General features: G+C 39.8%; 2 pseudogenes; one reads left to right on the forward strand and one right to left on the reverse strand.

Annotated features, from left to right (window-relative positions):
* Positions 1-11,587: 11,587 nt before the first annotated feature.
* On the reverse strand, positions 11,588-39,133 carry LOC117200570 (40S ribosomal protein S6-like; annotated as a pseudogene).
* A 122-nt stretch (positions 39,134-39,255) lies between these two features.
* On the forward strand, positions 39,256-41,076 carry LOC125963963 (tigger transposable element-derived protein 1-like; annotated as a pseudogene).
* Positions 41,077-72,089: the final 31,013 nt, after the last annotated feature.

Here is a 72,089-nt window from a genome sequence, read left to right on the forward strand (position 1 = left end):
TATCTGTGGATATTTTGTTGATTTTCCACAATGTGCCTTCCTGTAATTGAACATATGGTTACATCTAAGTAAAGTAACACCTCCTTTATTGGAAATCCCTTAGGGATTCACTGTTCCAAACACTGGGATTTTTTCCAGGTAACTGAGCCTTTTCCCTTTAACCTACCAAGATTTTTCAAGTATTTCCTTAAAATTGTACCGCATAGGTCTCTCTTTGTTTTTAAGAGCAGTATTAAACATAATTTAATCTTTTAAACATAAGTTAACCCCCCCTTTGTAAACGTGGGAAACTGATAACGCTTAATTTGCAAGAGTGTTTTAAATATTTTTAAAATACTCCCACCACTGTTATAAACATTACTGAGGACACCTCCCTATCTGCGGTCCTGTGAGTCAGCTGAGGCTTATAAAGTTATTTAGTCTGAGTCCCTCACGATGCACACCTGTCTCCTCTGCAAAATCAGAGGGCGGTGAGGTGGTGAGGAGGGGCTCTGTCCTCCTAACCAATCTCTCCCACTTCCATTTTGCGGCCAGTAGAACTTACTTCTAAGAGCCCCATCACCCTCCTGGTGCCTCTCGTCCTTCCGTGGGTGTTGTATTCCTGTTAGGGGTTGAGAAACCAGAGAGCTGAGGCTCTTAGCATTCCAGGGAGCGGGTCCTGATGAAGACTGAAGACTTGCCTGTGAGTAAACAGCTTAATAGTTTTGAAGATGGTGTTGTGGTGTCAGGGAGGCCTATGCTTATTTGTGAGACTTTTTTTTTTTAACATCTTTATTGGAGTATAATTGCTTTACAATGGTGTGTTAGTTTCTACTTTATAACAAAGTGAATCAGCTTTACATATACATATATCCCCATATCTCCTCCCTCTTGCATCTCCCTCCCTCCCACCCTCCCTATCCCACCCCTCTAGGTGGTCACAAAGCCCTGAGCTTATCTTCCTGTGCTATGCGGCTGCTTCCCACTAGCTATCTGTTTTTTGTTTGGTAGTGTATACGTGTCCATGCCACACTCTCACTTCGTCCCAGCTTACCCTTCCCCCTCCCCGTGTCCTCAAGTCCATTCTCTAGTAGGTCTGCGTCTTTATTCCCATCCTGCCCCTAGGTTCTTCATGACCTTTCAGCTTCTTAACTGAGCTCCAGTTTTCTGAGAGAGCTGGATAAACAACGTTTACATTCAAAATACCTTGCCCTACCTTTGATTGGATATTGCTTCTGGCTGGAGAGTAAAACATAAATAAGACCATACAAAATGGTGTTGATGGCATTATACCTTTTTATTAAAAAAATCCTTAATTTTTTTCTGATTTGCACATTGATATCCACATTGGGTTTTTTTTTAATTATCAATTAAGTATTGATTTACGATGTTGTGTTAGTTTCAGGTATACAGCAAAGTGATTCAGATATATATATTCTTTTTCAGATTCTTTTCCATTATAGGTTATTACAAGATATTGAATATAGTTCCCTGTGCTGTACAGTAGGTCCTTGTTGTTTATCTAGTGTATATATAGTAGTGTGTATCTGTTAATTCCAAACTCCTAATTTATCCCTCCCCCACCCCCTTTCCCCTTTGGTAACCATAAATTTGTTTTCTATGTCTGTGAGTCTATTTCTGCTTTGCAAATAAGTTCATTTGTATCATTTTTTAGATTCCACATTTAAGAGATATGTGATATTTATCTTTCTCTGTCTGACTTACCTTGCTTAGTATGATAATCTTTAGGTCCATCCATGTTGCTGCAAATGGCATTATTTCATTCTTTTTCATGGCTGAGTAATACTCCATTGTATATATGTACCACATGTTCTTTATCCATTCCTCTGTCAATGCACGCTTAGGTGCTTCCGTGTCTTGGCTATTGTAAATAGTGCTGCTATGAACATTAGAGTGTATGTATCTTTTCCAATTAGAGTAATCATCTTTTCTGGATACAGATGGCATTATACTTTAAATAAAAGTGGTTTTCAAACAGCAGAATCCCTTTTCCCACTTCCTATGTTAAAGAAAGTGAAGCAGAGCCACATCCCACTTACTTGGCATCTCCTCCTCTCAAAACCATTGGGCCCCTTAAGAAGAGACTCCTCAGAGTCCAGGGTCTTACTACCTTTCTATTCGAAAACAAAATACTCATTTCTAAACTCAGTTACTTACTCTTTGATTCTCCATAATGAATGTAAAAAACCAGGATAATAGTAGAGAAAGTCATTTTAGTAACTCTAACAGGCAATGATCTTGAACACTACCTTCCTTATGAAGGGAAGCCAACCTTCTCCCACATTTCAGAACTTTAACAGAATTTTTTTTTTAATCTTGACAGGTGTGTGTGTTCCTCACTGATGACTTTCTCTACGTGCCTTTCAACGCCTTCCATCCATAGAGGAGCCAACCTATTCAAGTCAGTACTTGTCATCCTTGAGGTAAGATCAGCTGGGATCCTATTATGGTACTGGTCTTGATGAGTAATATATCCTATTCGTAATATCTCAGTGCTGATATTTGAAGTCCTCTTTTATACAATGGGGAGTAATGAAAAGAATATTGGAGCAGAGTCAGAAATCTTAGAAATTGCTATGACAACAATGAAGTAATATTTGTGAAATGTCTTTGAAAATGTGATGTATTATTTTGATTTACAAAGAAGTTTTATTAGACGGTTTATGTGCCAGGGGCTGTTCTAGGCACTGGGATACAGCAGTGAACAAGACTAAATCTCTCTCTTCATAGCCCTCACATTCTAATGGAGACAAATAAATCAATAGATTTACTATTGTTATTTTTATTACAACATCATCATCATCATGATTAAATAGAGCAACTTTGCCTATTAGTGCGTGCTTACCATTTGGATTGTGGACATAGTGAGTTTGAAGTTTGAAGGTGAAGATGTGGGTTTGTGTCCTGCCTCCCTACCATGTACTACCTTGATAGATTCATAAGCCAGTCATCTCATTTTACCAAGGACATTTCCTCATTTGTAAATTTGGGACAATAATAATGCTTAAGTCACAAGAGTGTTTTAAATATTGTGAATATCTTAAAGTACTATGCAGTGCTATACATACTTAGTCCTATCTCTTTTAATATGGTGTCCTTCAATAGAGAAGCCCAGGGACTTCCCTAGTGGCCCAGTGGTTAAGAATCCACCTGCCAATGCAGGGGACACGGGTTCGAGCCCTGGTCTGGGAAGATCCCACATGCCACGGAGCAACTAAGCCCGTGCGCCACAACTACTGAGCCTGTGCTCTAGAGCCCACAAGCCATAACTACTGAAGCCCGCGTGCCTAGAGCCCGTGCTCTGCAACAAGAGAAGCCACCGCAATGAGAAGCCCACACACTACAACGAAGAGTAGCCCCCGCTCACCTCAACTAGAGAAAGCCCACGTGCAGCAACAAAGACCCAACACAGCCAAAAATAAAAAAATAAATAATAAAAATAAATTAATTATTAAAAAAAAACCAGAGAAGCACAACGTGCTGTCCTAGCTGTAGCTAATTTAAGATATCTTCTTTTTTCTAAACATACGGTAAAAAAAATAATAATTGGAAACAGAAGTGTCTGCTGTTCCAGATAATGTGAAGTGTATTCATGTTGCAACATTTAAGCTTCATGCATAGCCATGAATTGGCCAGTGTTTTGCCAACAACATAGTAAATGACAACTATTCACGTATCAGTTCTCCATTGTTCTGATTACAACCTTATACATGGGGATGATTCATGGTACTTGCTTTTCAAGTTACAATTTCAAGCAACATCATTTGTCTTCTATCAGCAATTCATACTTAGACCAAGATTCCACGTGCTGATCTCTTGTATTTCATAGTATTTCTAGTCTCAGCCCCATTCAGACTGTAATATCTTTAAAGGGTGCAGATGGCCTTAAAAAACAAGAAACTCAACCATTCATTTATGTCTATTTCATGATCGTAATTATTTTGCCCAGTAGAGTCTTGTTCAATGCTACTTGCAGAGTAGTTTATTCAATAAATTTTGTCCACTGAATATTGTAGCACACATTACTGTGTTTATATTTCATACATCAAAACCAATTTGATTCCAAGGAGAACCACGTGAGTTAGAAGCATAGATTTGAACCAAATGAGAAAAGATAGATGATAGAAAGAGGATGGCCTTTGAGATGGGCGTTCATTGATTCATATTTTCACTCAGGAAGCCTGTTATAATGCTTAATATGTACTAGGAACAGGGATACACATTCCCTGTCCTCAGGTAGAACCAGTTTAGTGAGTGAGTGAATGACATAATAGTTATAAGACACAAATAGGAGTAATGGAGAGAGGACATGAGAAAAAGGCATGGAAACAAATAAAATTAGTGCAGTCTAGAACAGGCAAGTCCATAGAGAAAGATGTATGGTTGCCAGGGGCTGGGAGGAGGGAGCATTGGGGAACTATATTTCTAACAGAATGGGATGTATTTTAAGGCTGAGGAAAATGTCCTAAAATTAGATAGTGGTGTTGTTTATACAACCTTGTGAAAATATTTTAAAAATCACTGAATTGTATACTTAAAAGGGATACATGTTATAGTGCATGAATTATACCTGAATTTTTTAAAAAACAGAGTGCAGGTTTAGGAGAACACTGAATTTTCCAAAGTAACTGCAGGTATTAGTTTCCTAGGGCTACCATTACAAACTACCACAAACTGAGTGGCTTGAAATAACAGAAAGTTACTGTCTCATAGTTCTGGAAGATAGAAATCCAAAATGAGACATTGAAAAGCCATGCTCCCTCTGAAACGTGTAGGGGAGAACTTCGCCTTACCTTTCCCTGACTTCTAGTGGAAGCCATCCATCTTTGGCATTTCTTGGCCTGGAGATGCATCCTTCCCGTCTCTGCCTCTGTTGTCACATGGTGTTCTCTCTGTGGGTCAGTTTCCAAATCTCTCTCTTCTTATTAGGACACCAGTCATTTGCATTAGAGCCCACCCTGATGACTTCATCTCAACTTGATTATATCTGCAAAGACTCGATTTTCAAATAAGGTCACATTCTGAGGTTCTAGGAAGGACGTGAATTGGGGGACACTCTTCAACCCATAACACTGGGACATAGAGAAGAAGAGTATTTAGACTTTGTCATGATGGAACGATAATGCTAGTATTAGGAGTTTGCTCTTAAATTCCTAGGCAAAATGCAGTTTTGAATTTTTAGCTGGGAAATTAATGGAACTACGTGTTACGAGAATTAGTCTGGCGATAACTGGTGGAATGATTTGGATTTAAAAGAGACAAGAAGTAGGAAAATTGAAAAGGAAAGTTGTAGAGAACATTGAGGAGGAGAAATCCTCAACGTATAAAAGGAGCCCATGCCCCCATCGTCCCCTTTTTAAAATCCACAATATTTTGTAATTAGTCTGTCTCCAGGGTATAAGAATGGTAGAAATGCTGGTTATCAGTAGGGGTTGTTGTATGAAAAATTATAGAGTAGAAATGTATTTGCATTGCTCACCAGTAAAAATAAAGAAAAGTAGAGACATTTAGAGAATATTTTAGGAGATGAAAGTCTCAGAATTTGATGATGGATTAGATATGCTGGGGCGAGAGATACCAAGGATGGCTTCTGGCTTGTGGTTTACATAACTCATACATAACTCATTCATTGAAATGAGGGATGTTGGAAGAGAACTGGTTTTGGATTGGGAGTGGAGGTAGAAATGATGAATTCAATATTGCACAGATTGAATTAGAGATGTTTTCGATATGTATTTAGTGGTTATGTGAAGGATCTGAAGCTCACTTACAAGTTTATGTATAAGAAATAGTTGAAATTAGGATGTGGATACAATCTCTCAGAGAATATACAGTATCATGAAGGAAATGATACAGGAGCAAAATTTAAACAACTCTGAACTGGAGATCAGGTGGAGGACGATGAGCCTGCAAATGAAACGGATTGGGAGAGACAAGAAAGGAAGGAAGAAAACAGCAAAAATTACTCTACTAAAAGTAAGAGAAGAGACAATTTTACATGAAGACAGTGGTCAATAATGTCCAGTGCTATTGAGAAGCCAAGGTGAAGATTTGGCTCCCTCGAGGTAACTGATGACTCTAACCAGTTAAGTACCATTCATATGCTGATAACTCCAAATGTAAAATTCCAGTCCATCTCTTTCCTGAACCCCAGACTCATATCTCCAGTTGCATATCGTATGTCTACTTGGCATCACAAGCGTAACACATTCAAAAGAAAGTTCCTGATTTTCTTCCCCAAATTTGCTCCCCCTGCATTCTCCCCCATCTCACTTAGTGTCAGTGCACCATCCTTGACTCTTAGTTTACTTTCCTACAACTCATCCAGTCTTCACCAAGTTCTATTAACTGTACCTTCAAAGTATTCCGACCCCTAGCCACATGTCACCACCTCCCTATGCTAAACTCCATTGTTTCTTCTTATTTTTAATAATAGCTTTATTGAAATATAATTCATGTACCATGTAGTTTATCCATTTAAAGTGCCCAACTCAGTGGTTTTTATTGTATTTGCATAGTTTTACATCCATCACCATAGTTAATTTTGGAACATTTAGTCATCCCCCCAAAAAAATTCAACAGTCATTCCCCATTCCCTCTTTCCCCTAGTCCCTGGCAGTCACTAATCTACTTTGTATCCGTATGGAGTTGTCTATTCTGGAATTTTCATATAAATGGTATTGTACACGATGAGGTCTTTTGTGAATGGCTTCTTTCACATAGTATAATGTTTTCAAGGTTTATCCATGTTGTAGGATATATCAGTACTTCATTCATTTTATGACTGAATAATATTCCATTGTATGGATATAGCACACTTTGTTTATCCATTCATCAGTTGATGGACATTTCAGTTATTTCTACCTTTTGGCTCTTAGGAATAATGATGCTATAGATATTCATGTTTTGTTTAAACATTTGTTTTCCTTTCTCTTGGGTGTGTACCTAGGAGTGCAATTGCTGGATCACTGGATCACAGGGCAGCTCTATGTTTTACCTTTTAAGGAGCTGCCAGATTGCTTTCCAAAGCAGTGTCCATTATTTCTTGGTGGAATTATTTCATCAACATTGTTACTGCTGTCCTTACTTCCATCCTTGCTCCCCAAGTCCATTTTGTCTGCGCACATCCCTCCACTGGCTCCTCAGCTGAGTCAGAGTAAAGCCAAAGCACTTGGCAATGATTACAAGCTCCCACACAATCTGGCCCCATATGACCTCATTGGTTTTATCTCCTGCTGTGCCTCCTCCCCTTGTTTATTCCCTATTTATCTCTTTGCTCTTCCTTGTATATACCAGGCACACTCCCACTGCTTATCCGCTCCCTCTTCCTGGAAAAGACTTCCCACTGTATCCATAGTGCTTGCTCTTTACCTCCTCAGGTCTTTATTCAAGTGCTTCCTTCTTGGTGAGGCAGCCAACACGCCATCACTCTCTCTCCTGCCTTGCGTGTGTGTGTGTGTGTGTGTGTGTGTATTTTTATCCATCACACTTATTACCACTGAAAGTACTATGTAGTTTGTTTCACATCTGTTTTCCCCCACCAGAGATCTAGCTCCATAGGGGCAGGGATTTTTGGATTTTGTTCAATGCTGTATCTTCAGGGCCTAGACTATTTAGTAGGATTAAAGAAACATTTGATGAATGAATAATTGGATGAATATGTGTTAAGCCTGGCAGCCTTATTGGAATAGGTAGAGTAGTGAATGGGAAGTGAGGACATGAGTCAGTGAGAAGAGATGACACTTCTAGTGTGTTTGCGAATGAGAGAGTCTGAATATACATAAATCCTTCTGCCTTCTCTCCTGTTACTATAGATTAAGGGTCCATGCTCTTAACTAAGGCCAGCTCTCCACATGTACCTACGATCTTGTGGGAAGGAAAAAGTTTTTCTCTACCAGCTTAGGTCCAAATAGTCAGAGGCCTGAAAATTAACTGAAAATAAACAGATTAGCTAGAGAAAAAGACAAGACCTCTTTAACAGGAGCACACAGGAGTTGCTCAGTAGTGAGTAACTGAGGGAATGGATAGAGATAAAGTTTTATATACCAGCTTAACAAAGAGCAGGGCTTAGGGTGTCAGTGGGAATGTATGGAAGCTTTTATTGGGTGTTTTTTTGGGTTTTTTTTAATTTAATTAATTTATTTTTTGGCTGCATTGGGTCTTTGTTGCTGCACACGGGCTTTCTCTAGTTGCGTCGAGCGGGGGCTACTCTTCGTTGTGGTGCATAGGCCTCTCATTGCGGTGGCTTCTCTTGTTGCGGAGCATGGGCTCTAGGCACGCAGGCTTCAGTAGTTATGGCTCGCGGGCTCTAGAGCACAGGCTCAGTAGTTGTGGCGCATGGACTTAGTTGCTCCGCGGCATGTGGGATCTTCCCAGACCAGGGCTCAAACCCATGTCCCCTGCATTGGCAGGCGGACTCTCAATGACTGCACCACCAGGGAAGCCCTTGTTGAGTGTTTAGATGCTAATGGAAATGGGCGGACTATTTCCTTCCTGGGTAGAAATTTCCTCCTGGTGGGGAGTTCGGAGTATGGCAGCTGAATTCATATTTCCCAGGGCTGAAGGTCTGTCTTCTTTCAAACAGGAAACTCCCTGGGGGGCGGGGTGGGGTAGATGGGGGGAGTCCGTGGCAGCTGTATTTTCGGGAGGTTTTTCTTTTTGAGATAATGTCTTTCTGTGGCTACTGTCTGTTCAGATGTTTTCTGTTTAAAATAATCTTCAGACCACTTTGGTGGGCTGCTAATTCCTTCAGTCCTATCCCCTGTAGCCTGCACAGACAGGCTTGATGTACCCTTGATGCACCCTCTTGGGACAACCATGCACAGAGAAGGCCATGTGACAGTCTCACTTGGAGCTGAGTGAGGTGCACGGCCCTGGTTAAGGGCATCACCCCTGCAAAGGTCTCTACTCAATCCTGCATCATCAGTTTTCCCTTCTTGGCTGCATCATCCTGTTACATACAAACATGCTGTTATTCTCCACAGTTTTAAATAAAGTAAAATCAACCCTTGATTTTAATAGGAAAATTTAAATATGGACCAGGTATTGGATGCTACCTAGAAATTACTGTGAATATAGTCACAGGAGACCCCTACCCTCAGGCAACAACAGGAGACTATAAAAAATCCACTAAACAGAGAAGGCTCTCTGTTCATCCTAATTTACAAAACGTCCTGTCTTCTCGCACAAGCTTGGACTCAAGTCTGCTCAGATAAGAAGAGAAAAAATAAGAGTTCAGACCAGTCAGGGGTCTGGAGAAAGTGAAGCAACACCCAGGGCCACTGTCCTAGGACGCCAGCAAGGCGTCTCCATGTGCTTAGAGGAAAAACTTAGTGAATTGTGATGCCCAGAAACTTCTGCCCTTGTCTTTGTGTAAAACATTTAAAATTAGGATATGTATTATTTTGTCTCAATAAAAAGTTGATTTAATCTTAAGCGACTTAATTTTGAGTACATAGTCTTATGAAGTAAAACAAAAAAACTCCAGCCAGTAGTCCTAGTTTTAATTTAGTAAATTGTGAAATAGAAATTATGAAAGACTTGGAGAACTAAGTTAAATATTCAATACTCAGCATTGACTATATAACCTACCAGAGGTAAATAGCTTTTGGAATAAACGAGCAAACATAAATACAATCAACTAAGTTGTTAAATTCACCAAACACCATATTGATGTTCTAAAAGCCCATCCCCAGGCCATGTTTAGATTAAGAACAAAAATGGAAACACCAGCACTTACTTCTGTAACTTACTTAATATTGACGTCTTAAGCACCCGCATAAACACAGCCATGAAATTGTCAATCCTGTGCTATTTGTTGCCTTTCCTGGTACAAAGCTAATACATTCTCTATTAATTTCCTAGTTAATTCAAGACTAGCTAACATGTTTCTATAGATAGATACCACCCAGGAGGGGGGAAAAGAGATGGTGAAAGAAAAAACTGTTTTGTGGTCATTGCTGTCATATTACTGTTCTCAATGATGGATTAAATTATCAAAGGACCAAAATATCAGTGCATTACTAATTCCTGGAAAAATGACCTTCTGAGGATACTGTGGTGGAAGGTAAAAGAGAAAGTGTCAACTTGGGACTCACAGACAGAAAGGGGCTTCTCTAGTTTACTAATGGGCCTTAGGCTAACTTTCCTAAGCTGCCAGATTTACTAAAAAAAAAATCTGCTGGGTGCCAGTCCCAGGCATAGGCATGGTCCCTCCATATTGGACACCACAGCCAATGGGTGAGACAGATACTGTTGTATAAGAAAGAATTCGGCTGAACTTTGCCCCACTTCCTAGGAGGGAGCCTCTAAATCCTTGGAATTTCCAAAATGAAAGGAGTGTCTTTGTTATTCATCGTGGGTCCCTTGGACCACACTGGAATTTATGCCAATGAGGTGACTCCTGGTGAGCCCCTAGATAATTTCAGGATGGCGCTTCCATGCTGGAGAGACCATACTGCATGATTAGAGGGTTAAGGTTTTGAGCCATGCATTTATAAGTCCAAGATCTGAGAAGGGGACGGGGGCTCAAGATTGAGTTTAATCACATGGCCAATGATTCAATCAATCAAACCTATGTCATGAAACCCCAATAAAAACTCTGTATATCTGAAGCTCTGGTGAGCTTCCAGGTTAGCGATACTGATCAACGTGCCAGGAGGGTCCTACATCCTGAGGACAGGGAACATTTTTGTTTGGGATCCTCTCAGACCTCACCCTGTGTGTCTCTTCATTTGGCTGGTTCTAATTGGTGTGCTCTATGATAAAAGTATAATCCTAAGTATAATGCTTTCCTGAATTCTCTGAGTCATTCTAGCAAATTATAGAACCTGGGGAGGTAGTGGGAAGCTCCAGATTTGTAGCCGGTTGGTCAGAAGTGTGAGTGGCCTGAGAGCTCTAGAGCTTGCATCTGGTGTCTGAAGTGAGGGGTATGTTGTAGAGCACTGTGCTCTCGACCTGTGAAATCTGACCCAACTCCACATCATTAGTGTCAGGACTGCATGGCAGATATATGCACAGAAAACTGGAGCACCACGAGGAAATGCTAAGAGAGGGGTGTGCACTGAGAAAGTGCAGGAGGCACACAGGGAGAAGCACGTGACCCAGCCCTTTCTCTAAGGACAAGGAAAGCTTCTAGCAATTGTCTCTTGAGACGACTCCAAGAATGTTTATTTTGTAAAAATTGAAAGTAAAAAGAAGAAAATGAAATCACCCAACCAAAGATAATCAAATCCATGTTTATAGTTTTGGCATATCTTCTTCTACGCATCTTTTTATGGATTTTTACATACTTGGGGTAATGCTATATATGCAATTCTTTTTATTTTCATTTAACACGTCCATCATAAGCGTTATCTTTTGACATTAAAGCTTCATCACCCATTTTCATTTTAATGGTTGCACGACACACTATCCTACAGATACGATGTAGTTTATCTAACACTTTTCCTAAGTTTGAGCCCTTGGGTTGCTTCTGGCTTTTGATATAACAAATAATGCTAAGATGAATATCTTTATGTATAAATCTTTGTCCACATTTCTGATTATTTCCTTAAGATAAACTTTTTTCTTTTTTTTAAGTCTGACTTTATTTATTTCTTACTCTTAGAAAAGCTTGTTTTTGACTGGACTTAGACTTAGAGGTAGAAGCTGTCGGACAGGACAGCCTCCATCTCTTGGCAGTCTGTTCCTGGAGTTTTTCTTTGGTGTCCTTCATCCTCTGGGCCAATGGTTAGCATATTCTGTGGCCTCTTCCTAATTTTTCTTAGTACCCTGTTTCTTCAGAGCAACAAGCCGACGTTGGTGTTGCAGGACACAGGGAATAAGGTAACACTGAGTCTTGGGCACCGAGGTTTCTTACCTTCTCTGTTCAGGAGCTTTGCACAGCATACTGGCAGACACCATCTTCTTTAGAGAGATTGGAAAGTTTGTGGGTTCAGCTAGCTCTTTTGGGCCCCAGGTGATGATGCACAGTAGTATCAGTGAGTGCAAGAATATCTTTTTCCAATGGTTATTATTGGTTAAAATAGTAACCGAGTTGAGAACACTCAGATTGGCATCCACAGTGCATCCTCTGAACGGATTTGTGCTTGCTTTCTCTAGTCCTCCTAGTCTACCATGCTTTGTGGGGAAACCTGGTTTGTCATCCCCACTGATTCCAGCCACATAGCCCTTCCCTTCTTCACCCGGAGCATCTGCAGCAACTTCTGTGGCTAAACGCTTCTCATAGGAGGCTCAAAGTTTGCCTTTGTTGTCCACTTCAGTGAGTTTCTGGCAGCCCATGTTTGGGAAAGAGATGTTCAGCTCTGTCTTGAAGCAGTTGCTTGCCTCTGAGACACAGCAGAGATGATAAACTCTTGAAGTAGAATTACTGAGTAAAAGGATTTGTTTTTACAACTCCTAAAACCTGATGCCAAATTGATTTACAGAAACATGAATTGACACTCCTGCCAGGCATGTGCAAATGTCTAACTTAAAGCTCATTTGCCAAAACTAAATCATTTACTAAAAAATTGGAAATTCGATAGGCTGCCAAAACTTTTTTATTGCTTTAATAAAACTTTATTGCATTCATTTGACTACTTGGGAGGCCAGCTGAATATTTGTTCATATCTATTAGTTAATTATACTTATTTGGGTTTGAGAGCTTTGTTCTAAGTATTCACTTATGTCTTAAGTGTTTAACAATATGTTAAATTCATCATATACAGTACATACACTATGGACTTTACTAAAGACTGATGTTCTGATAGGACGTTAGCCTTTTATGAAATTATGATATTAACATGTCATGGTTTTTTTTCCTGTTATGTTTTATATATTTGCATGTTGAGGATTATGTTTTTGTGAAGTAAAAAAAATTGTTTTGGTATATTCTTTTGTGACTGTGTGTTGCTCAGACAGCCCTCCTAGAAAGGACTCCCTGCCACGTGACCAGGCGTGTGCTTAGCTTCAGCCGCTAGCTGTTAGCCTTTTAGGTTTTGCCTCCGCTTTTGAGCTGAGGGCCCACTATTTTCAGGATCATCTTCAGCCAGTAAAGAGGCACTGAAGCTTGGCCATTTCTGCCCAGTGCATGATCCCTCTAATGGGTATTTCTGGCCTAGAGCAGGAGCCTGAGGGCAGTTCCTCCTCAGGAAAAGAAGCCCATTCCAGCCCTAAGGAGCTGCTCTGCACAAGTGTTTGAAGCGCTGTGTCTAAATGCCGCAAGGGGTAGACTGTGGCAGAGACCTAGACGCTCAGCTCAGATCTTCAAAAATGGACTTGTTGCCCAGTTAAATGGTACAGCTGGTGGACAACCTCCAGCTATAAGTTCCTTCTTGATCTTCCTCAGCTTTCATGCCATGATTGCTCTTGTTCTCAAGGCAGCCCTAACCATATATAGAACAAGAAACTTGTTCAAGGGCCTAGCTGGTCTACCCAGACTGGGACGGATCTAATGGGAAATCTTGGCTCCGGAGCTCCCCTTGGGGCTAACCGACTTCTTTCAGATCCACATTCCCTGCCCGATCCTGCTTCCTCCTCTCTACCTTTCACACTGTTGCCTACCAGTGAGGCTTTCACCTTCTAACCCATTTCAGTGTCTGCTTCCTAGAAAACCCAGCCTGTGACAGGAGCTACCATGCTTTTAAGCTTAGCTGTTCTTCCCATCCTGATACTAGAGAAACATTCACATAGACTTGGTTCTATTTTTAAGAAGGACTTGACTTCTTATATTTCAATTTTGTATTCATCTGCAAATTATTTTGGTGTGGTGTTAAGTGAGGATCTAACCTGATTTTTCTTCCTGTGGTAGGTGGCACTGAACATCTCTGCCTCTTGTCTTTTATGCCTTTGTGTCACCCCCTCCCCTTGAGTGTGGGCTGGACTCAGTAGCTCAATATTAGATTATAAATAACTGCAGGTCCTGTCTTGAGCTCTCTCTCGCCCTTTCTCTTGGCTCACTTATTACACTGACGGGGAGGAAGCAGCCTATTGCAAGCAGCCCTATGGGAGAACCACGCGAGGTGGCGAGGAGCTCAGGCCCTCAAACCAATAGAACAAGAGGAGCTCAGACTGTCTAGCCAACAGCCTGTGACGAGGTGAAGCCTGCCAGCCACCAAGTGACTGAGCTTGGAAGCAGGTCCTTCAAGCCCAGCTGAGTCTGGATCATAACTGCAGCTCCAGCTGACAGCTCAACTGAAACCTCATGAGGGATCTTGATTGAGTGAAATGTACCCAGTTAAGTTGCTCCCCAGATTCCTTATTCAAAGAAATTATGATATATGTTTGTAGATTTCAGCTCTTACGTTTAGGTGTAATTGGTTATACAGCAATAGGTAACTGATATATTCCTAAAGGAACAGCCAGCACTTGCAGCTTTATTTGTATTTTTTGTTTGTTTGCTTATTTGCTTAACAAGCTAGAAGTTTACTTCTTGTACAGTTAACAGGCCAAGCCTAGGAAGGTGATTCTGCTATTCTTGACCAGCGGCTCCCATTTAAACAGCTGCATCTCAGGCAATTGTTTAAATCTGACCTTCTCTAAATTAGAAGGACAGGAGAGAAGGACCAGAAGCCCAATCCTTTGAGCAGCAAGACTTGGAAGTGGTATTTTTCAATTTCACTTATATCCCATTAGCTAAAATCTGATCACATGGTTGTACCCAGTTGCATAGGTAGGTTTGAAAATGCAACATCATTTATTGATCATGCCTTTCCCCTACTGAATTATCTTTCCTCTCAACCAAATGTTGTATTCTGTCCATTGATCCTTAGCTGTTGCCAGAATATTCCTCTCATTTCTGATTTTTTATACATTTTATACAGTTTTTCATTATTACTTTCCTTTCTGAACAAACTAGAAACTACTTTTTTATTGTCTGCAATTACAAGCAAATGGTTAAATCAGTATGCCCAATTTTTTAAAACTATTGGTATTTTTAAAGTTTTATCAAAGTCAAATATTCATATAAAAAGTACACAAATTACAAATGTAATTTCAACGAATTTTTACAAAATGGACACAATATGTAACCAGCAGCCAAAAAATCAAGAAATGAAACATCACCAGAGCTAAAGATTCCCTTCCAAAACTTCTGGGAATCGTACATTACTTTTATCTGTTTCAGAACTTTATATAAAGGGCATCATAAAGTACATACTCTTTAGTGTTTGCCTTATTTTGCTCAGTATTATATTACTGAGATTCATCGCCATCATTGTCAATAGTTAGAGCTCATTCATTCTCATTGCTATATATTATTCCATTAAATGAACATACTATTTGTTTGTTTACTTATTTATGGACATTTGAATTGTTTATAGTTTGATGGCTATTACAGATAGTGCTCTTTTGATCATTATTGTACCCAAAATTTGCCCATCAAAATTCTGTTTTGAATTATAATAAACCCACACATTTAGGGGAAATCGACATTTTTCCAGTATCCAGTCTTACAGTTCATAATCAAATAAACGTGTATCTCTATTAAATCTTTTTAACTTTTATACCTCTCAAAACAGTATTGTGATATTATCCATTCGCATCTCTCACATTCTTTGTTAAAGCTACTCTTTGGTGTATATAGTCTCTGCTGATGTTGAGTTTCATAATACTTAAAAGTGATTATTACTAGTACATAGCAATGTTATCTTACGTATATTTTCTTTTATTCCAGACAGTTTTAGAATACTGATTCTAAACTCTAAAGCAGCAGTCCCCAGCCTTTGTGGCACCAGGGACTGATTTCGTGGAAGACAATTCTTCCCATGGACGGGGTGGGGAGGGGATGGTTTTGGGATGATTCATGCTCATTACATTTATTGTGCACTTTATTTCCATTAGTATTACATTGTAATATATAATGAAATAATTATACAACTCACCATAATGCAGAATCAGTGTGAGCTTGTTTTCACTTGCCACACACTGATAAGGTTTTTTTTTTTTTTTTTGCGGTACACGGGGCTCTCACTGTTGTGGCCTCTCGCGTTGCGGAGCACAGGCTCCGGACGCGCAGGCTCAGCGGCCATGGCGCACGGGCCCAGCCGCTCCGCGGCATGTGGGATCCTCCCGGACCGGGGCACGAACCCGTGTCCCCTGCATCAGCAGGCGGACTCTCAACCACTGCGCCACCAGGGGAGCCCACTGATAAGGTTTTGATACGAGTGTGCAAGCAATTGATTTATTATGGTCTCTGTGCAGTCAAACCTCTCTGCTAATGGTAATCTGTATTTTCAGCCGCTCCCCAGCACTAGCATCACTGCCTCAGCTCCATCTCAGATCATCAGGCATTAGATTCTCTTAAGGAGCACACAACCTAGATCCCTTGCGTGTGCAGTTCACAGTAGGGTTCGCGCTCCTATGAGAATCTAATGCCGCCGCTGATCTGACAGGAGGAGGAGCTGAGGCGGTAATGCGAACAATGGGGAGCGGCTGTAAATACAGATGAAGCTTCACTCGCTCACCCGCCACTCACCTCCTGCTGTGTCCTGGTTCCTAACAGGCCATGGACCTGTACTGGTCTGCGGCCTGGGGGTTGGGGAACCCTGCTCTAAAGGGAATGCTTCTAATGTTTAATGAAACATTATTCATATGATTATTTATCATTGAATAAAAGCTATTCATATAATATTTTTAGTGCTACCTTTTATTTGGTTGCAAGATCTCCATTCTCTTCATAATTCTTTCTCTAACATGGGTATATTACTGTGAATCATGTGAGCCTGTTATGTACTTATTAGTCTACTTTTCTACTTTCCTTTCTTCCAGTATTCTCCTGGTTTTCTTCCTACCTCACTTCTTTCCACCTCACTTCTTTCCATTTTCTTTTCAGGTTTCTCCTCATTATCTAACCTTTTATTGCAGGAGTGTTCCAGGGCTCAGTCTTGGGACTTTGCTTTTTAGTCTCATTCCCTTAGTGAGTTCATCCAGTCATATGACCTTAAATACTATATATATGCTAGTGACCAAAAATGCAAATGTATACTATAGATCTCACCTCAGAACTCCAGCTTCTTATTTCTGCTTGTCTATTTGTTATCATCACTTCAAAGTCTAAAAGGCATCTCACACTGAACGTGTCCATAACCACATCTTCCTCCCAAAACCCACTCTACCTCAGTCTCTCTTATCTCCGTTAAGGGCCACCCCTTCCTTATAGTAGCTCAGGCAAAGTCTTTCTCTTACATTCTATAAAATCCAATTTGTCAGAAAATCATGTACGCTTCAATGTACACCCAGAATCTGACCACTTTACCCCTTCCCCTGCCATTAGCCCATTCTGAGTTTTCTCTTTTTATTTGGATCACCATAGACATTCCAAAACAATTTCCTGCTTCCATTCTTGTCTGCGTACATCCTTTCCTCAATAGAGCAAAAACTTAGATACTATTTAATCAGTTCTCCACTCAAATTCTTCCTGTAACTTCCATCTCTTGCTGGGTAAAATTCAGTGGGGTCCTTACATGATTGACCTCCCAATCGCTTTCCTTCACAGGCCCCATCTCACGGTCTTCTTTGTTCACTCTGCTTTAGCCAAGCTGGTCTCCTTGCTGTTTATTTCTTTTTTTTTTTTTAATAATTTTTATTGGCGTATACAGTAAGCCCCCTATATATGAACCTTCAAGTTGCGAACTTTCAAAGATGCGAACATGCAAAGTTCCATCAACGTCAGGTGTGAGTGAAATTGCAGCTTGCCCTCTGTCTCCTGTTGCTGACTGTCCTTTAGCTCTACCATCTCCCACCTTCTCTCCCTCATCCAATCAGTAACTCTTCTTGCCTGTTCAGCCCCTGTATGCCAGCTGTTGTACTGTACTACTGTACTTTTCAAGGTACTGTACTGTAAGATTAAAACTGTTTATATTTTGTGTTTGTTTTGGTATTATTTGTGTAAAAAGTATTGTAAACCTATTACAGTACAGTATATATAGCCGATTGTATTAGTTGGGTACCTCTGGTAACTTTGTTGGACTTAGGAATGAACTGGGCTTATAAACGTGCTCTCAGAATGAAACTCATTCGTATGTAGGGGACTTACTGTAGTTGATTTATAATGTGTTAGTTTCAGGTGTATAGCAAAGTGAATCAGTTATACATATACATATATCCACTCTTTTTCAGATTCTTTTCCCATGTAGGTCATTACAGAGTATTGAGTAGAGTTCTCTGTGCTGTAAAGTAGGTCCTTGTTGGTTATCTATTTTATATATAACAGTATGTGTGTGTTAATCTCAAGCTCTTAATTTATCCCTCTCCCCCACCCTTTCCACCTTGGTAACCATAAGTTTGTTTTCTACATCTGTGACTTTATTTCTGTTTTGTAAATAAGTTAATTTGTATCATTTGCGGGGGCATATTCCTGCCTCAGGGCCTTTGCACTTGCCGTTCACTCTCCTTTGAGATATTCTCGTGGATTACTGAATTGCCTCCATCATGTCTTTGCTCAAATATCACATTCTCAGGTCATCACTGACCACCTTATTTTATTTATTTATTTATTTATTAACATCTTTATTGGAGTATAATTGCTTTACAATGTTGTGTTAGTTTCCGCTGTATTACAAAGTGAATCAGCTATATGTATACATACATCCCCTCCCTCTCGCACCTCCCTCCCACCCTCCCTATCCCACCCCTCTAGATGGAATGACCACCTTATTTTAAACTGCAAACCACCTCTCCTCCTCAGTGCTCCCTTTGCCTACCTTTCCCATTTCTTTTATTCAGTAGCAGTTTTAACTTTAGAATATACTGTAGAAATTGTTCATGGATGTTGTTTATTACTTAACTCTCCTCATCACCACCCTAATAGAATATAAGCTCCATGAGAACAGGAACTTTTGTCTGTTTTGTTTACTCTTGTATCTCAGTCTTAGAAGAGAGCTTGACAGATAGTGGGCACACAATGAATACTTGGGTTTTTTTAATTAAAGTACAGTTACTGTACAATTTTATATAAGTTACAGGTGGACAATGTAGTGATTCGCAGTTTTTAAAGGTTATACTCCATTTATAGTTATTATAAAATATTGGCTATATTCACCATGTTGTACAATATATCCTTGTATTTGACTTATTTTATACATAGTAATTTGTACCTCTTAATCCCCTACTCATATATTGCCCCTCCCCCTTTCCTTCTCCCCACTGGTCACCACCAGTTTGTTCTCTATATCTGTGAGTCTGCTTCTTTTTTGTTATATTCACTAGTTTGTTGTATTTTTTAGATTCCACATATAAGTGGTATCATACAGTATTCGTCTTTCTCTATCTGACTTATTTCACTTAGATTGATGGTCTCCAGGTCCATCCATGTTGCTGCAAATGGCAAAATTTCATTCGTTTTTATGACTGAGTAGCATTCCATTGTATATATGTACTACATCTTCTTTATCCATTCATTTATTCATGGACACTTAGGCTGCTTCCATATCTTGGCAATTGTAACTAATGCAGCTACTAACATGGGGTGCAAATATCTCTTCAAATGAGTGTTTTTGTTTTTTTCGGACATATACCCAGGAGTGGAATTGCTGGGTCATATGATGGTTCTAGTTTCAGTTTTTTGAGAAACCTGCATACTGTTTACCACAGTGGCTGCACCAATTTACATTCCTACCACACAATGAATATTTGTTGACTCATTCGTTGAATGAGTCAAGAATAACCATTATAAGCCTATTATTTATTTAGAGTTTAGAAGGTAATTCCCAGAAGAGCTAAAAAACCAAAAAGGTTAAAAATTGTTGCTGGAAATGGGCCTGAGCATGGAAAGGGCTATGTGGGAAAGGGATAGTTTTCTTTATAAACCCTCTTCTGCTATTTGATTGTTTATGTCATAGGCATGTATTACTGTGATCATAATTCAAAATACTTTTAAATAAGCCAACATGGCTGGAAAATCATGGGATGATAACAATGTAGGAAGGCTGGCCAACAACAATTTACTTTATAGTAAATTGCTCTAAATCTGTTTTGAGAGCAAACTATTGAATCTGCTAATGGCAGATACAGATGGTACAAAAAAATAACCTTCCTTTTGGTGCTGGGTATAATTTTAAATAGAATCGGAATCTCTCTTATCATACTTTAAAGGGACTTCAATTTACTTACGTGATCAAGCTTTATATTATTACATTAAGTTGCACATGTTTCACAATGAGTGTAAATTGTACAGGGTGTCATCATTCAAGCCTTTTATGTAAAATGTGATTTTCTGATTCTTTAAATGTGGGTGGAGAAATGATCAAAATAATTTTTCATACACAGATAACTGGTGTATGTGAATGCTTGCTAATTTGAGGAAGGAGGTGGAGAGTAAAGGATGGAAGGAACAAAAATAATTTTGTCTAAGGCTGCAAGTGACATACATTCAAACAATTGCTTTTTCAGAGTCCTCAGGCTTGTTTCTATTCAATGTTTACTGAGCTTTAGAGAAGACTGAATCCCACCATGGCAAGCTGCCATCTTTGTCAGAGCAAAGAGCTGTTTACATTCAAGGCACATAATAAGTGCAATGTGAAGTAAAAAACAGTGTGAGTTCTATTATGGCTGATTAGTCCATTGTACACTGTTTCAACTAACATCTTTCTTGTGCTAAAAATAGTGAGAAGCCACGGGACCTCAGGCAGCATGATCCATCAGTGCTGTACTCTTTCAGGAGACTGCCAACAAAAGCTGCCTCTAACTCCCCAGAAAAATAAAAGGGCCACTTACAAGCTTCAGTGTCCTCCAAAATATGTAGTTTAACTGAGCTGTTTGGAAACCTTTCAGAAAATGAGATGCAGAGAACGAACAACTTCTAAAATGTAGATCTGCCTTGTCAGTAACTTCCTTTTCTTGATATGAATGTCATAAAAGTCAGTTGGTTGCTATTAAACTTGCTTCCTTAGCTGCTTCTTAATCAGAGTAACAGTGGCATGAATGCGTATATTGATGCATCAGCCACCAGGAGCCTAAATAAATAAATAAGTCTGTCTGTTTGAAGTGACAGAGGAGAGGAAGGAGGAATATGAATAAACTGAGGTAAATAAATAAATAAATAAACCAGGTCATTTCATCACGAAGTCAATAGCTCTCCGCATCGGAGGGGAGAAAACAAACTGCTCTCTATTCTATTGAAAGCCTGGAAGAATTTGCACGGCAGTAATCCCAAATCCAGAGGCAATCTATTAAGAACTCGGCATTACTGATCCTGAGACTCAACTGATAAGCACATTCTTACCCCTACCTCCCCCAACATTAATCCTCTTAAAGATTGTGCTAAGTAATGAAAGGGTGCCGTGAAAGAGGTCCCCCTTTTTATTATAACCACACAAAATGCTTGTGTAAATGTTTCATTAACACACTGCTGGACTAGTATTTAATATCCTTTGCCTCCCTCCCCTTGGACCCCTTGGTAGGGGCTCCTGCCTGGAGCATGACTAAATGTGTGATTTACACATGTTTAAGAGAAACATTCCCACACTTGAATGCTGTTCCGTGACAAAGGGAGGGGAGGGGCTGAGAGAGAGGTGTTGAACCTATTGTAGACATTTTAATTTAAAATTCTCTTTTTTTTAATGGGCTTTAAAAGATGAATGACTTCCACCCACTTATCAGTCTATGTTTCATTTCTGTGTTCTTTCTAACTGCTGGTCTCTATGTAAGTGCCCTTGATAATTTTGAGGCTGGTCCTTTTGGAGGCATAGTGAGATGCTGTAATATTCTCAGAAAAGCGAGATGAATTCCAATGTGTAGCCATTGTGCAAAGGAATCCTTTTCTAAACCACAGAGAGGCCAAAATAGATGACTTATCTTTACTTTGAATATGCTGAAGGATGCCAGATATTTTGTGGAAATATGCATCCTATGTTTTTTCTCTGTAGTCATCTAATTACAATCTGATGTTTTGTGTTCTTTAGCTAATCTAGTAAATCCTAACAGGATGCCTGCATTATCTGATTTTTAAAACATGATATTTGGATATAAAAATAAACTTTCCTTTCAGACAAGCAAGATATGTCTATGGTACCTACTGAGTTAGTCAATATCCCGTAACAGGATGTATTGATGCAACTTGAAGATACAGAATCAGTCTCTCAAGAGCATAGTTTAAGTTAAATCCTGATACAGGATTCACATCCAGACGCGTGCTATTGGGCCAAATCCTTAGAAAAAAATTTTGTGTTGCATTCCAAGAGACTCCAAACTGAAATTAATATATAAGGAAACCGAACACAAACGTAGCCACTTTTTTATACAGTGTCTTTGTCCTGAGTGTCGTTCATTTAATTTCAGTTTACCATGAGCATCTGGACACAGATGGGGTCACTGGGTTTGGGTCAGAACCACCTTTGGGTCAGTGTGGATAGTTTGTGTCTCCAGCTGCAACTGTGGTCTGGTCTCAGAGTAAATAGATTCATTTAAACCAACAATGCCCTGGGGGATAAACACTTAAATGTATTCAACCTTAGAAGAGCCGAAAACATCAATATGTTCATAAAGCCACTTTGATTTGTATTGACTACAGTCATGCTGCTAATTCGTATACATCATTGTTTACTTCACAGCGCTTTTAACATGACTTTTGATTTATAGAAATCGTGATTCAATTTCTACCAAGAAGTGGTGAGCTCAGACCTCCCCCAGATCCTTACTTTCTCTCTGCTGTGACAAAACTGAAAGAGGAACTCTCCTGTCACAGCATTAGTAAATGGTTGTATAGCAGCTTATGTGCACTTTTGAAACAAAATTTTCATAGTAACAGGTAATGGCAAAGTAGATTGCCCAAATAAGGGCAATCGGTTATCTAACATGTTATTAACATGTTCAGAGCAAATCCATTGATTTACACTGGGGCAAAGTCTATAAGCTGTATTTCCCACTCAGAAAATCTGTGTTAAGCAAAGGAGAAAATTCACTGGACAAGGCCATGTTCCATCATTTAGAACTTTTATTTACAGGAACCACTAGGGCACATTGCAAAGCTCCATAACTAATATACCCTGTTCCATGCAAATTATGCAATCTGCATCTCATAAGAGTTTTAGCTTTGTTTGTTTGATGCTCTGTCAAATGAAGACTGTAAAAATTCTTTTCTAGCAGTTCTTTTCTTTCTAAGCCATTAAAACAAGTGGCTTTAAGCCAAGCAAATGGGCTTCAGTGACCAGAACCGGATTTTGTTTTGTTTATGGGTTAGTTCCCAGACTTAAATCAGGATTGAAATATTTTGGATTTTCTTTAGCTAAAGTCGTGTCCAGAGGGGCAGTCAAACGAAGGTGTGGGTTTTATCAAGAAAAATGTTCATTGCTAAAAAGTTGCGTGAAAATAATATTGAAGCAGACAAAGAAATTCAGACCATAAGACAAAATGGTGACAGGAGAACGGGCATTCCTTTTTCTCAGATATGGATGAGCCAGAACACAACATATCCATGGCTCAAGAAAAATTCACAGTTCTGATGGAGATGAACTTAGAAAGCCTCCAGACAGCCCAGACTCGTCAGCATCTCACAGTTAATTAAAGAAGTGAGTGAAGGCATCAAGGCTTGCTCCCATCTGCCTGAATAATTCACTGCCTGTATCCATTATTAAAACCCGTTACTTCCCCACAATGATTCCCAGCTCGAGATGGATTGGTCTCAGAACCAAGAGATAAAGTGTAACAAGGCCTACAGCTATATTAATAAATTGAAATGAACATTTATTTGCTCGTCTAATTAGAACTGTAGTTTTTCCAAATAGTGTAGTAATGCATTACCTTAACAGGCAGCGCTACCTGCCTTTTGTGAGATAAAATGAACAGGAGGGCTTTGCTCCAGATTTGGGATTTTCTCTGCATAAAAACTTCTTTGGTCACCGCCGTTCTTTTCAACCATTCATTCCATCACTAATGCTCCACCGATCCTATCTCTCCAGGATTGATAGAAGCTTAGCTTTTGAGGTACTTCGTCAGAGGGCGGCAAAGAATCGTGCATATAGAACACGCATTCTTCTTTTGTCCTGTCTGTCTTTTTAAAGGGTTTCAGGAGGAAAAAAAGAATGTAAAGGTTTTCCCTACCCCCTCCCCATCTCCACTTCCCTTCATTAGGAGTACAAAGCATTAGAGCTCAGAGGTTCAAAGAACCTGTGCTTGGGGTTTGATTCCTGACTCAGTCGCTAACTGGTGCATAACCTCAGTTTCTTCCTCTGCAAAATGAAACTAATAGTATCCATTTTTGCAGGATCCATGTGAAGTTTAGAGAGAATGTCTGTGAAGGGTGGAACTCAGAGTAGGTGCCTATCGTGATAAGTTCTGTTATTGTTCAGCCATTCTTACCCTTCTCTGTTTGCAAATTAGATTTAAAAAGCATTTATCACATTCATGTGGAGGAGTCTTTCTATAACATAGCTAAGCTCTCAATTTCTGAAGTTCAGAAATGAATACTGTGGTATAGCAACATAAAACTTTTTCGTTATGAAGAATTTCCATAGCAAAATCTGGTCTCCTCCAACTAGGTGATAGAGTCTCAGATGACAGTTTGTCTTCTCCCTTTGCAGGCAGAGGGCCTAGGACACAGTAGCTTATAGGACATAGCCTCAATCATTGTTTTTTTTTTTACCATAATGATAAGTGTGGTTGTTACGTGAGCTCCTACGAATTAAACATTTCTCTGCTGTGACCTATGACCCCCTGAGGCTAGAGAAATCGGGCCTTCTTATTGATTTCATACAATTTCATACAGCAATCAAATTCAAATTCATGCTCCTGCAGACTTCAGCCTTGTGTTCCCCTTAAGAAGAATGTACTCTTTCTTAAAATGAGCAGAAATTGTACTTACCACAAACTTGTTTGAAATTTGAGGCCCAGTTGATTGAGCACTTTTCATTTTGATAAATGGGGAAATTTTTAAAATAAATTTGTGAGCTGTCAAAGTGAGCATCAGCTCCTTTCATCTGTTTTTCACCTTGCAGATAAGGTAGGAAATTACTGACGATTTCTTCCTTGGCAGGTTCTGGCCAGGGCTTCGTAGTTATAAGGAAAGGGATTAAGCTTAGTTTGAGACGAAGAACATTTCTCATTTTTCTCCAGTGAATTCCAAAACTGCTAAATAAGACAAACTTCACTAATTTTGAAACCGTTTGTGAAAGTAAAATTTAGAAAAAAAGAAAATAATTTGCAACATAGTAAATACATTACTGAGGGCTTCCCTGGTGGCGCAGTGGTTGAGAGTCTGCCTGCCGATGCAGGGGACACGGGTTCGTGCCCCAGTCCGGGAAGATCCCACATGCCGCGGAGTGGCTGGGCCCACGAGCCATGGCCGCTGAGCCTGCGCGTCCGGAGCCTGTGCTCCGCAACGGGAGAGGCCACAACAGTGAGAGGCCCGCGTACCGCAAAAAAAGTAAAATTAAATTAAATTAAAATTTTTTTAAAAAATACATTACTGAAAGATCTTATGGTGTGCCTTTACAGTGGCTTTGCTTCTGGGGCAAGAGTACAAATGAAACAAATCAGTATCAGATTTTATGTTATCTAAACAAATACAGTAAATTGTCTGGAAGCAGGCTCTTAATCAATATAAAACAAAGGGAAGCAGAATTCAATTTAGACACTCGTTCAATAATTCCTTACGCTGTATACTCTATGAAATGTTTAAAGACAATATACATTGGAACAAAATTATTTTTAGAGGTTTTAATAATTGTTTAAAATTTAAAACGAATGCACATTTAAGGTAAAAATTTCAACAAATACAGAAGGTTTATAATGTAAAAGGTAAGAGACTTTCATTCCTCATACCAGGACAACCAGTCCACTATTTAGTTGTAAGCATTATTAATTGCTGCTTGTATATGCTTCCAGAAACCTCCATGCATATGCAATTATATGTGTATGTTTCCTGATTTGTTCTGTATTACACGAATGAACTTGAACTATACATATTGTTTTATAATTTTTTAAATCTTAATATTGTATCTTGAATATCTTTCCCCATGGACCTATCTCCTTATCTTAAGGGTTGCATAACTTTTTGGTTTTTTAGCATAGATATAATATATTTTATTTAACTAATCCCCTGTAGATGGATAGGTAAGTTGCTTGAAATTTTTTGGTATTGTAGATAATGCTTCAATGAACATCCTTGTAGCAGCATACTTGTTCACATAATGTTTGAATCAATTAATCCATCCCATGTGTGATTTCAAAAACATATTGCCAAGTTTTTCTCCAAAATATAGGTTTAAAAAAGATTTTTCCACTATTTAATTAGATGGTCCCATAAGTCAAGGAATACAACCTAGTCAAGTCACAGCAAATTATTCCTATTTAACAATTAGCTATGAATTATATTCATTGAATGGCAATTATGCCATTTGACAAATGGAGTGTTCATTCATTGATTAGAGAATTAGCAATGGACCTCATTCAAAACAGAAGAAAATGTCCCAGCATGCCTGATCTGAACTCAGTTAATGCAATAGAGTTGCCAGGAACATTATTTCAGAGGCTAATTAGAACTAAATCTTGAGACGTTTCCACTATCCTAGATATCTTCAAAAGATTTTTTAGATTTTGTTTTTCCTGATTGGAATTGCCAAAGAGCATTCCAACACTATAACCCTTTGGCCCAATGGAAGAGTGAAATATAAATACAAAGTATTGCTATCTTATTAAAGCTACATTGCTTTTTTTTTTTTTTTTTTTTTTTTGCGGTACGCGGGCCTCTCCCTGTTGTGGCCTCTCCCGTTGCAGAGCACAGGCTCCGGACGCGCAGACTCAGCGGCCGTGGCTCACGGGACCAGCCGCTCCGCGGCATGTGGGATCTTCCCGGACTGGGGCATGAACCCGTGTCCCCTGCATCGGCGGGTGGACTCTCAACCACTGCACCACCAGGGAAGCCCTACATTGCTTTTTTTTTTTTTTAACGTGGAGCATGAAAAATTTAAGATTGGTGTAGGCGGCTTTTCAAAGCTGGATTTTCAGAAGGAGATCAGAGGAGGAAAACAGAGTAGGGTCTTCAGCTTAGATGGTTTCCACTTGAGGTAGAGGAGAAGCTGGATATTCAACTCTACAAGGGAGGCAGTGTCAGTTCTTCCCCCAGTTCCATAGTCATGGAACCCATGGCTTTTAGCTGAGCACATGTGGCCCAGATTAAAGACCTCGTGCTTGGGAGTGGACATATAACTAAATTCTGCCAAATAAGTTATGTGCAGAAATAATGTGTGCAACTTCCAGAGTATGCCTTTAAAGGGAAGAGGGTACCCTCTCTTTCCCTCTTTCCCCTCCTGCCTGCTGAAATGCCCAAGTGGTTGCGAGTCATGTTGGATCTCTGTGACAAAGAGATGCAGAAGCAGTAAGGTAGAAATGCACCTTGGAGTGATGCACTTCACGGCTTTCTGGCTTACGCTCAGACTATTACAGGAGAGAGAACTAAGCTTCTGTTTTTCTTTTCCATTATATTTTGAGTTTCATTTCCAGCCGTCAAACATTGATCCTAGCTATCAAAAGGCTCCAGCTTTTGAGATTCTCAAACAACTTAGATTGTAAGTCTTGAGAAAAGCACTTCTCTTAGCAGCGCTGTCTTTGCTTCCGCATCTGTTTGTAGACTGTGTGTGTACTGAATTAGTTCATCAGTCCCTTAGGGCTTTGCTAAAAGCAGCAAGAAGGGTCCAACACATGCCAACGTTCTGTATTACTTAGGAGTCAGTAGACAGCGTTCCTAGAGTCTGAAAAAATGTTTTGCCCTGTTTAATATGGGTCATCCAGCTTTACCCCCTGCAATAGTGCCCTCATTATCCCACCTCTTCCATTAAGCAAATTAAACATTTTAGGTTCTATTACTTGAAGCATCCTTTCCTGCCCACACCCCCCAATGGTTCTGATACCATAGTCTATTTCAATTAGGAGTTACATTTGGCTGTGCAAATCAGAGAACTGAAAATTACTAGCATAATGTGGAGGAGGAAGGAGGAATGCCTTACATCAGGAGAAGTACAGAGCACCGTTATTGCTCTGAATATATGATTCTCTTCACTTTTTTCTCATGGTCTAGTGCAGACTGGCTAGTTGGTTCCGGCTACTACAGGAGAACACACAGAACAAAATCTGTGCCTCTCAGCAGCTACTGTCCTATTTTAAGTAGCTTTGAGTAACTTCCTCTTATATACCATTGGCCAGATGTATGTTATGTGACCACCTCTAACTGCAAAGAAGGCTGGGACTGTGGCTTTCTAAATCAGGGCAGAGTCACTTCCACCAAATTAGGATTTGGGCTGTCAAGGAAGTCAAGACAGAAGGTTGTTTTATTTTACCCAGGTCATGATCCATTCTAAAAATTTGATATGTTGACGGTTTATTGCAGTGGAAGATTTTGTATTCTCCCAATCCAAAAAATATACATCCCCCTTTGTATTTCTGTAAATATATAGAGAGCTTTTAAAGGGTCCCCTAAGGGAAATGCTTTCATCAGTAGAGTCTCTCATTTGGGCATCTTTACTAAGAAATGCCAAAAAGGCATATATCACCTGGGTAGTATAGCTCGTGATCTGGCATCAGAAATAACGGTGCAGGGGGGAGGAATCAATTGGAAAATTGGGATTGACATATACACACTACTATATATAAAACTGATAACTGATAAGGACCTATTGTATAGCACAGGGAACTCTACTCAGTACTCTGTAATGGCCTATATGGGAAAAGAATCTAAAAAAAAAAACAAAAAACAGGTATATGTGTAACTGATTCACTTTGCTGTATACCTGAAACTAACACAACATTGTAAATCAACTGTACTCTGATAAAAAGTAACTAAAAAATGAAAAAGAAATAACGGTGCAGAGTATGAAAGAGCCGTCAGTGCCCAAAGCTCTCTTTCCTGGGAGGTGTCTTTTTTGACATGAAAACAGTGGATCTTGTGTGCTTAAAGAAGTATGTCAGAACTGCTCTCTAAATGAGAGAGACAAGAGGAGGGAAGGAAAGGGAAAGGGAAAAGGGAAAAAAAGGAAAACATCAGATGAAGTGACATGACTGGGTTAGGTAAGCTAATCACACTTTTTCTCCCTGAAACCCTAGGAGCTGTAGCGAAGAATTTAAATAAAACATGCTGTGTCTCCAGCCCGCTGTTCGTGATGTTCTGTGGTCACTATCATTTTTCTCCTTCTGGGAATTCAATTTGTCCCTATTATGCCAAGGTCACGGATTGAGGGATCTCAGTGGTCATCAGGGCTCTGCCTTTGAAGCAAAGGGTCAGTGCGTTAGTACAAAAGGGAATTAATCCAGTGTGCTGGCTCACCAAATGGTGGTTAATTCATTTAAAAGGAATGACCAGGGTTCCTATTCTAGGTATCCATCTGGACAATCAGAAGCCTCCCTTCTCCCAAACAAGAACTTCATTAATGAATATTCAGCGGAAAGTATTACTTCATTGTCAGCTCTAATTGCTAGTTTTACCTTATTAGTAGAAGCATTTCTGTGGCTGAGCCTGACATGCATTTGTTTGCACACTGTTATTAGTCAAGACTCAGTGAAGTCTTGTAATTAACACCTCCACATTATCTCATGCAGTGAAAGCAAAGACAAAACCAGATGACTCACTTTGTTTTAGCTTTGCTCTTGTTTTCTGATATAGAAGCACTTAAGGAGAAGTGTAAGCTCATCAGAATGCCATATGGAGCCAACAGAAACCATAAAAGGGTTTTCAGGAAGCAGTGCATGGAAGTTCATTAAGTGAACAACACCACAATCAACATGCTGATTTAAAACTCTACCTGGCACTAATAAATTGCACAGGTACATTAGCTGCATTGCACATAGCAACCATTCCAGGTCACTGATGAAGGATCCACAGTTCCCAAGAATCAGGGGAGATAACATATTCTCTGTAAACGTAATGAAGTTAATGATTCACAGGACAATTAAATAGCTTTCAGAAACCTTATCAGTTTAGAGATAAAGCAGAGCAAGACAATAACTGTATTTTCATCATTCCTACCAGTTCAGAACACTATGTCTGAAAGCTGGCTACCAGCAGAATATAACTGATATTTCCGTGGGAGAAAGGGTGGCAGGGGAGAATGTCAACAGTTCATATTTCAGTTTTATATTTGGAAAGAGATCTTTTTCTAAATGCCTCTGTTAAGAAAAAACGTCTAGCAAAAAAATATTTTAAAAACCAAGATAACATCCTGTCTTTTTCACTGAATTTATAAAAAGTTTAATTGTTTAATTTGTATTTTTAAATGAAAAAGTAAAACACCAAACCTTAAGAGAGAGATACCATCATCTGAAATTTTAGCAACTGAATCTGCAAAATCTGTCATGGTTTAAAAGAAAGAATTGCTTATTTACTGTTTGCAAATACTTCTTTCCTAAGACAATATAAAAAAAGTGAAAAGCAGCAACAATTGAAAGGAGGAATAATATATATGCAATGGCATTGCAGCCTTTCGATTAGAAATTATTCCCAAAGTAATGAAGAATCTAGCTATTAAATTTAAATTGCTTGATTTACTTGTCCTAGCTGAGTGGTCAGATAGCAAATCGTGTTTTCAAATGAAAACAGGCCCAAAATTTTAATGGACCCCTGTCTGTACTAAATTTCCAATAGTACAAAAGTATCCATCAGAAAGAAACAAGAATGACCTATCCATGCTATGCAAAGCAATCCACAGATTCAGTGCCATCCCTATCAAAATTTCAATGGCATTCTTCACAGAAATAGAACAAACAATCCTAAAGTGTGTATGGAACCACAAATAACCCCATATAGCCAAAGCAATCTTAAGAAAGATTGCTGGACTATTTACAATAGCCAGGTCATGGAAGCAACCTAAATGCCCATCAACAGACAAATGGATAAAGAAGTTGTGGTACATATATACAATGGAATATTACTCAGCCATAAAAAGGAATGAAATTGAGTCATTCATTGAGACGTGGATGGATCTAGAGACTGTCATACAGAGTGAAGTAAGTCAGAAAGAGAAAAACAAATATACTAACACATGTATGTGGAACCTAGAAAAATGGTACAGATGAACCAGTTTTCAGGGCAGAAGTTGAGACACAGATGTAGAGAACAAATGTATGGACACCAAGGGGGGAAAACCGCGGTGGGTTGGGGATGGTGGTGTGCTGAATTGGGCGATTGGGATTGACATGTATACACTGATGTGTATAAAATTGATGACTAATAAGAACCTGCAGTATAAAAAAACAAACAAATAAGCAAACAAAAAGAAAGAAAGATGACTGGAAACATCACATTCACTGATTTCGAGTTATATTACAAAGCTATAGTAATCAAAACAGTATTGTTTTGGCACAAAAACAGATACCTCGATCAATGGAAGAGAACCCAGAAATAAACCTATGTTTATACAGTCAATTAATCTATAACAAAAGAGCCAAGAATATACAATGAGGAAAGGACAGTCTCTTCAATAAATTGTGTTGGGAAAACTGGACAGCCACATACAAAAGCATGAAACTGGACCACTATTTTATACCATGCACAATAACTAACTCAAAATGCATTTAACACTTGAACATAAGACCTGAAACCATAAACTCCTAGAAGAAAACATGGGTGGTAAGCTCCTTGACATCAGTCTTGAGGATGATTTTTTGGATCTGACTCCAAAAGCAAAGTCAACAAAAGCAAAAACAAACAAGTGGGAAGACATCAAAACTGAAAAGCTTCTGTACAGTCCAGGAAGCCATCAACAAAATGAAAACTCAACCTATGGAATGGGAGAAAACATTTGCAAATCATATTGAATAAGAGGCTAATATCCAAATTATATAAAGAACTCATACAACTCAACAACAACAAGAACAAACCTAACCCAATTAAAATGTAGGCAGAGGATCTGAAGAGATGTTTTTCCAAAGAAAATACACAGATGGCCAACAGGTACATGAAAAGATGCTCAGCTTCCCTAATCGTCAAGGAAATGCAAATCAAAACCACAATGAGATATCCCCTTATACCTGTTTGAATGGCTATTATCAAAAAGACAAGAAATAACAAATGTTGGCAAGTATGTGGAGGAAAGGGAACCCTCGTACACTGTTACTGGGAGTGAAAATTGTTTCAAACACTCTGGAAAACAGTATGGAGGTGCCTCAAAAAACCAAAAATAAAACTACCATATGATCCAGCAATTCCACTTCTGGGTATTTAGCCAAAGTTAAATGAAAACACTAACTTGGAAAGATATATGCATCCCCATGTTAACTACAGCATTATTTACAATAGGCAAGACATGGAAAACAGCCTAAGTATCCACTGATGGGTGAATGGATAAAGGAAATGTGAGATAGATGATAGACAGACAGACAGACATATGTATGTGTGTGTGTATATATATATGGAGATATATATATATGTAATTCAGCCATAAAAAAGAATAAAATAGTGCCATTTGTGAAAACATGGATGGACCTTGAGAGAATTATGCTAAGTGAAATAAATCAGGCGGAGAAAGACAAATACTGTATGATCACACTTATATGTGGCATCTTTAAAAAAAAACAAAAAACTCATAGATACAGAGAACAGATTAGTGGTTGTCAGAGGCAGGGTTGGGGGTGAGTAAAATGGGTGAAGTGGGATGCTAAGAGAATAAATCTTAAAAGTTCTCATCACAAGGGAAAACAAATTGTAACCCTGTTCGGGGATGGATGTTAACTAGACTTACTGTGGTAATCATTTCACAAATATATATTGAATGATTAAGTTGTACACCTGACACTGATACAATGTTATATCAATTACAGCTCTGGAAACACTGCTGCTGGGTTTGTAACTGACCAGGCCATGAGGGAAAGGCCCTTTTATAATGTACATGCATTTTGCATGGTCACCCTTATCATCCCCGTTGCAGCTCTGTATGATATTGGTTTATCACTTTGTGCCTGTACCTGGGCTGATGTAAATGACTGAGTCAGGACTGTCACTGCCTTCATGGGATTTGAGGAAATTATTAAACACAGCAGCTTCATCACTGAGGTCCCAGGGGCGCTCTCCCAAGGCCAGTAGGTATGTCTCTGTTGAAACTAGCAGAGCTTTCAGCAGGCTGGGCTTTGGCTCTCTATCTGTATTTCACCTCTGCCTAAAAATACCCCCATGAAAACATTTTCACATTCATACCACTGTGCAGGTTTTGGCAATAGACAGCTACTCTGCCCTCCTGGTGCAACGTCGGCCCTATTACACCAGAAGAACACAGTCTGAAAATAGCAACAGGGACTGTTTTGTGGCCATTGAATAGGAAGGCTAATAATAGCAATGCTTCATTGTTTGGCAAGGACTCAAGGCTACCCCGGCCAAGGAGCAGCACACGCTGCAATAACCAAATCATAAAATTTCTCCAGGGAATGGTGCAGCTTTTCAGAACATGTTTTATATTCTGGGGTTGCTTGGGAAGGAAATAGTTCAGGAGTTGTTTTGACATAAGTGTGGTTTGTTTCCAATTTGAGGGCAGGGGGAGGGGCTGAAGAGATGAGCCAGGAGGTCAGTCACAGAAGGGATGCAAAAATGTGTCGGCAGGGAGTTCCTGACAGGTGGTGAGAGGGCCGTGGCTCCGGAGCCCAGGCCTGGTGGGGAGTTTGTCCCCGTCGGGTTCCCAGTGCTCTCAGCATCGCCTTTCACACTCCTGTTATGTTTATTTCTGTTGAACTTAAAGAGTGACCTTTTCCAAACTGCAGTGCATTGTTGACCCACATGCATTTCTGAGACCTAATTTCCCTGAATGCCTTCCTTGTTCCTGCAGAAGAGAACTGTTTGAGAAAATAGGAAGAGGCCGAGGATAAAGAACATTGGCATGGAAATCTTTGAGGCATTGAATCCTGCCTGCTATTAATAATTTAGAAGTGTTTTTAATGCCCTGATATGGAAGGAAGGTTTTTTGACACCAAAGGCATCTAAATATTAATTTCAGAGGAATTGGTTGTTACCAGCAGTTAACATCCATTTTGTTAGTTGACCTCCCAAGGAAGGTTAATGCACTAAAATCTGGTCATTAAGTATAGTAACAAATGTTTTTTCAGGGAGGTTATTACTATCATAAACTCTAATCCATGGTTCACAGGCTGCAGCCTCTAGTGCAGTGCTCTGACTAATGAAGAATTAACTATTTCTGAGCAGTTAATAAAGAATTTTTCCCCCCACCAATCAACATACTCTACATGATCCTTATAATTACTAAAAGCATTAAGCTCTGGGTATGAGTTGCCCACATGTCAGACCAGAATTCTGCTCCGAGTAAATGACAAATGGCAAACCTAATCCCATTTCACTTAATTTTTTTTCCTAACATGTTCACTGAAATAAGAAATAATGGAATTCCTAAGTATTAGAAAAAGATGGTCCAGTAGGAAGCTTTTGCTAAATGAGAATTGATGAGGTCTTTAGTCATATTTTATTGTTACGGAAGATTTTATACTGTGGTTTAGTTCTAGCTAGAATTGAGAAGTTAATTGGCTACAAACAGGGCTTTTTGGCTTGTTTGTTTTATTTTGTTTTGCCCTTATTAAAGAACATGCTCATCTACAAGAATGCAGGAAGCAGAGACTTGTGTGAGAAACACACATGTGTTTCTCAAAACTCATCACAGTAAGAGGGAAAAGGTACAACCTAACCTTTCTAAAAAAGCTCGGGGCAGTGTTTTGCTTTTCAACCTAAAGGTCGTCCAGAATTAATTAAAGTCACTTTCCGGCTGAGGATGGAGCATTTGGCTTTACTTTGAAGGCTCAAAGAAAGTTGCTCAGTTCTTAGAGACCCGAATTTAAAGCAGCACAGCCAAGCCCTGGGTCAGCCTTTAGGAAGAAGTAATCTTTTGAAATCAAAAGTCTGAACAGTTAATACACTAAGGCCTTAGGTGCCTCTAAAGACATAGGCCAGAGTTGACAGCATAAAATAAAAAAAGAATCGCCTACTTTTCCCTGGGACAATCACCTCTCGTTCAAGTAGGATCAGCCTTCACATTTACTTATACCCTTTCCCCCCTTATTTTTAACTTCAGCTAAATCATGTCTTTGAGGCAGTTGCCCCCGTATTGAACAGGGAAGGAGGGAAACCATACTTAGCCAAAATCAAAGGGACACTGTCTTACAGAAAAGAACACGTATTTTGGAAAAGTTTGCGTTATACATGAAAGCTTTAAAGGGGTCAAGTACACTGACGGTAGCTCACCATCTCAAAATATTTTTGTGGAAGATTCAGCACACTGTAGCCAGCCAAGTAACCAGCAGGGCTAGGTTATCTGCACACGTTAGGACTATAAGACCATTTGTGTGTTTGACACTTTGCTCGAAAATAACTGCATTCATTTCCCACTTACTGGTGATGGCAAGAGACTTAGCCTTTCTGAGCCTCAGTTTCTCCATCTGTAAAATAATATTAGAATATCTACCTTGGGAAACAGTTGTAAAGATGAGTGATAATATACACCTGGTACACAGAGGGTCCTAACATATTGGTATGACTTTGCCTTATACAATGTCCATTGCTTTATGTATTTTACATTTTATGAAAGTAACCAGAATCCCCACAAAACCTTTTGGGCTGAAAATTGGACTCAAGGGAGTAATAACACGTTAGCGTGACTTCTGAGAACTGGGATTTTACTGAGTCCAGCTTATCCGTCACAGCCCCATCATTGGACACAAAGCCTTCCCTGGTTACCTCAGACAGAAATAAACCTCCCAACTTCTGTGTTCTAATTTGCTTTGTCCTTTTCAAATACCATTCTTCTCACTCATTCTTTGCTTAGAGTTACTTGTAGACACATCTTGGGTCTATGTTCTCAATACTTAGTGCAGTGCACAAGGACTAAAAAGGGTTCATGAATTTCGATAACTTGCATTTTTCCTGCCTAACCCATGGTGGGTGAGTGAATGAATGAATGACTTTGGGGATCACCTGCTCTTTCTTTATTCTTTTACAGTGTATCCTCCCTCCCACTTTTTTTTTTTTTCACTTGATGTCTCTAGAAGTTTGCCCTACACCCTCCCCACTGTTTCCCCACGGTTGATCAGTTGACAGTAAACAGACAGCCAGAAAGCGGGTGTTTGCATGGCTGGGTCATTTCTAAGCTGGGTGTTTGAGGATCAGGGGTTTCCTGCACTTTGACAAGGATTCTGAAGTGAATACAGTGGACAGGAAGCTGCAGCTCGAGACCCTATAAAGATGAATCAAGGTGTCTTTTGAAGTCACTGGTTTCCCCATATCCTTATTGCCATAGCCCTCATGGTTCATAGAAATCACAGGAAAGAGAGGTTAACGTTCCAGGATTACTAGTGATTTGCCATGCTGACCTTTGGCATGCTCTTTATCCTCTTTGGACTTTAGTTTTCTCATCAATAATAATAGCTTACCCTATTCTAATTACTTCATAGGCTTGCTAGGCAAATCACATGATCAGGTAGTAAAGAACTTAGTTGAGAGAAAAGTATGATATAAAAAATATTACCGGGCTTCCCTGGTGGCACAGTGGTTGAGTCTGCCTGCCAATGCAGGGGACACGGGTTCATTCCCCGGTCCAGGAAGATCCCACATGCCGCGGAGCGGCTGGGCCCGTAAGCCATGGCCGCTGAGCCTGCGCGTCCGGAGCCTATGCCCCTCAACGGGAGAGGCCACAACAGTGAGAGGCCCGCATACCGCAAAAAAAAAAAAAAAAAAAAAAAAAATTACCACTAGAAGTAGACATTACAAGAGGATTAGATAAGTTAGTGTAACTTACTTTTCCTTACTGATTAATGTCATCTGAATCAACTTATTAATAATGAGAAAAATTAGATTTGTTTAAAAACAAAATTCTATTAAAATCAGGAAGAAGCCATAGAAAGGAAGTTTGATTCACTACTGTAACCGGTTAAGAATATTGACATAGTCACTCTCATAATGCTCATCCTACCTGCTCCTCACAGTGAATATCCAATACGTTTGGAAAAAACAACGTGGTGAGATGCTATCACAGCACAATGGTTTTCTTAGGTAGACCAACAGTGGAAATCGAGGCTGTCCATTTAATACCCACCCCCTTCTCCTCAACATGTGCACACGATCATTATTTAATGGTGAACGAAGGGTCTCAGTGACTCTTCTCAAACCTGAACACATATAATTTCCATTCCCACCACCAATTCCGGTCAAGGCAGTTCTGAAATGGAGCGAATGCATTTAAGTACAGAGTTGACACTGCATCGAGTTCTGGTACTTTCCTGCTCATAAGGAAGAGGAGTGTAAATGCTTGGAAACACACAGTTGAGAGAATCATTGAAAATGGTTCAATGTCTTCATCCTCTGAGAATGCGCGTGAGCATGTGCGTGTCTGTAGTCGCTCTTTCATGAAATGTGTATGTGTCTGTTTTGATTCTGAAGCGTCCCTTTGCTGTGGGTAGGTTTCACAGAGGGGTTCCAGCTTGTAAAGGTTAACCGTGCAGAACTCAAGGCTTTGTGCATTTTTGCAAAGGTCACATTCATCAGCAGTTCCGGAAGGACTGCTGGGCAGAGGCTTGGTAACCACCCCATGATTGAACCATGGCTCTGGGTTTCATTTCCTTAAGAACGCTGCTACAGTCCCTGGTTGTGTCACCAAGAGATAAAGAGGCTGCTCAGTCACTTGAAATTCAATTTGTACATTACTTAAATCCAGCCCACCTCTTTCCTTCACGGTGCTTGGCAGCCGCGTGCTGGCACTCTGCATTTCAAATGCCTGAGCTGCAGGAAGCTGTTTAATAAATGGCATAGGTTTTGATTAATGTAACAAGCTGAAAATAGACCATGATGTAATGCATATCTCAGCAGGAATCACAGATCAAATTGGACAGTTCAAGGGACCATGCTGTAGCAGAGAGTTTTCTCCAAAGAAATGTATTTTATGTTTTTACAGCACCTTGAAGGGTCAAACTGTAGAATGTGTACATTTTGGACCTGGAAGCCTGCCCTGTGGGTCTATGAATAGCAATTACAGTTGACCACACAAGAAGCTCCAGAGAAAATAAGATATTTGACATTGACTCAGGTCTACGAAGGGTCATCTATATTTCACCAGAAGCCCTGGCATTATTTTTTTTTTTTAAACCACAGATAAACAGAAACGCTAGTAAAATTCTGGTAGTATCTGTAAACTCAGTTATTTTTTAAGTCAGGCATTTAGTTTCATCTAGTGATCTAAAAGCCTCATGTAGCCCTATACATAAAAGCACTGATTTAAACTTTCCTTTCTCAGTGGATAAAGTAATTGCGATTCATGTTCCTTGGTTCTAGAGAGGAAGATCAGTGAAAAGGAAAACAATAGCCTTGTATGCCAAGATCCCCTTATATTTGCTAAGGAGTGGTGTATTACGTAAAAGAAATGTGGGGTCGTTTTTCTTAATTAAGTGAGTGATATTGAAAGGTTAAAAACAGAGTCTAGAATGTACTAAAAGGAAGAAATAAAGGAAATAAATTCATTGCTCTTAATTACTGCTTACTGAGTCTATACTCTGTGAGTTGCTTGAAATCACTTTGGGTATTTAGTCAAAGTGTTGCGTGTGTGTGTGTGTGTGTGTGTGTGTGTGTGTTGGTGTGGGGTTGTATAATAGTGGTAGAAGATGAGGTCAATCATTCTATCTTGCTACAAACAGAATTAGACTACAGGAAACGTTTTTACATTTGTGTTTTTCCCTACAGGTAAATTTCACTTTGCCACTGTGAGAATTTGTATAATTTATGAATGATCTCACACTCTGGTTGCTGTAAAGCAATTGACTTGTTAAGAGTTATACTGCCTGTGAGGGAGAGCCAACATTAATACTGTTGGGCCTTTAGAGTCACTTTTTCCTGAACTTGCCTGTCTAATCAAAGTACTTTCTCATGGGGTATTCAACTAACACAGCCAAGGTCACAGATTCAATAAAAATAAGTTAATTTCAAGCAGAGGAAAACTCTCCCAGCCACTGTCCACAGTCCTAACCAAGCCAATTATTTAACACGAGATTATCAACAATTAAGTAATATCTATCATCATCATTCCATGACAGACAACAAAAATTGCTTAAACCATACTATCCAGACATACCTTGTTTTCTTGTGTTTCACTTTATTGCACTTCACAGATACTGTGTTTCTTATAAATTGAAAGTTTGTGACGACCCCACGTACATCAAATCTATTGGGGCCATTTTTCGAACAGCGTTTGCTCATTTTGTGTCTCTGTCACATTTTGGTGATTTTCACAATATTTCAAACTTTTTCATTATTAGTTTGCTATGATGATCTGTGATCAGTGATTTTTAACGTTACCTTTATAATTGTTTGGGGGCACCATGAACCATGCCCGTATAAGACGGCTCATGTAATCCATAAACATTGCGTGTGTTCTGACTGCTCCACTGTCGGCTGTTCCCCTGTCTCTCTCCCTATCCTTGGGCCTCCCTATTCCCTGAGACACAACAATATTATAATTAGGCCAATTAATAACACTACAGTGAGCTCTAGGTGCTCAAGTGAGAGGAAGAGTTGCACGTCTCTCACTTTAAATCAAAAGCTAGAAATGATTAAGCTTAGTGAGGAAGGCATGTGGAAAGCCAAGATAGGCCGAAAGGTAAGCCTCTTGAGCCAGTTAACCAAGTTATGATTGCAAAGGATAAGTTCTTGAAGGAAATTAAAAGTGCTACTCCAGTGAATATATGAATGCTAAGAAAGCAAAATTGCTTTATTGCCGAGGTGGAGAAACTTCTAGTCGTCTGGATAGAAGATCAAACCAGCCATAACATTCCCTTAAGTCAAACCTAATCCAGAGCAAGACCCTAACTCTCTTCAATTCTGTGAAGGCCGAGAGAGGAGGGGAAGCTGTAGAACAAAAGTTGGAAGCTAGCAGAGGTTGATTCATGAGGTTTTAGGAAAGAAGTTGTCTCCAAAACATCAAAGTGCAAGGTGAAGCAGCAAGTGCTGATGTAGAAGCTGTGATAAGTTATCCAGAAGGTCCAGCTAAGATGATGAATGAAGGTGGCTTCACTACCCAGCAGGGTTTCCATGTAGACAAAATAGCCTTAACTTGGAAGAAGATGGCATCTAGGACTTTCATAGCCAGAGAGAAGTCTACGCCTGGCTTCAAAGCTTCAAAAGACAGGCTGACCCTCTTGTTAGGGGCTAACACAGTTGTTGACGTTAAGTTCAAGCCAATGCTCCTTTACCACTCCGAAAATCCTAGGGCCCTTAAGAATTAAGCTGAAACTTCTCAGCCTGTGCCCTCTCAATGGGACATCAAAGCCTGGATGACGGTACATCTGCTGGTTTACTGGGTATTTTAAGCCCATTGTTGAGACCTACTGCTCAGAAAAAGGTTACTTTCAAAATATCACTGCTCACTGATGATACACCTGGTCACCAAGGAGCTCTCACGGAGGGGTATGAGATTCATGTTGTGTACATGCCTGCTGACACAGCATCCGTTCTGCAGGCCATGGATCAAGGAGTCATTTCGACTTTCAAGTGTTACTCTTTAAGAAACACACTTCATAAGTCTATAGCTGCCATAGATGGTGATTCCTCTGATGAATCTGGCAAAGTAAATTGAAAACCTTATGGAAAAGATTTACCATTCTGGATGCCATGAAGAACATTCATGATTCATGGGAAGAGCTCCAAATATCCACCTTAGCAGGAGTTTGGAAGAAGTTGATTCCAACCCTCGTGGATGACATTGAGGGGTTAAAGAATTCAGTGGAGGAAGTCACTGCAGATGTGGTGGAAATAGCAAGAGAACTAGAATTAGAAGTGGAGCCTGAAGATGCGACTGAATTGCTTCAATGTCATGATAAAACTTCAATGGATGAGCAGTTGTTTCTTATGGATGAGCAAAGAAAGTGGTTTCTTGAGATGAAATCTACTCCAGTGGAGATGCTATGAAGATTGTTGAAATAACAACAAAGGATTTAGAATAGGACATAAATTTAGTTGATAAAGCAGCAGCAGGGTTTGAGAGGATTGGCACCAGTTTTGAAAGAAGTTCCACCATGGATAAAATGCTATCAAAGACCGTGGCATACTGCAGAGAAATCATTCATGAAAGGAGGAGTCCATCAACGTCTTTAAATATGTGTTACTGCTTGTTTATGCACTGTTTGCTTCAAATATGTATATGAGATATCTTACCATCGAAACACAGGTACATTAAGAACAAGGATGATTAACAAAGAATAAGACAAAAGGGCAATAACAAAAAAAGAAAGGAAGAAAAAAAATTTTACCTGAAAACCCCACCTGGAACAAAGCAGAGAAGTTGAGAAGAAAACCATAGTCAAGAAAAAAAGGGAAACCAGGATAGCAGTGATCTCAATATCCAATAAACAAATACAGAGTTTTTAGCTAAATTCAGTAAAATTTGTTTGAAAGCCAGTGACCCAAATCAGTAAATGATGATAGAAATAAGTACACACACTTCAAAGTGAAATTCAGTCTACTCTGGTACCACACATGCCTCTCTGAAGGACACAAGTTCATATGCAATTGTAAGTAAGAAAGCAATGCTAACATAACTGGGATGTCCTATTAGTTCTTACGTGGGTTTTTCCCACTGCATTGTGTTCGTCAGGGCTCTCTAGAGAAACAGAACCAATAGGAAATATCTGTTTAATTTATACTTGTGTTTTGTAGAAAGAGATTTATTATAGGAATTGGCTCATGTCATTATGTAGGGTGAGAAGTCCTATAGTTTGCCGTGTACAAGCTGGAGACCCAGGAAAGCCAGTGGTGTAATTCAGTCCAAGTTCAAAACCCTGTGAACTAGGACTGTGGATGTCAGAGGGCAGGAGAAGATAGATAAGTCAAGCAGAGAATGAATCCACCCTTCCTCTGATATTGTGTTGTATCCGGGCCCTCAGTTGATTGTCCAGTGCCCACCCACATGGGCGAGAGCCATCTTCTCTTCTCCTCTACTGATTCAGATGCTAATCTCTTCCAGAAACACCCTCACGGACACACCCAGAAATGATGTTTTACCAGCTATCTGGGCATGCCTTAGCCCAGTTGATTTGGCACACAAAAGAATCATTCCCCACATGACTGTTTTATGTCACCAAGCAGTAGGCACTGAATGCGGCGAACCACCAAGAAACAGGGTTCTCCCAGTGATGCATATCTGCTGCATGGTCTTCCTCTTGGCTCAGTTTATTCTGAACTTCATGTAGGTGCTTTGGGCTTGGTTCTTCCTCAGTCTTTGTATATTTTTCCTTATCTGTGTTATTTAGCAACCTTGGCTCTTCTTTGTACCCTCTTTCAGACGTAGTCTACTTTTTTAAAAAAAAGATAAAATCCTATGTTTGCTAAGATATTTATTCAGCAGGAATTTGGAATATCTTTTTAACTGTGTTAGTATTTTAAGATTATTGTTGTGTTCTTGGTGCTCTGGTTATGAAGTTGCATATGTTTGAATGATCTGACCCAACCCTATTTAGCCAGAGAACCCTATTATTTTCCATGCATAATTTTTCAGAACAAGAAAGTCTTTCAGGAACATGTGTATTGCATAATAGCAGAAAAGCTTCTATGTGGTACCTCACATTTAGACATTATTCTCTAAGACAGGCAAAGCAAGTGTTCTCATTTTTTTTTTTTTTTTTTCGGTACGCGGGCCTCTCACTGCTGTGGCCTCTCCCGTTGTGGAGCACAGGCTCCGGACGCGCAGGGTCAGCGGCCATGGCTCACGGGCCCAGCCGCCCCGCGGCACGCGGGATCCTCCAGGACCGGGGCACGAACCCTCGTCCCCTGCATCGGCAGGCAGACTCCCAACCACTGCGCCACCAAGGAAGCCCAAGCGTTCTCATTTTAGTTCTGCTACCCCCTACCCACATCAATAATCACCATACTTTCTGAGTAACCAGCCGCAAAGACTACTTTTTGCCAAGCTGAGTATTCAGGAGCTAATCAACTGACCTTACGTTTCTGGACATCAGAATCATGATTGCAGTAATCATCTGAGTCCAGCTCACTCAGATAAAGTCCCCTTAATATGCCTATGAAGTTGTTCCTTACACGTATCTTTTAAAGGGCAGCAAAACTTAGGAGCTGGGAAGAATTAATTTCATAATGTGAAATAGACTAAACGTAGTTGACTCAACTCTTATCTTAGTCTGTGGTACGTGGTTTTAGCGTTAATTTCAGTATTTCACTTGTAAAATGGTGAAATCCTTAGCCACCTATTGTTTAGGGGAAAATAATCTTGTTTGTTGGCTGCCCCCTGATCCCTCTGGGTCCCATACTGACCCATGCCCAACAGTGATTCATGCTAGACTGTAGACTTTGTTGTACCAGGACTGGCATACTGATTGCAGAGAATTTGTCTTTTCCTTAATCACTTTAAAGTTAATTGTTAAAAGTTTTCACTAACTATATTAACAAACTCAGATTATCTCAGTTTCTATTTGAAAAGCACCACGAAGATGTGGCATCAAATTTGGACAGGCTTAAATTTCCGTCAGTGTCGTTAAAATATTGATAATAAAACTACGACGGATGAGGTTCATGGCAGACAAAGGTCTGTAAGTGTAATATTTCCTAATCCAAATCATCTAATAATTTAGCTAGAATTTTGAATAAGGATTGCATTCAAATTTTCATGCCAAAAAGATATACAGAGGCTCATTTGTGCATACGCAAAATATATTTGACTTGATTATAACTCTTTCGTGCTCCCGGAATAAAATATGACCATTTAAATGGCCTGCCTAACCATATAGGCCTGACAAAACAGTCCTCAGCCAGAACCAATCATTGTCCCAATACTCATGCACTGTGGACTCAGTCAAAGAAATGTGTATTCAGACTTGATGGCCTTTGTGTTTACTGGGACTTTTCTTCTCCTTCCTGCAGAGCTGACCGTAGCCCCCTTTGAAGTCTGTGGTAACCCTAAGATCAGAACAAACGCATTGGAGTGGGTTGGGAAGGAAAGGAGAAGAGTGCTCATTAAGTGTTCCCATTTTTAGATCATTTTCAGTGGATGACAGTGATTGTTGAAAGACTTCTAGCTCTCCATTCATAGATTTAAAAGTTAACATTTTAAGATACCAACTTACTGTTAGAGTAACACGAATGCTAGTGTCCTGGAAAGGAACAAAAGGTTTTCCAGCAATAAAAACAATTAATATTGTATCACTGAACTAGAAAAATAGAAGTGTTCCAAATGTGTTTAATATGTCCCTTTCTCCTTTTTGAGATCTTTTATTTATGATCTGGAGCGCATGGCTGTGTGTTTTTTTTCACCACATACTTACCTCAAAATAGGGTGTTACACCGTTTTTTGTATTTTATTCATGTAAACAACATTTTTGAATGGCTCTGTGTGCCAGGTTTAGTACACTAGGAAGTTGAGATGTAGCAATGTCTACACTATGGTGGAAGAGACAGAGAACAAATAGGAAAATAAATGAGAATCTGAGATTGCACTCAGGGCGATGACAAAAAGAAGAGAAGGCGATAGAATGGACACAGAGCAGGAGTGAGCATTTACTTTACATAGAGTGTCCATGAAGGCCTCTCTGGGTGGGTACCATCTGGGCAGAGGCTGGAAGAAGCCAGCAAAGCAGAGGTCCAGGCACCAGGAACAGCAAGTGCAAAGGTCCTGAGGAAAGCACAAATTTAACCTGGTAATTATTAGTTTGTGTGCCTCCTTATCATATTACCAGCAAAGGTATTATGTCATCTGGGAAGTAGCCATTATGTGTTTATAATCAAATAAATAAGTGAAGATAAAAATAATATCACCATTACTAATAGTTAACATCTTTTGCTCATAGTATACTCCAGAATCTATTCTAAATACTTTGCCTATATTACTTAATTTAATTCTCACAACAGCTTTACAAAGTAGATGAGAAAACTGAGATTCAAGGTGGGTGAATAAGTTGCCCCATGTTACACAACTGACGTATCAAACTGGCTGATCTGGAGTTTGAACCCAGGCTTTCGAAGTTAACGACCCTCGCAGTTAACCACCTGTTATGGACTGAATTCTGTTCCTCCCAAACCTCATATGTGGAGCCTCCAATCCCCAATATTTCAGAATCTAACTGTATTGGGAGATAGGGTCTTTAAAGAGGTGATTATGTTAAAATGAGGGAATTGGGTGGGCCTTAGTCCAATATGACTGGTACCCCTATAAAAAGAAGACATTTGGACACAGAAACACACAGAGGGAAGACCATGTGAAGACACAGGGAGCTGACAACCATCTACAAGCCAAGGAGAAAAGCCTCAGAAGAAACCAGTCCTGCCGATGCCTTGATCTCAGACTTCTTGAGAACTTCCAGAACTATGAGAAAAGAAATCTCTGGTATTTGTTATGGCAGCCCTAGCAAACTAATACACCATCCTACGAGGCTAACAGAAAAGAGATGAAGAACATTCGTTTAACAGCAATGTTATGAAAAGAGAAAAGAATCGGCTTGAGCCCAGGTCACTTATTTATGTATTTCGCTCTGCAGTATAAAAGAATTTTAAAAAGAAGCATCGATAATGCTCTATTTCTTTATTGTCTGTAATCCAAATACGATGTTAATGATGTAGGAGGACTGATTTAGACTTTTGTAAGTTGGGTGATTTGTGCTGCCTACACAGCTACCCTTTCTGCTATTCCTCTGAGTACTCATCTCATGAAGATGTAAAAGAGAACAAAAAACAACTCACAGTGTAAGAATCATCTCACTGTACAAAGACTCTCAATGTGTTCAAATTTTCAACTTAAAGGATTATGATGATTCTGTATGTATGCTTGTGCCAGTTGTGACTTGTTGCTTCTCAGCTCCAAATTAAACCTTTTTGCCTGCTCTTTGAAAATGGATCTGGGCCCCTTAACTATGTTCCCTTTGCTGACAGGCGTGATAGCTTTATCAGTAGACACTGATATCAGAGACACTGCAGGAGGAGAAGTGTTTTCTTCCTTGTTCTCCAGATGTTTTCTCAGCATCTGCCAACTGCAGCACAGGTGGATTCTTCAGGTTCAGTGCCTGCAGGGCACGCTGCTCCCTCAGTGCCCAGCTCCTGCAGCACGGCTGGCTTTTCCAGCACCTGATTCCTGATGTGCCCACAGATTCTCCAGTGCACAGTCCTTACAACCTCCTCCTACACCTGCCTCAGGTGGTTCTGCACTAGAGTGACTCCAGTGAGACACTTTCCTGTGAACAGCCTTCCCTGGCCTCTGAGAGGGTGGATTTCCGGAAAATTCCACTAGCAACTTTTCTTCCACCCAGTGTGTGAGCCGTGGCTACGCCCTCTCCAGCAAGTTATGGATCTGAGCTCTGGGGGCCTCTCCCTTGGTTTGGTTTTTCTCTCTCAGCCATAGGGGTAGTAACATATTATATTATATTCTGTTATATGTTTTATATCATATCATATCATATATTACTACATGCTATTCTACCTGCCATTCCTACTGTCTTTAGACTTCTCTTTATTTCCTACTAGCCAATACGTCATTTCTCCACTCCCCTCTTAAATTAATAGTTTTTATATTAAACTTTCCCCGTTGAGATTCTTGTATGGATTCTCTCTCCTGATTGGACCCTGACTGATACAGTACTTAAGGTTTTGTTTGATGTTCCAAGTTAGATTATCATAAGAGCAAGAATCAAATTTTAACATCACTTTTTACTTCAAGGGCAATAAAAAGCCGCCCTCCCTCTCATACTGGTAATCCTGGAGAATATTAACACAGGACCACGGGTTCTTGCCTGGTTTGTTTTCTGGACTCTGCAGCACACAGTTGTGGTCCATGGTGGACCACAGCTCACAGTGTTTATGAAGTTGATGTTCCAAAACACTGAGATGAAACCCCAGTCCTGATGGTTCACCCCATTTCTCCCACTTCCCACCTAGCCCGACTTCAAACCTCCCCCATCCCTGCCCCCGCCCCTAGGCAGGAGAGCCTTTTATTTCATCATTAAAACTTGAAAAGATTGTTATCTCCTGAACTACAGTCTTTTCTGTGATTACCTTGACCACACCAGGAAGGATTTTTTTTCTCTTCAGTCCTAATTTATGGCCCCGACTCTTTGTTTATCATGAGTCCTTGCTTCATATTCTAGGACTATAAGATTATATATATATACATACATACACACAGGCATACCTCAGAGATATTGTAGGTTTGGTTCCAGACGACAATAATAAAGCAAATACCACAATGAAGGAAGTCACACAAATATTTGCTTTCCCAATGCATATGAAGATTATGTTTACAAATACACTGTAGTCTATTAAGTGTGCAATAGCAATATGTCTAAAAAAAACAGTGTACATAGAATTACCAATATGTGACACAGAGACACAAAGTGAGCAAATGCTACTAGAAAAAATGGCACCAGTAGACTTGCTCCACGCAGGGTTGCCACAAACTTTCAATTTGTTTAAAAAAAAAAAAAAGAAAAGCAATATACACAGTAAAACAAGGCATGCATGTATATGAATCTTTCAGTTACTCTCTTTTCCTGCTGATTTTATATGGGTCATCCTTCTCTAGTACTATTTTTTACATCTGTCTGCATTTTTAAATGCTCTTAAGCTAGAGCCGCTAACTTCCTTTCTTTCTTACTGCAGATGTTCACAATTGCAAATTGCTTTAAACATAAATCCATTATCTGAATCTGAATCAGTGTGTTGGTAGTTCACTGTGATACCAGCACAAGGTTGATCTGAAAGTGCTGTGTCTCATTGCCAAAAGCCACTGGTTTCTACTACGTTTATATGACAATTTTGCTGTGGAAAAGCTCAGAGCAGAAAAGGTGCATTTAAGCTTAAGCTCTGTCCGTCTGTACCTCACTTGATCAAGCTCCTGTATATTGTCAGGAATTGGGTGTGTTTAATACTGAATACATCGATCGCTTCCATCTTTCAGTATAAATTTATTCCACTGAATCCAGGAAAAAAACGATATAAATTTTCATTAAAGAAAACGCTATATTATGACAGCACTAAATGAATCAACTACAGTCACTTTTAAGAGGCTTGATGTATTTCCTGCACTTGGGAGGCACTATGTTGTAAAAATATTTTCACTAACAAGTATGAAATATTGCAATATATATTTTTATACATACTGCATGTGGCTATATGTTTCATTTTTGTGTGTATTTGCACAAACGTGCATATCTCTAGTAGGCCCTCCAGGTAATTTCTTGGTCACATTTACTTCTTAATAAAAAAAGGAAAACAAATTGGCCAAGCAGCCCATCACAAGCAGCACATCACATTCATCATAGCTGAAGATAATATTTTCTTGAAGTGAGTCATATTCTCACCTTCCTGCAGGAGTTTTCTCCACCCAGTGACAGAGTGACATCGTGAAATATCACTGAAGTGAAGGCTGTTTCGTTTAGCCTGGAGCAAACACAGAAGCTGAACTGTGGATACGCAGAGTTCCTTTCCCTCCTAGAAGCCGTGGGTTTTATGCATGTGTAACTGGAGCTAAGCTGAATCCAGAGAGCTGCTTCATGATAAGAGCTTGGTTTGAAAACATGTGCAACGGAATGACTTGAATAACAGAATCCCTGGGCAGAGTGTTTCTGAGCCAACTGCATTTGCACTCTGCAAGGAGATCAATGCTTCCTTCCCCTCATTGATTTTCCTCCATTGCAGAGTCAGGGTTATGCACATTGTGAAGCTGTGTTCCCAGATTCATCCAATCTGATTTCCTAGTCAGCCCTAAAAAGGCATAGTGCTCAACTGTAAACTGGAGGCTATAAAAGTATAACTGGACCATATCTGTCGCTCCCTTCTGCATGAGAAACAGAAGCACGCTGATGTATTCCTAGTGTGATGCAAGGGCTGCCCAGAACAGGAGGAATTCTGTTTGTGTGCAGCTTCTAAATAAATGGCAGAGATGCCAAAGATAAATCTGAGATGCCTTGCATACCTTTGTGTAACTAACTCCCAAGATATTTCCAGATGTGCCAGAGTCTTCTTTCTGGAAGACTTGAAATGCAAAGTAAGCACGTAAAGAAATTTTTCTCTTCCTAAATTCACGGATTGACTATAGTCCTTCCGATTTTGAAATTGCCTTAACATTTATAATTGGAGAAGGTGGATGGTTGGAAGGCTGTAAATATCAAGGGTCTATGAAAAAACTGAGGGTCCTTTTCACTGTAAACAATCTAGTGGTTGGTGGGTTTATCCTGCAGTTAACACAATTCTTATCCTCCTTAACTTCATGGAACTTAATGTAATTCAGTTTAGCACTGACAACCAACTGTAAAATGAAAATACCCAAAAAAGGTGACCTCAGCTCTTCCCAGATTTTAGCATACTGTTAGTAAGGGGGAGAGGGGGAAAGCTGACACCCATATTAAATTTTCCTTTTCTCACTCCACTTTGAGGATAGGCGAGGTGTCACATTACAACTAGAACTTCAAGTTTGCTTTTGAAAAAAATGATGTAAAATAAGCCATTTCCTCCCAAGCCTAGATGAATGATTACACAGCTGCTTGCCTTTCAAACAGAATTTGCTCAGGATCTGGGCTTGCCTAGGTGCTCACTTCATTATTAGATGGTGCTGAGACAGCTGACTGTCCGTGTGTGCTGGGGAGCAGGGCGCCGCTCACATACCCACTGCAAAGGCTGCTTCCTCTAGGGAAACCATGTCTGGGGGCGAAGGAAGGAGGGCTGGACACCAAAGAGCTTTGGGTAGACCTACATCCAGGATCAACAGTTTCCACTTCCCAGACTTAACGTGTAAATTGACCTGGCAGATCTACCCTCCTAGGTAGGAAATACGAGCATGTTTCCAAGTTACCTAATCAGTGGACATTTTCCTAGTAAAAGATTAACCAGTTTATCAGTTTTTCAGTGACTGAAAGTGAAAAGTGAGTTCTCTGTTCCAAACCCCCAGACTTAACCCACAGATCATCCTTCCTCCTCTGATTCATCACAGAGACTTCTTAAAAATTAAATAAGTGTTGCCGTCAAATATAAATGTAAAGGAGACCGATTCAGTCTTGCCCGCTAAAAACTGACACCTCTTGGTTTGCTTATGTATTTCTAAACCGCCATGTGCAAAATACACATTTTACTTGCTGGCATTGGCTGTAAAGCGTATTTTTCCATTTATTATTAACAAGTGTTAGTGATTTTCAATTAACTGTGATGTGGCATTAATTACATTAATATTTAAATGATACTATTCTAAGTATTATTTTTTGATTAAAGTAACTGATATGTCCCACATAGTAATTTTGAGATAGTTGAAACGTATCGGAATTGTTTTCGTTGAGTGCAAAGGAGCACATTTCCCGTGTTCCTACCCAGAGAGCTTTTCTGTTGGAGTGTTCACTTTAATGAAGGCTTCTCAGAAAGTTGTGTTTTTATAACTGGTTTTTATCACTGATTCAGTGATAGTAGTCTAAATAAACATCGTGAAGTAATTTGATAATGAATAAGTAGGAGGAGATACCATTGTTTAACCTCCAAACTATGCTAATAAGTAGGGTGATAGACTTGCTGGGCTGAATAATAGAACTGTTATTCTAGCCCAGTGGGACTGTCTCCAGGGCCTCCTGGGAGGATTTGCCCAAAGAGCTGTATGTTGTTCCTGAGTGCACTTCGAGTAGCCCCCAGGATCTAGTTACAGCACATTTATCAAAGGAAATGACAATTCGGAAGAAAACTGCATTCCCTACTCTCTCAAATAAGAAGCATCCCTCTCTGTTACTTTCCCTTGACTTGTTTTACCTAGGTAAAACAGAAGACTAATCTGGAAAAATAATTGTTAATACAAAGAACTACAGCCTGGAGAGAATTTCATTCCTTTGAAATCTACATTTTAAAGAGACCATTTTAATACTGTCAGGAAAAAAAGTCTGTTTTCTTAATAAAACCTGAACAGGCTAATATATTATTATACACAGCATAAAGTTAAGGGTGTTTGGACAGTGGAAATGGAAAGCATTTGTAGTTATTCAACCCTGAATACTTAGGACATTTCATTTCTTTTTTACAGCAACCATATTCAGTCAATAAAAGATCAAATGCTTTTGGTTACTGGACTGAAAAAAAATCAAATCCTCCGAACTTTTAGCGCTTGATGTTCCCTGAGTACTTGCTCTCATCTATAACTCATCAAATGAGCTGATTCACCACTGAGTCTCTAAACTGAAACAAAAGCAAAGAGCCTTTATTTTTAAAGTAGATGGCACCAAACTGAAGCACACTAAAATCTGGGTTGTTTGCACATTTTTCTTGCGCATAGTAGGTATTCTGCAGAATAAGTACATGTCCATTCATCTGGCAATTTTTCCGTAACAACCTAAATAGGACTTTTCTGGGTAGGAGTGGTAAAACCATGGTTATTGATTGATAACTGTTTGAGATTGAAGCGAGATCATGCAAAAGGTAAAGGAAGCTAGATAAACTGAGTATTTTGTAATGGCATGACTTGCATTTACTTTACAGTTTTGTTTTGTTTTGTTGTTTTGTTTTTTGCGGTACGAGGGCCTCTCACTGTTGTGGCCTCTCCCGTTGCGGAGCACAGGCTCCAGACGCGCAGGCTCAGCGGCCATGGCTTACGGGCCTAGCCGCTCCACAGCATGTGGGATCTTCCCTGACCAGGGCACGAACCCATGTTCCCTGCATCGGCAGGCGGACTCTCAACCACTGCACCACCAGGGAAGCCCCAAGACAGTATTTTAATAACAGCTCTGCAGTACTCTCTAAACAACAGCAAAACAATCTTGAAAAAGAATAAAGTTGAAAGACTCACACTTCTTGATGTCAAACTTATCTACAAACCTGCAGTTATCAAGACAGTATGGAAATGGCATAAGGATAGGCATGTAGACCAATGGAACAGACTTGAGATATAGAAATAAACCCTCATAATTAGTCAACTGATTTTCAACAAGGTACCAAGACAATTCACTAGGGAAGAATGGTCTTTTCAAAAAATGGTGCCAGGACAACCGGATATCCACAGGCAAAAGAATGAACTTGGACCCCTACCTCATAGTTCACACCACGTACAGAAATTAACCCCAAATAGATGAAAGACCTAATATAAAGGCTAAACTATGAAACTCTTGGTTGAAAGCATAGATGTAAACCTTCATGACCTTGGATTAGTTGATGATTTTCTCAGATATGACAAGGCACAAGTAACAAAAGAAAAAAATAGATAATCTGGACATCATCAAAATTAAAAATTTTGTGTTTCAAATGACAACATTAAGAAAGTGTAAAGGCAGTTCGCCAAATGGAAGAAGATATTTGCAAATCATATTTCTGATAAGGGGCTTATATCTAGAATATATAAGGAACTCTTACAGCTCAATAATAAGACAAATAATCCAATTAAAAGGAGCAAGGTATCTGAACAGACATTTCTCTGAAAAAGATATTCAAGTGGTCAATAAGCTCATGAAAAAAATACTTGACATGATTATCCATCAGAGAAATGCAAATCAAAACCACAATGATATACCATTTCATACTCATTAGGATGGCGAGAATTTTTTTAAATATGTTGGCAAGGATGAAAAGAAACCAGAACTCTCATACAGTGCTGTTGGGAATGTAAAATATTGCCACTGCTTTGGAAAACAGTCTAGCAGTTTCCGAAATGGTTAAGTATAAAGTTGCCGTATGATCTAACAATTCTACTCCTAGGTATATACCTATAAGAATTTAAAAAAATGTCCACACAAAAACTGGTACATGAATGTTCATAGCAGCACTATTCATAATAGCAAAAAAAAAAACAAAGTGGAAACAACCCAAATGTTCATCAGCTGATGAATAAGCAAAGTGTGGTTTATCCTTACAGTGGAATATTGTTTGGCACACACACAAAAAAATGAAGTACTGATACATGCTGTAACATAGATGAAATTTAAAAACACTGGGTTAGGGACTTCGCAGGTGGTGCAGTGGTTAAAAATCTGCCTGCCAATGCAGGGGACAGGGGTTCGAGCCCTGGTTCTGGAAGATCCCACATGCCGTGGAGCAAATAAGCCCGTGCACCACAACTACTGAGCCCATGTGCCATAACTACTGAAGACCCATGCACCTAGAGCCCCTGCTCTGCAACAAAGAGAAGCCACTGCAATGAGCAGCCCGCGCACCACAACGAAGAGTAGCTCCCGCTCGCTGCAACTACAGAAAGCCCGTGCGCAGCAACGAAGACCCAATGCAGCCAAAAATAAATAAATAAATAAATTTGTTTTTTTAAAAAAACACTGTGTTAAGTCAAAGAGGCTAGTCACAAAGAACCATGTATGATTCCATTTACAAGAAATGTCCAGAATAGGCAAATCTATATAGCCAGTTGAGTGGTTGCCTTGGGCTGGAGCAAACAGGAAGAATGGGGGTGATGGCTAGGATAAATGGGATTTCTTTTAGGGGCAACGACAGTGTTCTAAATTTGTAATGATGGGTGCACAGCTCTGTGAATATACTAAAAGCCATTGAATTGTGCACTTTAAGTGGGTGACGTGACATATCTCAATAAAGCTGTTTTTTAAAATAGTAAACTATACAAACAAAATCTCTGCCTTCTTGGTACTTACTTTCCAGTAGGGGTAATTCTATGTCAGGTGATGATAAGTGCTATAAAGAAAAGAATGAAAAAAAAGAGAAAAGAATGAAGTTACAGAGTGATAGGGCAAGGTCATGGTGAGATACCATTTTGTAAAGGGCGGCCACTGAAGGCCTTTCTAATGAGCTGAATTGAAGGATTCTGTATGGTACGTAGAACACTATAAGGACTTCGTGTTTTATTTTAGATGAGATGCGAAATCATTAGAGGGGTCACAACAAAAAACTGACAGGACATGATTTCTGTTTAAAAGGGTCATGCCGGGCTTCCCTGGTGGCACAGTGGTTGAGAGTCTGCCTGCCGATGCAGGGGACACGGGTTCGTGCCCAGGTCTGGGGGGATCCCACATGCCGTGGAGCGGCTGGACCCGGGAGCCATGGCTGCTGAGCCTGCGCGTCCAGAGCCTGTGCTCCGCAACGGGAGAGGCCACAGCAGTGAGAGGCCCACGTACAGCAAAGAAAAAAAAAAAAAAAAAAAAAAGTTTGTAATTCATGTTTTACAAATTACAAAAGTAATGCATTTTTTTAATTCAAGCAATATGAAAACTATAAAACAAAATATTGAAGTCTCCCTCTCCCCCCAACAGGGTTAACCACCTTCAGTGTTTTGCTCTTGTTGAACTTTTTATGACCATGTATTCAATTGTTACTTGAGATATAAAGGGATATTTTACATTGCAAATAAAAAAGTTTGGAACGTTGTAGTTTCACAAACGTAGGAAAAACAGGAGTGTATTTACAAATATTCAATTGTCACACAACTTGTTGGAAAATAACTTTAATAGAATCAGGTTATGTAAAAATATAAAATATATAAGAAGATATTCCAGTGCTCAAGATCACATCATAAATTTAAATACAAATTATAGAGGTAAAGTTAATTTTTTTAAATTCAGATAACTAAACTTCATGATAAATTCAGTTCTTCATGCCATTTTCTGGTGAGTTATTGGTCTCTTTTTTTTTAACACACTATTTTTAGGACCACTCCTAGGTTCATAGCAAAATTGAGTGGAAAGTACAGAGGATTCCCATATACTGCCTGTCCACCCACATACACAACCTCTCCCATTATTGACAGCGCATACCAAAGTGGTACATTTGTTACAATTGTTTAACCTACATTGACACATTATTAGCACCCAAAGTCCATAGTTCACATTACTTTTCTTCCTTGGTTTTTTATATTTGTGGGTTTTAACCAGTGTATTGACACATATCCACAATTACAGTATCGTAAAGAATAGTTTCACTGCCTTAAAAATCCTCTGTGCTCTGCTTATTCATCTATCCCTCTCCCCTAATCCCTAGAAACCGGTGATCTTTTTACTGTCTCCATAATTTTGCCTTTTCCAGAATGTCATATTGTTAGACTCATACAGTGTGTAGCCTTCTCAGATTGGCTTCTTTCACTTAGTAATATGCGTTTAAGTTTCTTCCATGTCTTTTCATGGCTTGATAGCTTATTTCTTTTGAACGGTGAGTAATATTCTAATGTCTGAATGTACCACAGTCTATTTATCCGTTCACCTACTGGAGGATGTCTTTGTTGCTTCCAAGCTTTGGTAGTTTTGAATAAAGCTGCCCTAAACATCTGTGTGCAGGTTTCTGTGTAGACATGATTTTTTAATCCATTTGGGGAAATACCAAGGAGTGCTATAGGGGAGGAAAGTTTTTCTCAACTCTCTTTGGGTCCTTAGCTGGGCCTAAAATTAAGTGTCATAAGACAGATTAACAGGAGAAAAGCTTACACATTTATTTAAGATAAAACTGTATGTGGCACAGGAACCTTCAGAAGGAAATGAAGACCCCAAAGAAATGGTTAAACTTGAGTGTTTGTATGCTAGTTTTGAGAAAGAATGGAAAGTCGTACGTAGAAAGAGTATGAGGCAAGTGTAGTAAACTGGGGAAATTTATATGGCCTCTTCCTTCAGATTCTTCTGTGTCCTTCCATCTTCAGTGACAAGGATGCTGCTTTTTTCCAAGTAGAGGGGGGGCACCTCTCATAGAAGGGTTTTATGACCTGCCTCAGGGGAAGATCAGAAAGTCCTTCCTACACTTGCCGTTTCTCAAATTCCTTCAGCTTGAAATATTCAGTATGCCAAAGTGCTGTATTTTGAGGTAGCATATACTGAATCCCATCAGAATTATTACTGGACTGTGTGGCAAGAGTGTGTTTAGTTTTGTAAGAAACTGCCAAACTCTGTTATGGACTGAATGTATCCTCCAAAAATTCATACACTGAAACCCTATCCGTACCCCCTTCCCTAATGTGATGGCATTGGGAGGGCCTTTGGGAGGTATTTAGGATTAGATATCATGTAGATGGAACTCTCAGGAATGGAATTAGTGCTCTTATAAGAACTGTATAAGAGACAGCTTGCTTCCCCTCTCTGCTCTTTGCCATGTGAGGATATAATGAGAATTGGCACTTTGCAGCGCAGAAGAGGGTTCTCACCAGAACCTAATCATGCTGGCACCCTGATATTGAACTTCCAGCCTCCAGAACTCTGAGGAATAAATTTCTGTTGTTTATAAACCATCCACTCTATGGTACTTTGTTATAGCAGCCCAAATTGACTAAGACACCATCTTTCAAAGTAGCTGTACCATTTTGCTTTCCCATCATCAAAGAATGAGAGTTCCTGTTGCTCCCCATTCTCATCAACGTTTGCTGTTGTCAGTGTTTTGTATTTTGGCCATTCTAATAGGTATGTAGTGGATCCCATTGTTGTTTTAATTTGCAATTTCCTGATGACATATGTTGAACGTCTTTTCATATGTTTATTTGCCATCTGTTTGTCTTGTTTGGTGAGGTGTTTGTTCAGGTCTTTTGCCCATTTTTTAATTGGGTTGTTCATTTTCTTATTTTTGAGTTTTAAGTGTTTTTTGAATTTGGGGGATAACAGTCATTTATTAGATATATCTTCTGCAAATATTTTCTCCCAGTTTCTGGCTTGTCTTCTCATTCTCTTAAGCCTCTTTATTTTTTGGGTTTTTTTTTTTTTTTTTTTTTTTTTTTTGCTGTACGCGGGCCTCTCACTGTTGTGGCCTCTCCCGTTGCAGAGCACAGGCTCTGGACGCGCAGGCTCAGCAGCCATGGCTCACGGGCCTAGCCATTCCGTGGCATGTGGGATCTTCCTGGACCGGGGCACGAACCCGAGTCCCCTGCATCAGCAGGCGGACTCTCAACCACTGCACCACCAGGGAAGCCCAAGCCTCTTTATTTTTTAAGTTTAAGGAATTTGGTTTACTGAAGTGACAAACCAATTGGAAAATTTTAAATTTCTACCATAAGATCCCATTTTCTCCCTTACATATTAATTAGAGTTTGCTATTCCCATTCTCCACCCATTCTCTGAACCTCATTCCTTAAATTGCCTAGAGTCATCTTATACTCACTTCTCTAAAAGTCCGGGTGACCAGATTTCCCACATAAGAACAGACCTCATATATGTTGCCCTTTGAGCCTTGGATATCTGATGTAAACACAGAGGAAACCTCTTTACCGTTATCCATCTATATTCTCTGTTTCATTTTCTTGAACCAGCTTCCCATTTGCTTCAATCGTTCTCCTATTCCCCACAGAGCCATAAAATAAAAATGTACCTTAGTTTCACAACCGAAGGGGACAAAGAATTGAACGTGATTGTTTTCACATAGAATGCAGTGCTAGAGCCAGCAGCAAAGCAAATTCATTTCTCATTTGCGTAACCATTTTCCGGCATTAGCATCTTACTTATTAATAAATGATGTAAGGAAATGGTTGGAAGAAGGGCCTGCCTAAGGACATTTATTTAGATTTTCAAGTAGTTTGAAAAATGGAAGCCTAAGTTTAAAGCTCAGGATCAAAGCTCTGTGTTTTTGAAAACGCATGTCTGTGGATCAAACATATAGTTACAAGGACTCCTGCTCATTTAGGGTGATGGTGGAAATCATAGAACAGTGGAAACCACTATTGTCCAGGAAACAATGTTGCCTTTGAAAATCTCATCTCCCAGAGACCTGTCTCTCTGAAATAGATGGAAAAAGCCTCCCTGGACATGGTCGTGAAGTTTAAATGTCTCCTATGCTTAGCACAAGGGAGAAGACGTCATTGCAGTGAAAATGACTAAACCAGCCAAACCAGGTTGGTTTTCAGGTTTAAGAGTAATCTTCTCATTCGACAGATATTTACATATCCCTGTTCTGTGTAACTCAGTTCATACAGCAAGAAGGACATATTCAGATGAACACATAAAAGACACCAAGAGCTAAATGACATGAGAGGAACAAAAGTAATTTTGTGACTTAGATGGAACGAGTACGCTCCATTCAATAGACATGATCAGACAGGCTTTAAGGTGGAGATGTGACATGAACTGGGCCTTAACGAACATGAGGAGGACATTGGCAAGTGGAGACAGCAGGGAAGGGCAGTTTGGATAGAAGAGCATCTTGAGGAGAAGGCGTGGATGTAAAAGTCTGTATCCTCTGGTTCTGTTTGGGGGAAGAAGACCTGTTCAGTTTGGCTGGAGCTTAAAACATATATAAGGATATAAGAGAGAGGAGAAGATAGATGGAAAAGAGCATCAGGACTATTTAGTATTAGTTCTCTTTTGTTGCATAACGAATTACCCAAAACTTAGCAGCTTCAGGCAAAAAATAATTGTTACATCACAGTTTCTGTAGGTCAGGAATCCTGGTGCAGCTTAGCTGAGTAATTCAGGCTCAGAGTCTCTCATGAGGCTGCAATCATGGTGTCTATGAGTCTGGGCTGCAGTCACCTAAGGCTTCTCTGGGGCTGGAGTTTCCATTTCTCAATTCACATGGCTGTCAGCCAGAGGCCTCGGTCCACCTCCGTGGGGACCTCGCCACACGGGAGCTGGTTTCCCCTAGAGTAAGTAATGAGAGACATAGGCAGAAAGAGAGAAAGACCAGATCAGAAGCTCTAGTGCCTTTTGTAACCTGATCTCGGAAACGACTACCATCACTTCCACCATATCCTATGGGTCTCTCAGCCCAACCCTCCTGCCGTATGAGTGGGACTACACAGCGCTGTGGCTATCAGAAAATGGGGATCATCTGGGGCCATTTTAGAGTCTGACTAGGACAACCACCATTACAGTTGCGCAGATGGGGCCCTGCACATCTCTAAGGGGCTTCATTCATACTGTAAACAGGATGGAAGAATTTTTGAGCAGTGGAGTGTATGAACAGATAAACAGAACTTTATGCTGCTCACAACGTACTTAGTGACATCTAAATTCATGCAATAGATAAATGGTAGAATCCGTAAACGGCAGGGTGAACAGCTGGAAGGGTACTGCATGTCCAGATGAGATCTCATAAAGACTCAGCTGGGATGGAGGCAGTGGGAGGGGAAAGAAAGGTCAGATGCCCAAATCAATAGCACAAGACTCAATCAGCAGAACCTGGTACCTTTCTCCAAAGTAGTTCAAGCAGAGGGCTAATGGTGTCTAATGTGCTTGCTCTATACACATGAATATGTGAAAGACACTAAATATTTACTATTTAGGTGGCTGACAAACAGAGAAACAATACCTTTATAAAGATCTATAGAAAAAGAACATAGTTTCAAGGACTAGCAGCTATGAAATCATTTCCTTTTTTGATTTCCTAAGAGGTCATCTAGTTTCATGAAGCAAAGAAGGGAAAGAATAGAATACGACGTACTGTTTCCAGTCCCGTTGCTCATCACCAGCACATTTCACTCCTCATCTGCTCAGAAAAACAATAAGCCAGCAAACCTCTGGGCCAGGGCCCAGAACTGGCATTCACTCTAGCCCCTGGACATGAGTCAGACCAATTACAGGTTTTGAAGACACTGCAGGTTGTTTGAAAACATTAAGTAGGTCAAATCATCCCATGAAACGTAGGCTGCCAACTTCTTTATTAGTAGGAAGACCATTTATTCAATTATTCATGTATTTGACATCTGTTTCTGGAGTTCAAGGCAGTCTGATGGAGATTTTGAGTCTTACCAAAATGAGTCAGAGGCCCTGTCCTCTGGGGACCAACAGTCTACAAGGGTGATAGACTCAAAAGGCTAACACAGGGCAGCAGTGTGGCGTGCCATTCAACACAAATTTCACAATAACTCAGTTTAAACAACCCATTGACATTTTTTTGGATCTCTCCCTGGCAGCAAAGTTCAGGAATGGTGAAAAAAATGAAGTAAGACATTGCTGTCAGCTGGGAACCAGTTTTTCCAGGCCAGCATCCAACTGCCAAGCTGGCACATGACACTCTATATAGTTTAGGTGTTCTGAAACCATGCTCCAAGAACTTGAAGCATCATACCCCCTTTCTTATCATGTTCAGAAAAATTAGTTAAAATCAAAGCAGCTTCTTGGATGAAGAAAGTGTTAAGAGTATCTCAGCTGGGATCAGGGAAAGTCATCCACTAATCTAGAGGTAGGCAAAAATACCAAAGTATGCCAAGAGGCAGGCAGAAAGACCGAACATCACGAGGGACTTCAGGGGTCAGGGGCAGGCCAATGCCACTCTGCAGGCTGCCTGAACAGAGCTTTGGCGACCAGGCTGATGAGTATGAGCAGCTTCTCTCTGAATAAACTGAGCTGCAACAGGGCAGTCGAAGAGTAGAGGCACAGATAGTGGAGAGGGTTGTGAGTAGGAAAATGATCACCTCCACAGAGACACAAGAAAGGGGCAGGGCTGAGTTCCTTCCATTCTGCAGGAACGTGCTCTTGGCAGCTTCTGAAGGTAGCTTATGAGATGGACAGCTGAGGGTACTAGTAAACATGCTGGCAGCCAGACCTAAATAGTGCTGTGGGGTATAGAAGAGTCAGTTTGGTTTCATCCATGGTTTGATGGATGACCAGAAGAGGCACAAAGGCACCAGCAGGACCACCTGTTCTGACTCGGTCTGCATTGAAGGAAGAAATCACCACTACAACTAGGTGATGATTTCTTCCCTCCAGAATATCCCCCCCACCCCCGAACATTCCCAAAGCATCTTGAGTTCACCTGTCTCACAGCACAGGCTTCTCATTGCCTGCTTACACCTGTATGTGCCCCTGCCTAGACTATAATCTCCTTGAAGTAACCACTATTTCTCTATTTTCATTACCCAGCACAGTGCTGAGAATATAGGTGTCATCAAATATTTGCTAAGTGAGACAGTTATTAGTTGATTTGCTCTTGGGTTTTGTTGGAATGTAGGATATAGGAGTGGGAGTAGCAGGACGTGAGATTGGGAAGACAGAGGGAGCCTGTAGCGAACATTGTGCCTTTACCCGGAATCTAACCCCCGCTCTTTTTCTTCTGAGGAATTCCCAGTTTCCTTTATGGAATCCACCATTTTTGAATCATGGAAGGAGGTAGATCCACCCACCATTAAAGATGGCCAGTTGCCAACTGTTCTTTCCCAGCCTGCATTGCAGCTAGAGCATGGGCCTGTGACCTAAGTTCCACCCACCCCCCGATTTTTGAATAGGGGGTTTGTAATGTAAGTAGCAGGGAGAGGAAGAAATCCACGGTGGCATTGGTGACAGCTGCGGAACTTTGTGCTGGGGGCAGCAGTAGGGTGATGGCTGAAGCAGAAGCCAGTGCCCATGGCAACAACATGAGTGGTGGGAACCGCCTCTTCCAGCTTTTGGTCGCGGCAGCAGTGATGTCTTCATCCAAACAGTTCCTCGGCATGATTTTGAGAATAAGCTCTGGCAGCATAAACGTCTGAGCCTGGTTCTCCAGCCCTCCCAGCAATTCTGTGAACTGCCCAGTATCCTTTTTAAGAAATTCCTTTCTTGGTTAAATCAACCAGAGTCGGTTCCTGTAACTTACAACGTGGGACCCTGACTGATAGAGGACTAAATCCTGGGGGACCAGGTTAGAACTTTCCAATATTATCTACAGGCAGCAGGGAGCCATTTACAAGTTTTAAGGGGATTGTAGCAATCACAGAAGTGCTCTAAGAAGATCAAACTGTCAGCAGCAAGTAGCACAAACTGGAGAAAGAAAAGTCTGGAAGGGGAGACCAGGTAGGAAGCTTTTGCACCTCTACAGGTGAGAAGTAATGCAGTAATGAGGGATTGAACTAGGAGATTTGTTAACTGCTCAGATGGTAGGCCAACAGAAGTAAGTCTGCTTCTGATTCCTTCCTGGTTTTTCACAGAGACTTTAGTAAAGGAAAAAACGTGCTTCAGTGGAAAATGCATTCTTTGGAGCACACCTTTCCAGGTTATTTTATTCTAGTCTGTAATTGTCTTTGAGTTTTTACAACGCTGTAATTTGTAGACACCTGTTAGCAATGCAAAATAATTCTTGTCTGCAGGTGTATAAATTCTGCCTAGTGGAAGTTCAACTGACTTTCTTCCCCACATGGAAGAGGCCAGTTTTGCCTCCATTTGCGTGTTTATTTCAACATTTCTGATCTAAAAATGTAAACTTAAAAAAAATTTCTCCCTTGAACTGGTTCAAACAGCTCACTGGTTTCCTCATTAATGAAGTAAATAAAATCTTTAACTTGTGTTCCTATTTTTATCTGTATAAGACTAAAATGTAATCTTTTTATTACCAGTTTTAACAGCCTTGATTTCTTTTTTGTAAATGGAGTCTTGAAACCAAAGCTCCAAATGTAGGTAGATGACTGTTTCTATTATCCTAGGTTGGTGCTTAACGCTAGAGGTAAATTTCTAGTAAATGATAGAATTTACTTTAAAAGGGCCACTTGCCAAGTGCAAAGGCCAATATTTTGAAAGTTAAGTACAAATAAAATAACAAAGGCCTTGTGCAATCTCTGCCTTCCAGAGAACGCTTCTTGCAGAAAAAGCAACATCATGTCAGGTGAAAAAGAATCCCAGTTGCCTCCATTTTATCAGGAGTTACCACAAAAAAATGGATATCTACCTTTTAAGAAATGGAAATCGGCAAATATTTCTTGTTGACAGAGCTGGCCTATTCAGGTGTAAAGTATTTGTTACCCATGACCTAAGTGCATAGAAATCCAGTAGAAGTGGATAAGGGGTTAAAACCACTTTAGATAGATATCAGTATAAATGGATGGCTGCTTACAGTGCCAATCTTACGGCTGCATGCCAAATCCCTTTCAGTGAACTCCAAGAAAATGACCCAATTCTATGGTTATGTTAGAATTTTGTTGTATGGAATATTACTTAAAATAAGTGGGCCATTGGCTGAAAGTAAGAAGTCTTTGAATATATTTCATTGGAATGGAATTTGATTTGTACTACAATCATAAAATGTAGTCTAGTAGAGCAAGATACCCTTCCATGGGTTCATGAATACTGATCTATTTTTTACATAGATCTATCTCAGAAGCTAACATTCAGAAATGTGCTCGCACAATATGTCACAATATGTTGTTTAACAAAAATATAGAAAAAAAGTCATATCTGCCACAAATGAAAAGTGTCATTAATGCGTCAGCTGCAGGTTGTTCACAGGCTTCTGACTTGGTAGCTGGCTGAAGAGAACCACTTACTTAAGCAATTCCTCGCGATTAGATTCTGCTTGTTGCTTTTGGCTCCAGCGCAAAGCTGCTTTCAAAAGCAGGTGACAAAATGAATTCTATAAAGGCTCAAGTCTACGGCCTTATTTCAGGTCATTTGTAACTTCACAGATTGTTGGTAAAAAACGTAAGAGCATTAATAGGCTGGTGTAGTTTTCTTAACCCAGCTGAATAGGTTGGTTCTCAGAAAGACCCTTGCCATCCTTAAAGCCAAACTGCCTGGGTGCAAATCATGGCTCGACCATCTCCTAGCTGTTTGACCCTGAGCAAATTACTTAAAGCTCGCCATGTCTTGGTTACTCATCAGTAAATGCTAGAGTCCTTGTGAGTTGTGAATATGTAAAGTGCTCAGAATGAAGTCTGGGCTATAGAAACGCTGTATAACAGTTGGCTGATATTATTAAGATTTATTTAGCGGTTGAGAGAGCATTCCTAAAAACCACAACGGTTCTAGCTGCTTTCCAACATGTGGAAGAGAGGGAGCATTTCTCATTGTTGCCAACAGCTGGAGAAGACCAAGATGATCGACTACTCGCTTCTCTATTCTCGTATTTCCTGTCTCCCCTCCACATTTCCCACATTTCTGGGAAAAGCGCCCAATGGTGAGAACGATTTGTTTGTAGGAGCCTCCCACGAGATGTCCAAGGGATGGTACCTGGTCGGAATCCCATTCTTCAAGGGAAATGCCCTGACTCTTCCTCAGCTCAGTGGGAATGATCAAATTTTCTTTTGATCATTTTTTCTGGGAATTTCAGCGAATCTCACCCCAGATTGTAAGCATAATAAATGTGGATACCACCTTCTTTTAATCTCTCTTGCAAAGTAGTTAAGGGGTGTGAGAGTGGTTCTTACATTTTCAGGCTTGCCTTCCAAAGTCGGTCCTAAAAGAGGTGGACAGCCTTCCTGCTCCAGGAACAGAACAGGTTGTGCTCTGTTGGCATTGCTGCTAAGAGGGTTAGCATTCCACTGATAACCCCACAAGTGCTCTCTGTAGGGAAATGGGCAGTGCCTCATGGATTCCATCACCCCAAACAGGGGCGTCTGGGGAGGTTTGAGGAGCATGAATGGATCCTATCACTTTTATATAACTTGCCACACAAGCTTTGTTTAACATTCAAGTAAAATTACAGGAATGGGGGGCAGGGGGAGAGAGAGAAAGAAACTTAAGTAAGCTATGGTGAGGACAGCCTAAAGGTCAAAATTGTAATGTTAAATAAATCTTACAAGATTTTATAAACCCTAATTTATTGTCTATGTGCAACTGACATTTTAGCTCTTGGTTTAATACCAGACACTTCAAAGTATTCTTGTAGAAGAATGGTTGATATCCCTCTTACACAGTATAATTGGAATTCTGCATGTTAGAACATTTGGTTTCTGAAAGATTTTTGTAAATGTTAATAGCTGTCTTTTAAAATGGTGTAAGTGTGAAATGCTATGAAAAGCAAAGGTTTAAATGTCACTCTGTCTATAATTTTCATATTGTAAAAACTAAATAAGTTTTTAAAAATGGAAAACCTAAAAGCCTGCTACGAGTTTGAAGACAGCAATGCATTCATTCTTCCTTTTTGACAGGGATATGACATTTAGCCAAATGAGCCAATTTTAGAATTAAAGGTAACCTGTTTTTTCTAAAATTTACTATTGAACATTTAGACTAAACTGAAAAGCAGTCATATTTACAGAGTTCCCCACTTCTTTTCCCATATCGCATGGGATTATGGTTAAAGATCTGTCTTTAAAGCATGTACCCGATGAGCCACCCCGGTCTGTGTGGTCATTGCCATCTGCATTTTTGTTCTCGACACCCGGCATCTGGCTGAGGCTTTCAGGGTAGTGGTGAAGCCAGGGCACTTCTCCCCAGGGTGACCAAATGATTGGGCCATTACGAAAATTGAAAATCCCCCCTCCCTTTTTTTCCCTCCTTTTCTTTTTCTCTCTAGTTAGCTCTCTCTTCCTTTTAAATATTTACTGAGCAGGAGAGAAAAATGTTCATTTTGCTCCCTTAACTCTACTTGGGAATCCAAATTCTAAATCACCTCCAGTGCTACAGCCTAAGTGTGCAGTTCAAGACTGAGCAGCATATTAAAAAAAAAACTTAATAAGCCTGGTTCACTCAGAATAAGGTCTGGAATTACTGCTCAGAACCCATTTTTGCCTGCATACTGTTTAATGCACTAGTATAGTTGTAAAGAGTCATGTTGGTTATGTGGGTACCACCGGAAATTTGTTGCTCTTCGTAAAGTACCAAAAGTTGCAGACAAACAATTAATTAAAACAGAAATGAGATGACATTTATGAATTTTCCTATAAAATATCACACTCGTTACTGCGTTTCAGTTTTTTTGTTTGTTTTCTTTTTTTTTTGCGGTACGTGGGCCTCTCACTGCTGTGGCCTCTCCCATTGCGGAGCACAGGCTCCGGACGCGCAGGCTCAGCGGCCATGGCTCACGGGCCCAGCCGCTCCGCGGCATGTGGGATCTTCCCGGACCGGGGCACGAACCTGTGTCCCCTGCATCGGCAGGCGGACTCTCAACCACTGCGCCCCCAGGGAAGCCCTTCAGTATGTTTTTCTTATTAGAAGAGAAAGGAGCCCAGTTAAAGCTCAAACACCAGAAAGTATACACAGCTCATCCTCTAACTTCCCTCTGCTCCTATGAGCACGTGCTCTATATTTCAGCATCCTTTGCCTTATGCAACAGAAGAAAGCCAGTTAGTAGTACTGGTTTAATTTTCATAGCATCATTTGTAACATTTGTTGATTGTCCCACAGCCTTTAACTCTGTGAAGAGAAACCAGTTTTAGGCTAAGCCAATATTAGAGTCAGGAGGTACAGTATTGGCCAAATTCAATCTTTTCCGTTGGGATAAATTAGAGACAAATGTAGTTTGATCCCCTTTCATATTAATTTTGATCTTAATAATATACCATAATGTGATATCACTTGAACCATAAACTGGATGTTCTACTTCCTCCTTCTCCATAGAGAAGGAAAAATAAGCATCCTTCTATGTGAACAGGGGATTTTTGTTTTTGAGGAGACAGTCATATCCTGGGAAAGGCCTTAATAGCTTATTAGCCCTCTTATTTAATTATGACACATGAGCAGTGATTCTCAAACTTTAGCCAGCATCAGAGTCACCTTCAGGTCTTGTTAAAACACAGCATGCTGGGTCTCACGCCACAGTTTCTGATTCAGTAGATCTAGGATAAGGCTGAGAACTTGCATTTCTAACCAGTTCCCAGATGGTCCTGATGCTGCAGGTTCGAATTCCACACTTTGAGAGTCACTGAAATTGTGTGCTTTTCCAGCACCCAAGCTGAAAGGTAACTGGGTTATAGTTAACAACCCCACCTAGCAAATCTACTAAGTCACGTAGGGACATATTTTATATCCTGCTTTTCCTGTCTCCTAGAAAGATAAATTACATAAAACCAGACATTCACTAGATGACTTACAAAGATCATTTCTAACAGCGTGCGTCATGGAGTGGTAAAACTGCTTTAAAATTTTCCAGCTACATTATTGTGGACATTCCCTGTTTGGGGCCTTGATTATCCATTCATTCCTTTTTGTTTCCTGAGAGACAAAACTGCTAATAACTTCCATTTGTTAATTTCTTCTTCTGCCATCATTGGCTCTGCCTTGCTTGGATCCCATCGGTTTACCTCGTTCAACCCTCACTGCAATCAATGAGGAAGCTTTATAATTCCCATCTGACAGATCTGAGGACATGGCTGAGGGAGATTTAAAAAAAGGACATTTGGAAATACTGCTTTAGATACTCTAGAAGTTAACCTTGGAATAAACCAGACCACAGAGAGCATTGTCACCAGCTGACTGATCTCTTTTTATCCCCTGTGCTTCGGCATAAGGCAATCAGCCACATTGAGAGACCTCGTAAGAAACAACCCTGTAGCTCATTTGCTGCTTTCCTGTAAGGATGTTGTCAAGGACGGTATTTACTTCACTACAAAGCGCGTTCTTTGTGAAGGCCTGCTGGAGAAACTTCTCTTAGCTCTCAGTGCCAGGACGAGTTGTTTCTCCTCAACCCTGGGTTTGATCTACAGACCACGTCAATCACGTACCCAGGCGTGTCCCCTTTTGGCTATACTTTTTCATCTTCCAACATATACATAATAATATTTACTTTTTTGAATGCTCTCAAGAATGAGTATGACTAAGACAATTTGAGGAAACCGATAACAAACTTTGTGTCAGCTTAATTGAGCTTATTTCCTGCAGGAAGATGCCACTGTTTCCACTGAAATGGAAAACAATGGTAGGAAGTAGGAGTAACTGTGAGGGGAGAAGCAAATGGCTTAGGACCTGTATATGTTGAAAGGGCTGAAGAGGATTTGTGCACATCTAATTTATGTGAGAAGACTTTGTAAACTGTCCTTATCGTGCTTTTAGCATGTATGTGCTCTCCCCATTCTTCTCTCATGCCTCTTCCCCATTAATAGTTCTTTACACCCCTGTCACCTTCCCTCACAGAAATGGCAGGCAGGGAGTTCCTAGATTATTTTGTCAACAAATGATAAGCCTTGAGTTTCGGATAAGGGAAGGGCACTGATTGATTCTGTGCGGGACTGTACACCACAGAGTAAGAGAAAAATAAAATCCAAATATGTTTAGTCAACATGTTTTCTAAACTATTTAAGAAATCTTATCTAGCCTCCTCTTAAAATATGTGAGAATAGCTTCTAGCAGCTTGTTGTTCAGCTATGCTTATCTTAGAGCAAAACCAACAAAGAAAAGGAGATTTTCCCCGAAATTTGCTAATAAATTGTAAAGGGAAAAATAGCAGCTGAACCGTGGAGAACTCTGTCCGCTGCCACCCTACCCAACTTAGCATCACCAATAGTGAGATTAACAGCATCGTGAAAAAAGGACACAGGGATACAGTACCACTTATCACTTACCTTGTATTGCTTACCAAAAATAATTAGAATTAAAAAAAGGAGAGAGATATGGATAGATAGATAGGTAGATCCTGAATTGAATTGTAATGGAACGTCACATCAACCCAAACTGAATGATATTCAGCAAAATAAATGACCTATACTCTTCAAAACAATATCATAAAGACGAAGAAGGGTTAAAGACACATACCAAATTAGAGAAAAATAAAAGTCATAAAAACTAAACAAAATGCAAGATCCTAAATTGGATTCTGAACCAGGGACAAAATTACTCTAAAGGATATCGCTGGAACCATTGGCAAAACTTGAATAAAGATCTGTAGATTAGATAATGGTACTGTATCAATGTTCAACTTCCTCATTTTGATCATTGTACCATAAGTATGTGAATGAATATCCCTCTTCTTAGGAAATACACACTGAACTATTTAGGAATAAAGAGACACTGTGTCTACAACTTACTCTCAAAAGGTTCAGAAAAATCATATAATCATTACATACATATATATGTATTATGTGTCATTTTAACCCATATTTGTTTTGCAGCAAATATATATCTTTTTATCTATCTACATATATAGAGAGAGAGTTAATATCTATCTTTCTATCTACCTAAAGAGATATATATATAGAGAGAGGTAATATTAAAGTAAATGAGGTAAAAATATTAAAAACTCCTGAATCTGGATGAAGGGTACACATTGTACTATTATTTGTTCTTTGTACCATTATTGCAGTTTTTCTGTGTGTTTGAAATTATCACAAAATATAGTTTTAAAAAAAAAAAAGGATAGCCAGCATATTCTCCTAAGCAACAGTGAATGAAGTGTTGTTTGTGATGTGGTAAAGCACATAGCTGCAAAATAAGGTCATTCACACAACAAGCATCGTCATCTGTAAAGCATGATACCTAGTGAAAACCCCTTTTTTTTCGCGCATAGACTTGGCTAAATCCTTTTTAGAATTTTTTGAAGCACTAGAGTTTATTATTTACACCACAGAGTTCTCATGTGATAGCAATGTTATGCATGCCATCTTTAAAACATGCTTAGACCTCAAAAAGCCCTTCCCCCATCCTCTAAAAAAACTCAGAACGTACCAGAGCATAGGAGTTACCAGCTGGGGCCATATATCTGTTTTCTCTGGCAGGGTTAGTGCCATTATAATCCAATAGGCCTGTGTGAATGTGCGGCAAACATTAACTTCCATTTTTATTGTGGAGCTTGATAGAAAAGAACAGTTGTTCCTTTTCATTCCTGAATGTTTTCATGGTGACATTTCTCGGTCTGTGGGTTTAGGGGTGGCGCGCGCGCGTGTGTGTGTGTGCGTGCGTGTGTGTGTGTGTGTGTGTATGTGTGTTTACTGCTTTCTTTTTCCTCAAAGAGATCATCTAGTGACCTTGAAATCTGCACTGGCATTTTGCTGGCAGGAAGGGAAGCTCGCTCTTCTCATTTGCAAAATGAATAACAATTTGATCATCCTTAAACTTCTAAAAGGTTAATTATGCTCTCTCCATGAGTACTGAATAAAAACCTGTTTTATCTCTACCCAAATGAAACCCACAGGGCTCACCCTCCCTCTAACTCTGCCAGGAGACCAGGTCCTTCCGGCTGTCAATTAACCACTATCAACTCCTAGATCTGCGTGAGCTGTAGTAGATTTTCTCATCCAAAAACTATGACAGCCCTCATTTGCTAGAGCTGTGTGGTGACTTTAAAAATGTCTCAGCAGGAAAGTGTTATCTGGCTTTGGGCATGATGGAAAGAAAAGGGAAGCAGGAGGAGTGAGCCAGAGGGAAAGAAAGAGCAAGATAAAAAGGTGTTGGATTACTAAAACTTCGTTTCACACAAGAACAAAGCAGCAAAACAAAAATGGATGCACAAAGATAATAAAAATAACCACCGTTAAAATTAAAAACAAATTTTAAGTCTTTAAGCCTTTTGCTCCCAGAAGCATTCGATTTTTGCTGATCTGACAATCCTCAAAGAGGGTACATGTCCCTGTACTCAACTATAAAAGCACCTGTGGGCCAGCACTTAGGGGAGGGGTAGTTGACAAACCTTGTACAGAAAAGGTTCGACCTCTACCATTCCACCATTTAAAATTTCTAAGCTACTACTATTTCTTGGCCATAAACATAACTCTTTAGTTACAAGCCAGAAACCATATCTTAAAAAAGAACTCTAAGAGAGTTACATTTCATTTTATTCCAAGAATACCTCGTTTTTCAAAGGAAAGTAATAGCCGAAAATGTGGGTGAGGGGCAGAAATCCCTGCCTTCTGCCTGATACTCACGGCTCCTTGTTTTAATAACTTAAAATTTGTAACTTGAACAATTTCACATAAGACAGCCAACTTTATTACATGGGAAAACAAAAGAAACAAGAAAAGGTGGAGCAAGCAATATGGTTTTTTCTAAAGGGAACATGTTACTATATATAACAGTTGAGATGTTTTAACAGTAATGTAATTATCATGATGCCATGTAGGGCTGGATCTCTTAACCAGACTGAAGTGGGTTACTGTATGTGTATAAAAAGGCCTCTGTGTAACTATACCCCACAAGTTCTGTATGCAGCAGAGTAAATCCTGGTTGGGATGGGGCACCACGGCTCTGATTTCTATAGCAACACCTCTGTAAGAAGATCTAGTGGAGACTACAACTTTCCAGTGATTTCATGAAAACGGAAATGATTTTCACCAAGAAGCACTCATGCAAATTATACAGTTTTTGTTGTTCTTCCTGGATTTGTGTGTATGTGCATGTAGTAAAATACACATAACATAAATTTACCAGTTTATAAAAATAGAATTACCATACGACCCAGCAATCCCACTACAATCCCAGAAAACCATAATTCAAAAAGAGTCATGTACCAAAATGTTCATTGCAGCTCTTTTTACAATAGCCAGGACATGGAAGCAACCTAAGTGTCCATCAACAGATGAATGGATAAAGAAGACGTGGCACATATATACAATGGAATATTACTCAACCATAAAAAGGAACGAAACTGAGTTATTTGTAGTGAGGTGGATGGACCTAGAGTCTGTCATACAGAGTGAAGTAAGTCAGAAAGAGAAAAATAAATACCATATGCTAACACATATATATATATGGAATCTAAAAAAAAAAAATTACCAGTTTAACCATTTGTACAGTCCAGTGGCATTAAGTACATTACAATGTTGTGTAACCGTTACCACCATCCATCTCCAGAACTATTTCATTATCCTAAACAGAAACTCTATAGCCATTAAACAATTCCCCCAACCCGTGCTATGTTCTGAATGTCTGTATCCCCTCAAAATCCATATGTTGAAATTCTAATGCCCCATGTGATAGTATTAATAGGTGGGGCCTTGGGAGATGCTTAGGGGCCCTCATGAATGGGATTAGTGCCCTTATAAAAGAGACCTCACAGAGCTCCCCAGCCCATCCTGCTCTGTGAGTGTACAGCCAGAAATCTGTGATCAGAAGAGAAGAGCCTCTCACTTGAACAGGCCGGCACCCTGATCTTGAACTTCCAGTTTTCAGAACTGTGAGAAATGAATTTCTATTGTTTATTAGCCACCCAGTCTGTGGTATTTTGTTATAGCAGTCTGAACAGATTAATATACCCCAGCCCCTGGTAACCTCCATTCTGCTTTCTGTCTATTAATTTACCTTTCTAGGTACCTTATGTAAGTAGAATCAGATGATATTTGTTCTTTGTGTATCTGGTTTATTTCACTTAGCATAATATTTTCAAGGTTTATCTGTATTTTAGCATGTGTCAGAATTTTGCTCCCTTTTTTTAAGGCTGAATAATATTCAATTACCTGTATATATCACATTTTCTTTATCCATTCATCTGTCAATGGACATTCAGGTGGTTTCCACCTATTGGCTATTATAAGTAATGCTGCTATGAACATTGATGTGCAAATATCTGCTTGAACCCCACCTTTCAATTCTTTTGGGTATATACCTAGAAGTGGAGTTGCAAAGTGTAGTTTTTGTGTGTAATAGTGTATAAGTTAGGCCATGATATGTGAGGTAAGAAAAAGAATAGAAATTTTAATTAGCAAATATTGGGTATTAGTTGCTTTGATTCTAGTCCAAGATCTTTTAAATTGTTGTCTTTCAATTATTGGAATGTTTGCAGGAAGATTTTGAAACTTCAG

The sequence above is a fragment of the Orcinus orca genome, chromosome 3 (assembly GCF_937001465.1).
Source record: "Orcinus orca chromosome 3, mOrcOrc1.1, whole genome shotgun sequence".
Classification (NCBI taxonomy): Eukaryota; Metazoa; Chordata; class Mammalia; order Artiodactyla; family Delphinidae; genus Orcinus; species Orcinus orca.